Source organism: Gymnogyps californianus, chromosome 1 (genome assembly GCF_018139145.2).
Source record: "Gymnogyps californianus isolate 813 chromosome 1, ASM1813914v2, whole genome shotgun sequence".
Classification (NCBI taxonomy): Eukaryota; Metazoa; Chordata; class Aves; order Accipitriformes; family Cathartidae; genus Gymnogyps; species Gymnogyps californianus.
In genome coordinates, this window is record NC_059471.1 from 135,126,285 (window position 1) to 135,198,373 (window position 72,089).

General features: G+C 43.0%; 2 protein-coding genes across 2 annotated transcripts; one reads left to right on the forward strand and one right to left on the reverse strand.

Annotated features, from left to right (window-relative positions):
• The first annotated feature begins 1,159 nt into the window (after positions 1-1,159).
• SYCE3 (synaptonemal complex central element protein 3) lies at positions 1,160-2,700 on the forward strand. Its single transcript, XM_050915144.1, has 2 exons — positions 1,160-1,268; positions 2,369-2,700. The coding sequence occupies exons 1-2, from the start codon at positions 1,160-1,162 to the stop codon at positions 2,536-2,538; spliced, it is 279 nt and encodes a 92-aa protein (XP_050771101.1). The 3' UTR covers positions 2,539-2,700.
• An 8,515-nt stretch (positions 2,701-11,215) lies between these two features.
• On the reverse strand, positions 11,216-36,451 carry YBX3 (Y-box binding protein 3). Its single transcript, XM_050914926.1, has 9 exons — positions 36,165-36,451; positions 32,248-32,311; positions 30,494-30,527; positions 25,459-25,548; positions 24,652-24,774; positions 17,983-18,077; positions 12,930-13,101; positions 12,183-12,283; positions 11,216-11,732 (listed from the first exon to the last, which is right to left on the reverse strand). Exons 1-8 carry the CDS (start codon positions 36,430-36,432, stop codon positions 12,218-12,220), a joined length of 912 nt encoding a protein of 303 aa, XP_050770883.1. The 5' UTR covers positions 36,433-36,451; the 3' UTR covers positions 11,216-11,732; positions 12,183-12,217.
• Positions 36,452-72,089: the final 35,638 nt, after the last annotated feature.

A 72,089-nucleotide genomic window follows, 5' to 3' on the forward strand; every position in this document is an offset into this window, starting at 1 on the left:
GCGGGCGGCGGGGTGAGGGCTGGTTACAGGTGGGCAACGGTCACCCTCTGAGGGCGGCTCCTCAAACGGTCTTCGGGCTCGGTCCCTCCGTCCTCCAGTGCCGTGGGCGTAGTGCAGTCCTGGTGGGAAGTTAAAGCGTGCCCGTCACGTGGTACAACAAGGGGTCTGGGCTTTTTAAGGTCTTTGGGGCAAAGGGTTTGCCGGCACACAGTTACCTCAGGAAACTGCTTGTGTGAAGAGACCCGTGAACACCCAGCGTCTTGATAAGGCTTGGCATTGCTTTAAAACGCTGTAAAGCCGTTATAAACCATTGCATTCCTTCCACATTTATCGGGAATAAAAAACTGAAAATGGATACCCACTAACTGAGTTTAGAGAAATCATATATAAAAAAAGAAAGCTGACAAAAACTATGCCTGCTGCATGATGTGTATAGTCACTACAGTGAAGCTCTTCCGTCTCTTTCTTCATAGTTTCGTCACATCCATCAGTGATTTTCAGAAAAGGAAATTAAAGGCAAGGCTGTGTGTGTTACATTTTCGGTTAATATCAAGGTTCTTAAACTTTTAATTGCAGAAGTTGGGCTTCTAAATCTATACTTTTGCCCCAAGCATTTTTACTTCCTGAAATTTTACTACCTACATCTTAAGCAGAGGTTAGTAAATCATAAGCACTTAGCTGCTTATATGGTGACAGAACTTAGTGTATGTAGTTACCCGGCTGTAGCATGCAAGTGTGAAATACTGGATACAAGTGGGGATTTTGCAGCTAACTTTGAAAATTAGGAATTGCCCTACGTCAGAGTATTTGGGAGAGAAGCTTGAAGACAACTGTAAAAGGATAATAGGTAAAATCTTCTAATGAAGTGTTTGACACAGTGATCTTTGTTATTACTGATACCAAAATCTTTATTTGGCACAAACACAGCATATTTGAGTGTAATTCTTTCTACTTAAATTAATTTCAAAATGGATTGAAAATAGTATGCAGCATACAGGTGATGACCAGTAACTTTAAGGTCAGATTCTTAATGAATTCACATGTAAATTGAATATTTATATACAGGGGTTTTTTTAAATTTATTGCAATGTTACTTTCTACTGTGAAAATCAACTCACTTCAAAGTAAAATAAAGTAAGAATTCCTGATTTCCTTGTAGATGGCCGAATCAGAACCTCAGGAAGGAAACTACGATAACATGGTAAAGATGGTGGAGGACCTGAACAGGGACTTAGAAAAACTGCTGGAGGAAATGGAAAAACTAACAGGTGCAGGTCTTTATTAAGAATGATATGGATTTGTCTACTAGAGTGAAGACGTTGAAGATGTATTATTTATATGTATTGCTGTAAACTTCCATGTGACAGAAATGTAAGTGGAAACAATCACCATCAACTAATGCCCTAATGTTCTTAACTGGGAGAAACCATGCAAATAATCTATAAGTTTCAGATGGCTCAGAACTGAAAATTAATAGGTGATGGATGCTTGGTTCAGAGTGGTGGCTGAAAACAGAAATAATATTAAGGTATTTAATGTATGATTATTAAAACATAGTATGTAAAATGAGATTTAATTCTGAAAAATGGTGGGATACAAAGTACCTCTCAGATCAGTGCATGATGTGTTTAATTCCTCAGCTAGAATAGACTCCTCTGCAAATTTAATCTTAGTCCTGTATGTATGGAGAGGACTGCATATTCCTTTCCATGTTCTGCAACAATTCTATCAGAAACTGTATGCAACTAACAAGAATAGATGGAAACTGTTAATTAAACTATTTGTAATTAAGCACAATTTATGAGTGCCATTGAGAAAACTACAGTCAATTTACGGTAAAACAAAAGGGAAAACATGAAACAAATGCTGAAACTATTTGCTCTGCTTTATCAGATACTGGTTATTTCAAAATCAATTTCATTATTTAGGTTGTTCTTAAAACTTTTCATCTCTATGCTGCAGCCTCCTTGATCTTACTCCTCCTCACCTAACAGAAGCCTCCTGACTGTAACTGGTCTGGAGAGAGGATTCTTTGGTTCATTTATTTTAAAACAGTCTGTTGAACCTTTCTTTTTGATTACCTGTTTTGTTGCAATTTTTAGGTAAAGTGTCTATCTCCCTTTTGTAATTTACATCAGTATACTTCCATTCTGAAGTATTTTGAGACATTATAAAGAAGTAATACTGAACAGTCTTTTATTTAATCTTGACTATTACTGTGGGCAGCTTCCACTTTATTTTACAGCAAGCCTTCTCTGACATAAGATCTGAACTGATAATAATTCCTGTCCTTTATTCGTTTATTGAATCAGCCATTGCTTTTATTTAGCCAAAATTCCCGGCTTAGTAGTATCTGTTGTGTTTGTAGTGCAGGCAACCTGGATGGCATATGACATGGTAGTCATACGTACCAACCCAGACCTGGCCAACTCCATGAGACGTTTGGAAGATGCCTTCCTGAGTTGCAAAGAAGAGATGGAGAAGAAATGGCAAGAGGTGCTAAGTGAATCTAAAGGTGAAGAGCAAAAAAAGGAATAAATTTAATTCAGTCATGCTGGCAGAACTACATCCCTTGGAAAGTCATTCCAGTCATCTTGTTTTCCAGCCGCGGAGGTTTCACAGACACTGTGGAAAATGGATTGGCTTTCATCTTGCTAGGAACTACTTATATGTATGTATCTGTGGAAGTATTTTAATGAGGTTACACATATATATATATTTATATTGCTGAAGGTAAAAGGTAACAATGTGTCTATTTTTATTATGCTCATCAGTAATCCTTGTAGTGTGTGTGCACACACAACTTACATGCCTTCTGTGTCTTTCTTCCTGGAAGATCATACTCACTTCGTCGTCAATATATGTGGAATTCTTTGACACCTGAACAAACGGGGGGATGGAGAGCGGGGGGGTGGGGGTGGCGGGGGGGGTGGGGTGCTGTGGACCATTGCAGTGGTATTGCACCAGCACATGCCTTTCAAAGAAAACTGAAGAATTACTTTTTTTCCAAATGAAAACCAGGTTAAATTCTAGATTTGCAGATAGATTTAGTTTGATGTGGGATTGCCAACTAGGTGTTCAGTTACAGAACTTTATTATTCAGATAGTTCATCTGTAGTTGTTTTGTTTCCTTGGATTTTTAACCACTTCTTTGGACTGGTTTTCCCAGAAAGATTGTTCTTCTCAAACCCTCTGAAGGTAGCATGTCTCATTTAAGAAAAAATTGTTTACCATTATAGACTGCACTGTGTGTGCTGTAGTCTGTGGGATTGCTGCAGAAAGCAAATTAACCATGTTATAAAACATGCTTTTCTCCGTATATTCCTACTGTGCAATATTAAAAAAGGAAGAAAAGAAAAAAAAATTATTTTTCTTTTGTAGTCAAGATGTGGATTAAGAGCACCACCTTGTGGCTTGCGGTTAATGAGTATTTTATCTGAGATGGAAGTCAGTGCAAGTTTTGAGGAGAAGGTTCTTCCCTTTCATTAAAATCAGTCTCTTTTAACTAGGAAGTAAGCACCATGTAGCAAGTGATAGCATCTCCATCTCCTTTGAAGAGGCATTTAATGATTTAAATCACATCTAAATGATCTGTCAAAAGTTTACTAATTTTTAGACCATGTATTGTCTTGAGACTGGTTGATCTCAATTCATAGACAGAATGTTTATCCCACTGAAGTGAAAAATATATAAGTAATTTCACTTCCCCCCCTCCCCCCAATGCTACCAAGTGTTTCTAGAGGTACAAATGGTAAAGAACATTAACATTGAACTCTACTCTTGACTTTCCAGTGGGTAGGTCTTCATTCCAGCCAAGATAGGGCAAAATGCCAGAGCAGCATGAGGAAACTTACACTTTGATTAATCTCTGGAGGATTTTTAATGGCATGTTGTCACTTTGGTACCTTTGACTACATTGTCTTCACTCTTTAATTCTGCCTTAAAAACTACATTCTTTGAAGAGGCACTGTCTTTAACAGCTTGTGTAGGAATGTACTGAATTTTGTGATTTTGTGTGACCTTTTGGCCATAAAGTGTCATAAAGTATAGATTGACTGTAGATTTTCCAGAAAGCTCAGTTTTCATTTAGACATTTAAAGCAAGTGGCCAGTGTTAAAAATTTTTTTTTAATCCAGGAGTCCCATTGAGAATAGAGAATACTGCTCAAAAACCAACACTTCTAAAAAATATGTCCTTTAATTAATTAAATGTGACATTCAGTGAAGTGGTACCTTTTATGTAAAGTTGAATCTTGTTTCCTGTGATTGGAAGGCTACAGTAACTAAGTCTGTCAGAATACTATGTTTCTCCAGAGTGAAGGGCCATGACTGGTAACATTTTTTTCAGTCCTCAAGTCTCATCACTTTACAACTTTTCCTTTCTGAATTTTGGAAAATGGATTTTTTTTTTTTGCTGTATAACCGCTGAGGCAGAAGGCATTACAGCACCATCAACAGACGGCATTAAGAGCACCTTAATTTTCTCCTCACCAAAAAGCAGACCAATGACAGGCTATTAATGATCGAGCACCAATTTAGTCTCATGGACAGGTGCTTACACTGAGGTACCAGGTCACGCTGCTGTGAAGGAACAGAATGAGTTCGCAGGAGGGCTGTTGGGGATACCTGTGAATATTTGTCTTCTCTGCCACCCTTTATCTTGCTCTTGAAAATTCTCACACATGTGACCATGAACACCTAACGGTGATGAGCGGTAGGGACAGAAGATGGGAAGAGAGGATGGAAGGCTGCAGCTGGGAGCACAGCATGTACTCTGCCTGGGAAATCTGGCTGGCTGAGTAGGGTGGGTCTGCCTCTTTCTCCCCAAGATTTTCTTCTCAGCTGTGTGATGATAGCCGCAGGAGAGCTGGGGGTATGCACCAGTGTAGGAACAGTGCATATTCCTTCAAAAACTATACAGCAAGATGATTCTACTTTTCCATACTACTAAAATAATTTGTGTTTATTGGAGGTTGGTTTTCTTCTATTTTTTACACTGAGAATCTGCTTGTGGGGACTGTGAGTTTTGCTTCATACATCTCACCATCTACCACATTTCAGCCCAGCTAGATGCTTCAGGGTTGCAGCAGAAACCAGATAGCCCACATCGAAACACCTTGATTTCCTGTCACAGGAGTGTGTCATGTAAACGTTCAATAAAAGTATGTGGAGCAACAGCCCCATCTAGTGCTCACATAACTTAAAACGGTAACAGTAATCCGATTGCTGTGTTGACATCTCTTAATCGCCCATCACCAAAGATTTCTGTAATGAAAAGCGTCAGCAGCAGTTTCTCAGTGAACTCCGCTTTTGTGATCTGAGCCTGTACAGCAGTTACTCACAGCTGCTTCCTGTCCTGTATTTAAGGCAAAGCATGCTTCCGCAAAACAGCTACAGAAGAAGTAGCTGTAGAGAGAGAAGTTAGCTCTGGTGCACTGCCCATCTCTACACCCAAATACAGCACTTAGGAATTCTGTTTCGCGTCTATTAAATAACACTTAATAAGCATGTCACAAATCAGCTGAAATGTTCTTTTTTTTTCTTTCTTTCTTGTTATGCAGACACCTGGACAGGTACTGGAATCTGTGTTCACCCAGGTTCATTTTGCATGAACAGATAGGCCAAGCCTTATTTCCACAGTTGGATATCAGCTTTAATCATGAAGTGTGTGAAGCTTAGCAAAGAGGTTATGTACTCGACCCTTAAAAACCTATTAAGGGTAGTAGGTGCTCCAGTGTTTAACATTGCAATGCTTTTGCTGTCCTTGTCACAACAAAATTTACTAAGTTATGTACTTAACCTGTTGGCAAGGCGAGAGTTGGATGCCCAAGAGTGAACTATCCAAGAGCCATCAAACTGAGCTATACGTTGTCTGGTCCAAACAGCCTGCAATGGCATAGCTCAAAGCACATTCCTCTTCTGAATGCAAACAGCTATCTTGCCTATAAAACAGAGGTGCGCAAGGTGTCCTGCAGCCCCTTTTTGTCTAGCAGCTCAGGTGCTACTGCACTCATCAGAGCTGCCTGGATTCTCAACACTATTTAGAGTTTCCATTAGCAGTTTCCTGCCAGGAAACAGATGAGACTTCGCTAAAAGGCCAATATGCAGCTTCCCGGGAAATTCTGATGGTTGAAACTGTGCCCTTCTCTGCAGCGTAAAACAACTGAGAAGGGGCTGTGGACCTTTCACATGTCCACTTAGGCACCTCGATCCTTGTCAGAATGTGGCCTAGAGCTCTGCTTAGAATATTTATTTCATTCGGTACTAGTGCTTTCCAGTTCTTGATTATTATAGCCCCAATTCAGGTTATCTCAGAAAGGCCCAAGAAGAGAATCCGTACTAGCTGTTTCACTTGTTGGCATAAACTGTTTCAAAATTTCAGTCCAGATCCTTGCAGCAATTTTTCCTGAAATGTGTATGGGGAGATTATTGAATCTACAACAGCCCTATTTACACATACTAGTATTAAAATAATGTTCTTTTTGCTGGCATTCTTAGCAGAGAAGCAAAGAGCTTATTGAGAAGGAAGGGGGTGAACAACATTCCTTCCAAGTCAGTCATTTCCTCCAGGGCAAGGACTGTATCACCTAGGCACCATCAGCATGGAAGTGGCAGTACCTTTTCTGTGTACGTTCTATTAATACTGATTTCTTATTTACAGCGCTGCCTCCTCCCTGCTGCCGCACCACTGTAAAATGCATTTACATTTTTTCAACAAAAACATATCATGGTATTTTCTCATTTTTCTGTTTCTGATGAACTATTGTCTACTTGCCTGTTTTTCTGTAGGTGCTCTGGGTTTGGATCATTGGAATACACACATAGGCAGTAAGATTACAAGGTTTTGAGGTGACATGTAATTTTACACATGGATTGAGTTCACGGGTAACTCTGTGGCTCCTCAGAAAGTCAAAATAGTGAATAAAGAGGACACATGGCATCTTCCCATTTACAGAAAGCCAGACTAAATAAAGGCACGCGGAGATACTAGTCAGAGCAGGTTTAGTGACTGTTTAAGCTCTCGTGCCACATTTGGGATACCATCCTGATGTTGTGAAATTGCTGGGATTTTACATGCAGCTTGTTATATATATACCAGCACTACATTATGCAGAATATTTTAAAGGAAGAAGGGCAAGACTTAGAGGCCGTTAAAAACTGTTAACAGCACTCTCCCAGTCATGGACAAAAATGTGAGTATTGTGTAATGTAAGTGAAAATAATTGGCTACACCAACACACTGAGCAGTAACCACAGAACACAGACCTTCTAAGCCTCTGGAAACAAAACAAGATATTACAGGTACACTGCACAAAGCATATTCTGACTCTCACCACCTAACTGCTGTTACCTAATACGTTAAAACAGCAGAAGTTTGACTTTAACTTGAGGTGCAGCTAAAGTTGAGTTCTAGGCTGACACTAATAACAGCCGCTTATCTGAGCTAAGACTGCGTGGATCTTCACACATTTAACCCACACTCTGAATTTTTTGAGAGCAGATCTCTTCCTGTACTACAGACACGTCCTTTATGGCCAATCATCCCTAGAATTCCTGACTAATTCTAAGGACCTATGTGGTCCTACAAAAGTCACATTTACAAGTCAAAACTCCAGACTGATAGCCAAGCATTGAAGAATGATGCATTTTGACAATAGTCAGGAAATATGATGAAGCTCTGAACTCAGAGACAACTTTCTGTAGGTCTTTCCTATCACATTTTAAAACCTTAAGATATTAGAAGTAATTATTCATCTCATCAGCTGGTGGTATTAAATCATCAGGATCAATTTTCTGCTCAGTGCATCACTGTCTAGCTCTAAGACTCAAAACTGAATCACAGCTGCATTGCTCCACTATTGTCAACAGCACAAAATGAAGAGTTCAAGCTGCCACTTGTTTGACACACCCTCCAAAACTTTCTCATCTCCTTTATGCTTGAGCAAGGGTCCCACTGCCACTTGGCTCATGCAGCTGTTTTTCCCCCAAGTATGTCTGAACATCTCAGAGCATACACTTTCTTTCTACAGAATAATTGATGCTGAAGGCAGGCTGGTTCTCCGAAAAGCCAAACCAGCAGAAAGGCTAATAACGTCTAAGGCCATGGCTTTGAACTTGGGATCTACAAAGAGACTTTCTAAAAAGCCACAACAAATAACGGTCAGACTTGCATAGTTTTCCATCTTCATCAGAAATTTCCATGGAAGAGTTTGACAACAAACTGAAGAGTCTGAAAACCACTGTTCTAGAGCTATTAGAGTCATTACAACTCTCGCTATCCAGATCACATACAAATTCATTCTAGTATTCTGTGGGGGAGTCTGAAGCATTCATGCCCCCAGCATGAAATAAGTATGCACACAGCTTGCCATAAGGGCTGTGAAATCAAGTTCTACTTTATTTCCAAAGTTTTTCCAACTGCAAGCAGTTTCACTTCCAAGGTATTTGTTGCACCTGTGTACAGTCCTCCCATGGAAGTGGGTGGGAAGGGCTGCACATGGATATAATATTGTTTGATGCAGAAGTTTACAGGATACGTATTTCTCTGAATTGGTATCTTGTCATTGCAAGACTATTATGTTTAAATGAAACAGTGCACAGATGAAGGCCTGCAGAACTTTCTTCTTCCCTTCTTTATCCTCCCCAAAAGATCACAGGCCACAGTGAATATTTTTGCAGCTAAGTAACAGTAGACAGCAGCCTTCACAAGCAAAAAGCCTGGTTACAGTCAGGCAGGCAGAGTATTATGAAAACACTGTAAAATGATTACACTATAAAAGTGTAATCCACTCCAAGTGTAAGCCATTATAAGTGCCCATGAAAGGGAAGAATACTGGAATGAGAGAATGAACATAGCACAAAAACAATGGCTCCAAGTAGGTATAAAAACTACTCTGCAAATTCAAAATCCTTGTAGCTAAGTCTTTAAAAAATAACACAACACAAACTGAGCACTCATCTGAAGTTCTGCTTAAGGCAAATAACCCATAGCCTTATTTACAGGTACACAAGCACCACAGCTGCCAAGAGAACTGACCCTCATTATTGAGCACCAGTTTTTATTTCTTCAGCCAAAGTTCGGCTAACAAGAGAACAAGTGGCCTAGTAAGGGAACAATTTATGCCCAGCCTGAGTCATCTAAAATGTAATTTCAGTAAGTGCTTTAGACTTGCTAGAGTTGAGCCTCTATTTTTGTAACCAGGAATTAGGGGATGAAGGGGGTTACGTCAGTCACGAGCTTCTGTTTTATGCAAAGATTCTTCTTATCACAAAGGTAGGACTGAAATAACAGAAAGAGAGCTAGACGCTAGGATGATACTTGCATCTCTCCCTCAATTTCTCCTTTCATAAAATAAAAATGGCTAGTTAGGCACTTTTGTTAAACTGATTCAATCTGACCTATATTTTTGCAGAATTAGGAAAGTTCTCTTTGGCCTGTCAAATCTCACTTTAAGAAAAAACACTTTTGAACAACTGAAGGCAGTTCAAGTAGTTTTTATGACAAATTCTGCAGTATTGTTTCAGTATTTATGAATCTTACATCTGTTTATATTACAATGAAACTGCCAACCTCACCCAATCTGCCTGAAACAGATTTAGTTCTGAACAAAACTGAAGCCTACTAAGGATTATCCTGCCTGAGAATTTTTAAAAGATGCATTACTTATGTTTTCCTCACCTTATTAAGTTTTATTCTGTGACAAAACAGCCATATACCTCATCTTCCAAGGAAAGACATTAGAATACCACTGTGTCCATCTCAACACCTTTCCCAGTCTACAGCTTACCAGATTCAGTACAGAAGCTCAGTCTCACAGCAATCCTTGTATCAATGTACTTTCAGAACTGCTGGGTAAGCGATCCACTGCTGCAGTCGCAGCTTACACTACATGAGCTTGCACCAAACGGAGCAGTGTACGTACTCAAGGGAGTCAGAAGCATTCTCCTTACTGAACTGAGCCTGTAGCTTTCACTTCGTATCTCATTAAAAGTTCCTAATTCAGTGCAAAAGCAAGCAGGAAATCCCCAATGCAGTCAGCTGTGGGCAGTGCCATTCGTGCATCTCTAAACCTTTCCCTACCCCCCACAAGGCAAAGGCAACAGGGTGCAAGGGCTATTCATTCCTCACCTTCCCAGAAGCTGGAAGCAAAGTGCTGTAGAGCACAATTATCCCCTACGCTCCCCCTACTTCTCACTTCCTGAGGAGCAACATGAGAAAGCGTGTCTCCAGAGCACCTCGTGTTATTTTTTAATTATTAATAGTGTGCAAGAACAGGGAAACTACAGGAGACAAGGACCAAAAGTACCTGCCAAGAATCTCTCTACCCTCATTTAGTCCTACATGTGTACAGCTACAGTGTTGCTCCAGACCAAGGGGTTTTACATGAAGTGTTATTCAATAAAGGCTGGGTAAAGATTGCATAGCTAAGAACAGAAAGAGGTGTTTTAAGGAAACATATAAAACAAATACCTAAGGTTTGGATAACAGCAACTGCAAGACAGGAATGCGAGAATTGTTGGACTAGAGAATGAAGGACACAAGATAGCTGAAGAAACACACCCATATTCAGCAGCTGGAAGTAGACTGATAACACAAGACATCCAAGTTTTAGGGAGGAACATTAGAAAAACACACACATTAGTAAGACAGCTAAGTACTTTGCTCATTAGCACAAGATGGCACAGGTACAGAGATTTTACTGGTTCCAAATAAGGAAAAGTTGAGAGGCCAATAAAACATACTGCCATTATTTGGAACAGAAGCTTGAATGAAGTGGCAGTTACTAAGCCCACTTTGTCTTTTTGAGCAGAGGAGTCTCAAAGCTTGGATTCTACTGTTTACAGAACACAAAAGCCTAGCAAAACAAATGGGGGAAAATAATATCCCAATAACCCACTCCAAATCCCCCAAACTCCTGCCACAAGATGGTAACAGAAAAACCCAACCATTAACACCATGTGAGGCAGAAGAGCAGAGGACAGTGTAGGTTATAGCTCTGTTGTGCAATTTCTTGGCAGAAGTTGTTTTGAAGTAGATCCACCTAGCCTAGCCTTGTCCTTGCATGTGTATCATCCAGCATGGTTTTAGACAAGATACATCAACACATACTAAAGAGGCAGCTCTCATTTTCACCTATAAATGCTAAAGCAGCAAGATTAAAATCAGGAATTATTTTAAAAGTAAACATGAACAAACATACTAAACCAGATTTTTTTTGGTAGTTGAAATCACTTTTATTTGCGAGGAACGTCACCCATGCTGCACAGTTTCAAATAGATCTTACCAAGGAAAGCGGAAGTTTCTCCTCCCCGTGTCCTGCAGTGAACAGGACTGGCACAGAAAAAAAAACTCATCACACCTGGGAGGTTTAGCACCAGCATCCAATAAAAAAAGCATTTGATTTCAATTTCAGTTCTTTGGTTGGGTTTTTTCCCTTTTTAGTTTTATACCAAAAGAAAAATTGAAAAATTCAATACTAGCGAAACAGTGAAATTCTAAAAAAAAAAAAACCCCACAGTTGCTGTTGAAACTGGGGAGGTTGCTCTTTCTGAATCTCGCTCTCTTTTTCTCTCTTCATGCATCTATCTTGCAGGCGTTCCCTGGATCTCAGCTGCTGGTAATTTTTTTCTTTTAAGTTCCGATGTTTCAAATCTTTGCTTTTGTCATCACTGTTGACAATTTATTGCTTGTGTTTTTCTTTGGTGTTATTTTTGAGTTGTATTTTAGGACACCTGTTGAAGAGCCAAATTTAAAAAAAAGCAGTTTAAGTTTCATTTTCCTGTTGAATAGGTGAGATGTCAGGTGGAGAGGGAGTTATCGTAATAGACAGGATAAGCATGACTGGCTTATCCTGTCCACAAGCTGAGAGTACAGTATCTTCCTAAAGGAAAACATTACTAACTCATCAGCAGATGCTATTGCTATATAGACTGGATAGATCTTCCTGGAAAAAAAAAAAATCAGAATTATAAAGCAAGATTTACTTTGTGACAAATACAGACACAGAAGCAGAGGTAAGAAAGAAGAGAAAAGCAGCAGACTGTTCTTGGTTTGCCTATACAGCACTCAGAAGTTATCACAAATATCTAGCCATACATAAGGGGATGTGGCCAGAGTCCAAGTCCTAGAGGTATACACAATGCTGCTTCAGTTGGAGAACAGGAACTATCTGTATTCCTTACCTGAGGGATGGTAAAGGTGCCTGGGGAGCCGGACATTACTCAGCACCACTCTGCTTGGTCACTGGAGCAGGATTTTCAGCAGGTGTTTCAGTCACCTTTGTCTGAGACACAATAAACCTTTATTATAGGCAAAGACTGACCTCCAGACTCTTCACCTGTTCGGTGGCAGGGCCAGCATAACCCAGGTTTTAAAATAATCAAGGAAAACTAATCCTCAGAAAATATTAACTATAGGAATACACTAAAGTATTACACAGCAGATTCTGTCGGGGGACCACCTCAAGTAGATACAGAATGAGAAAGTCTTTCCCCATTAGGGTAAAATCTGTGTTTACAAACAGTTCCCCAAAATCATCTGGTTCAAGCAGTTCATGAAACGGATCTGGAGCTTTCAAATCCGTCTCTTATATTACATACGCACTGAAGATTTGAGGAAGCTGGAAAACACAACTGTTTCTCTCCACCTCAAAATATTTGTTACAGTCTGACCCCCATTAAGAACTATCCAGAAGCAATCCCTATTCCACTGCTGGTTCCATTTAAGAGAAGCTGCTCATTCTTAAAGAGGGTCACAAGGAACAGGCAACGAAACCAGCTACCTTCAACCATCAGCACTTTGGACTTGGCCATCAGACTGCTCCAGCACATCAACAATACACTTGTTAAGACTCCCACAGGACAGAAGGTCTTGAGCATTCACCCCCTCAAAACTTGGCCTCTGCCACGTTTTGCCAGGAGCGTGCTTACCTCTTTCCCATCCTGAGCTGGAGCATTGGGTGGACGAGGTCGACGCCGGTAGTTGTATGGGCGCCTATACCCACGGCGAAGTGGCTGCTGACTCATAGCATTGGCCTCATGGTGATTCTCTTTGTTTTCAGCCTCTCCAGCCACTGGGGCAGGGCGTGGACACGGGGGCCCTCTGAAGAGGGGGAAAAATAGGTGTTAAGTATGAGAGAAGGCCGAGAAGGTTAAACTACCTAATTTTAGCCCAGCAAAAAACCTCTCTAATCAAGTACCATCTTTAACAATTTTGAATCCATCCCTTTGGAGTTTGGCTTGCATATAGTTGGAAGGGAAAGACAAGCAAACTGGGTGTCTCTTCACTACTGAAGCTACATCAGCATATTCTACTGTCTATCCTACAATAAAGATGTAGTTAACCCATTTGAATTGCTGGCTAGAAGAAATAAGCCAGTAGTGGACACACAGGCTGATTCTGCTAAGTTAGCCTTGGCATAGCTAAACACCAGCCCAGTCCTATTCATAATTAATGGTGCAATCCCTGGGAATCTTAATTCCACTTGTAAACCATTCCTGCATCTTCACTCTTTGCTTTATGTTGCCCCTCTTGACCATATAATAAAGCGTAGCATGTATCTCAGTCAGGTGAGTCGGACCTCATTAACACTAAAGCTATCAAGTCCATGTTCCTGAAGTATGCAAGAGCATTTCGTCCCATTTCCAGTATAAACAAGGTATGTTTATAAACTGTCAAATGCAGCCAAAAGGAATGACAGTCACTGCCTACTATCTAGTTCCCATTAGCTAGCTTAGCTAATCCACAGCTATCTAGTCACAACAGCCAGTTTAGCTCTTCCAAAGGAATCTAACATAAAAGCACTAGTGTGATTGGATTTAGTGCATGTAAATGCAAGCAACACCTACCTGCTAGCTCAAACAAAAGCATTCCACACTCATATAGGATTATCATACCTCTTATAGAAAAAATACATCAGAAATGCACAAATCCCTGTTAGCCATGGGCAAATTATCCAGCTTGTGATTCACCCACGACATGCAAAAGCTCAGATGCCTTACTGTACTTGGTGTGGCGCTATTCTTGATTGCCCAATGCTAATGAAGACTTTCAGGAATAAAATTTATTCAGCTCAGATGCCTACAAGCAGCAGCATCAGTATTACCCCATTTCCCACAGTCCTAGATAAGAGAGCCAACTTTAACACAAACATTCACAGATAGAAAAGCTCAGAGTAGAGGTGGAAGGCTTGTGGTTCTAGACCCAGCATCCAGAAGGATGGATCCATTTTGCATGGAACAAGTAGCCATTACAATTAAGGACAATCCTGTTGTTCCTATGAAAGTCAGCTTCTTGTTGCTCTTGTACTGTTATTTACCTCTTGCTGTTTGTTTTTGAACAAACATGCATATGAAAAAATGGGGATTACATCCATTTCATAGTTCATCTCTCTAAATTCAATGTTGGAACTTGACCTCTTAAGCTAGTTGATAGAAAGACAAGGACAAGATGAAGAGGAGCAAGTGAGTGAATGGCAGACTAATACAAATCAGCTCCTTGAAAGCAGAATCATAGAATCACAGAATAGTTTGGGTTGGAAGGGACCTTTAAAGGTCATCTAATCCAGCCCCCCCTGCAATGAGCCGGGACATCTTCAACTAGATCAGGTTGCTCAGAGCCTCATCCAACCTCACCCTGAATGTTTTCAGGGATGGAGCATCTACCACCTCTCCTGGCAACCTGTTCCAGTGTTTCACCACCCTCATCATAAAGAATTTCTTCCTTATATCTAGTCTAGATCTACCCTCTTTTAGTTTAAAACCATTACCCTTTGTCCTATCGCAACAGGCCCTGCTAAAAAGTTTCTTATAACCATCTTTCCTATAAGCCCCCTTTAAGTACTGAAAGGCCACAATAAGATCTCCCCAGAGCCTTCTCTTCTCCAAGCTGAAGAACCCCAAACTCTCTCAGCCTTTCCTCATAGGAGAGGTGTTCCATCCCTCTGACCATTTTTGTGGCCCTCGTCTGGACCCGCTCCAACAGGTCCATGTCTTTCCTGTGCCGAGGGCTCCACAGCTGGACACAGTACTCCAGGTGGGGTCTCATCAGAGCCGAGTAGAAGAGCAGAATTACTTCCCTCAACCTGCTGGCCACACTTCTTTTGATGCAGCCCAGGATACGATTGGCTTTCTGGGCTGTGAGCACACATTGCTGCATCATGTCCAGCTTTTCATCCACCAGTACCCCCAAGTCCTCCTCTGCAGGGCTGCTCTCAATCCCTTCATCCCCCAGCCTGTATTGATACTGGGGGTTGCTCCAACCCAGATGTAGGACCTTGCACTTGGCCTTGTTGAACCTCATGAGGTTCACATGGGCCCACTTCTCAAGCTTGTCCAGGTCTCTCTGGATGGCATCCCATCCCTCAGGCGTGTCAACTGCACCACTCAGCTTGGTGTCATCTGCAAACCTGCTGAGGATGCACTTGATCCCACTATGTCATTGATGAAAATATTAACCAGTACTGGTCCCAATACAGACCCCTGAGGGACACCATTCATCACTCATCTCCATCTGGACATTGAGCCATTGACCATTACCCTCTGGATGCGACCATCCAACCAATTCCTCATCCACCAAACAGTCCACCCATCAAATCCGTATCTCTCCAATTTAGAGAGAAGGATGTTGTGGGGGACTGTGTCCCAATGCTTTATGAAGAGCACCAGTGAGAGTAATCCAGTGTTTTATTTAACTTGTCACTCATTCTCCAAGATAAAACAAGTCACAAGAAGCCAAGAATCTGAATGAGCTTTTCCACTTACAGGAATTCAATAAAAAGAGTGAGGCAACATCTCAAAGGTATGACAGTCAGAGGCTGACTATTTCACACTGATATTTTTAACTGCCCCGAATTCCTCAGCTATGGAATTGTTCCCTCAGTGTAGAGGCTGGAAGCTGGAGTGGTCATGTCAGAACTAAGGCTGGAAAAAGGAAGAAAACAACCCTACACTGGCCAGTGTAAGGTATGACTAACACAGATGACTCAGCAACTTACTCCGCATATCCCACTGGAAAGCATCAGTGTTTATGTGAACTCCAAGGGATCTTTACTAAGAACCTAAGAATGATCTGCTGGGTCTTCAAGTGTCCATTTATCCCAGTTCTATGGATCCCTATGGAAAAATAAGGACCAGGAAACCTACTTCCCAAATAGCCTCCCAGCCTCCAATTGGTTTCCACTCTGGGGATTTCCTGAGCCAGATAGAGTTTGCCTATTTAAGGATACAACAACAGTGCTCTTCTAGTTATTTGACCAGTGTCCCCCAAGCTCACGCAAGCTTTTAACATCGCCAACATCCCGTGTCAAAAAGCTCCAGCAACCTGCTGGATGCATAACAACCCGAGTCAGCAACCTCAACATGAATCAGCAGTGCACCACTGCAGCAAAGGCAAAATGGATCCTGGGCTACATCCATAGAGGCATTAGTAGCAGAGAGAGATGTGAACATCCCACTCTACTCAGCACTTATCAGGCCACACCTGGAATCCTGTGTCCAGTTCTGGTCCCCACAATTCAAAAAGGAGGCAGACAGACTGGATACAGTCCAAAGGATGGCCAAGATGATCAAAGGGCTGGAGAAACTGACCTATGAGGAAAGACGGAGGGAGTTGGGTCTTTTCTCCCTGGAGAAGAGAAGGCTTAGAGGGGAAACTCACAGTATTCCAGTACTTAAAGGGCAGCTACAAAGAGGACAGAGGCTTTCTCTTCACAAGGAGCCACACTGAGAAGAAAAGGGGCAACAGGTACAAGCTGCACCAAGAGAGGTTTCATCGTGATGTAAGAAAGATTTACAGTGAGAACAATCATTTACTGGAACAACCTCCCCCGGAATGTGGTAGAGTCCCCATCACTGAAGGTTTTCAAGATGTGATTGGACGGGGTGCTAGATAATCTCATCTAGGTTCCCTTTCCCATGAAAGGTTCAGCCAGATGACTTTTTGAGGTGCCTTCCAACCTGGGCTGCCCTATAGTTTATGAACCTCCCTTTCTTTTTCAGCATGTCTCCCGCTTCCTTCATGTGAAGGCTCCTCATAGCGTATTCTTTTATCAGAAAAAGCAGACAAAATTTCATCCATCCTTTCCATGCTATTCATTATTCTGAGGACCTCTATAATCTATCTTCATTTGTCTCTTCTCCCAGCCTCAGAGTCCTCAGTTACTTCCACTCTTCACACATTTTTTCCTCTTCAATCATTTTGAAGAGTTTTATTATTCTGGAAGCTCTCCAGTCTCTTTAGCACCCCCTTTCTCCCAAAGTTCTAGCAAGAGTAACTAACAATCCTATTTTGTTACCTTCTCCTGTAGGAGCCCTCAAGGAACCTAAAATTTAAATCTTGACTGACAGCAATACCCTCCACTAGCACAGGGTACTACAAGGTAACTATAATGCTACCATATAATCTAATGGCCTGTAAGAGATAGGACTCAACTTCAGTTTTAACTGAACAGTAGGCTTTCCTCTACCTATAAGTAGCACCAGTGCATAAAACCAAGCCTGCGTGACACGTAGGACTGAGCTGGATGTGCACAAGCTACTAGTCCAGTGCTGAACTGCAAACTACTGTCTGCAGTCCACAAGAAAAGTTATAAAGCACACCCTGCCCCTGCAGACAGTGAGCCTAGCTGTCCCAGATCAAGTGAGATTTGGATTCATTACTTGTCCAAGAAAGCATAAGAGTTCAGCTGGGAAGACATGGACCCTGCAATATGTTGCTCAATTGTGAGAAGTAATACAAAGAATTCTTCACCCTTGCTTGACCTATTCCTGGCTCTGAGCAATATATAAGCACATGAAACAAACTCTACAGTTGTTTCCTTACTCCTGTGGCTCACCCTTCTCCTAGTAATTAAAATGCCTCCCACTGTCCCTACCATTTGCATACACATTAATACCAGGGAATACATCTTCCTGCTTTTAATGAAGCCTGTATAGATCACAAAAGCATCCAAATTTAATGATGAGCAGAGGAAACAGTACAAACCTGCGATAGCGGGGACGATACGTAGGATTCCTATGGACTTGTTGATGAAGTTGTCCTCCTTCTGTGACCCCATCCTTGATTTCTCCCTCACCACCCTACAACCAAAAGAAAATGGAAGATAGAGTTAAAGATGAAGTGTTATCTTATTTCACAGGCAGTATATTAACTATAAAGCCCAGTGATCTGAACACAAGTTCAAAAACCAGTATATCAGTACAGAAACACCAGCATATCAGGTAAAAAGAAGCAGTAGATACTCCAAAGACTTTAATTTGGGCAAAGACAAGAGTAGGACAGAACAATAGTCAATAACGCTGCCCTTGTTCCTGATGGTAACAGACTAAGAAGCTAACTGATGATGCCTCCTCCCTGTCTGCCAAGAAAGGCAGAGAACCTGACAGTTCTCTCCGATGCATGTGAAAACACATTTCAAGACAACATTGCACTCGTAAGGGGTAAATGTGTTATGGAGAGGCAGCTATTGATCAAGACACTTCTGAATTTAGAAAGCTAACTGAAAGACATCACGCTGAAACTTGCCAGAGACCACTTCTGGCTTCATTCTACACAAAGCTCCATTCCACAGAGAACTCCCACAAAAACATCAAGAAATTTAAAGACAGAAAAACTGTACTACATCGCGTCCAATACTTTTACACACTCAACATTTTCAACCTTTCCGAGATGCAGTGGTTATCCTTCCCCTTTAGTTGTTAACTGATAAAGCTGTATTTGTTTGGGGGTTTTTCTCTAGTTTTTTGTTTGTTTTTTTTTTTTTTTTTTTAAATGCCAGCCATCAGTAATGTCTGTTTTATAAAAAAGTTACATTATTAACCATTCCCATTACACTATTCTTCCCTTTAAAAGAAAGGATTTAACAAGAGATGGACTTCTGTTTCCAGATCTTCTGGATTTGATCAGCAGGAAACAAAAGCTATTGCTTCCCGACAACCTTCAGTAGTCTACACTAAGTTTGACAGGTCTCCTTCCAATTCCACACAGCTATTTTAACCACCACCACCATCATATTTTGCTCTATTTTAACTAGCAATCTCAGGTAACTTCATGGGTCGTGAACTTTTCCTTAGCTAAGATAACATTATGATTAGCATTTAGAAAGGCTGGAGTGTTGTAGGTTGTAACAAAGAATCTTGGGGAATTAAATAAACCTCAGTGACCAACCTGGACAGTCTTCTCCTCTCACCACAGTAAAATACCCTTCAAATGCATTAACAAATTTCAAGTACTCTTTGTAGCTTTCCAAGTTTCCAAAAAGCACAGAGGCATGGCCTAAAGGCAACTGGAATGTTTCACACGCTGTACCTAGAAATAGCTATACCAGCTATTCTTAACAATATGACGGGTCAACTGCTGAGGTGAGTAGAGAGAAATCAGAATTCACTTTAAAAAGCCATAATCATAAATAACATTATCTGTTATGTTCTCTCATGTATAAAACTGATCAGAATAACTAAATATCAAAAGGAACTCCCACTGACCAAGTAGATAGTAATAATAGGTAGCATCTGATAGCAGTTGAGAAGTACCTGAGACTCAGAACCCAAAAGGAGAATTACACTTCTGAGTTTACAACAACATTATACTACTTATAACTACTTCGCAATACCAATCTGTCCTGTTTGTATCAAGATGCTTTGTACTACATAATTTTACAGTTTAATAGACCTGTGATGGGTGGTCAGAAGCATCTCAGACAGTAAGGCAAGAACTAGGATCGCCAGTATTGTGTGTGGCAATAGTGATTCAGAGGTCTTGGGATTTGCCTTTTGTGAAGCAAGGACCTAATGCTGCTCCTGCTCTCACTCTCTTCCTCACGTGAGGACTGGCAAAGCACAGAAACAGGAGAACAGAGCAGCAAGATGTGAAGGGAAGAGAGGACAAAACTATAACAATCCTAAACACGTTCCAGCATAATCACCATTTCTCTTCCCCAGGATTTCTGAGCAAGCACATGTGGAATCAGTGCTCGGTTCTAGCGCTGCAATGCCAGAAATATGGAACCACAAAGGCCTAGTAGGTCTTGTCTGAGGGACAATGTGCCAGAAGCTAACAAAGCATCAACCAACCTAATTCTAGGGAGGGCCACACAACAATATTTTTCCATCAGCCAAAGCTCTCTTATAGCACCGGACAATCAGCATCACATTCACAGCTCTTTAAAAGGCAGTAATGAATTTCTACAAGTTTTTAATGGCCCAGCCCAAGTCCACTCCAATGCAGCCCTCTGTAGAGAGGAATCTCAGATAAAAGACTCCATCTCCTATACTGATGGAAAGGAGGACTAAACCTGATGAAGCATTACTCGAAAACAATACAAACATTCTCCTGTTCATCTTGAACTGAATGCTGCTATGTCAGTATCTTAAATGGGTTTGGCTTAAACAGTTGAAAACAGAGTAGCAAAGCAACTGAATTGCTTAGCCCAGAAGTCCTGACAATTTCCTGCATCTTCTATAGTATCACACAAATTCAATTAGCACATTACATTAGTATCACTGTCAATTGACCTAGGTCTATTGGCCAGAAGTGAAGTAGGGCTTCAGTATAAAACAATTATGTTGTCAGAAGTCACTGAAACAGATGCAATTTGACCAGAAAACAGAACCTGAGCTTTGAGGTCTTGTTTTACTATACTAAGTATATTAAATTCATTTATTAGGAAAACTTCATTTGTACTTAAAAGCACCACACTATGTCTAGCACACACATGATCCTGTTCACTCAATCTCCTCCACAGGAACCTTCCAACTCCATGTAATACTTTCTAAAAAACATTATGTCATCCTAAAGGACAGATGAATGAAGCTGGCCTGCTGCACTCTACATTTTCCTCTGAAGACCAAAATAGGCAGGCAGGCTGTGATTCCCCATGAAGATCTTGCACAGATTTCTCCAACCCTAAAAAGGTACAAAATTTTATTGCTGTCCCCCCAAAGGAAAGTTTTGTGAATGTTAACTGTAACTGTAATGAGCTTTTTACCCATCTGCTTCCCCTAATTTCTTCATTTGTTCTTACATCTCTTCAGATCAGTCTCTAGCTTTTGTATAATACTATTCATCTTTTCAGGTCTCCTCTCTACAAGAAATAGCGTCAACCTATGAAACAGCTCTCAAACTATTTCACTTATTTTCTGACTCATTGGTATAGAGGTTTCTTCTATTAGTAATGCACACAATATGTAGATGAGGACATCATCGGTTCAAGCTTATTCCACAATTCATTGTCTGTTCTAACATTCTGACTACAACTCCACGCCATGTCTATGTTGTCACAGTTTAGTGAAGAGCACAGCCTCTTTTCTGTAGTAGATACAATTAAGAAATTTGATGTGAACAAGTACTTCTACTTTCCACAGAACTCTCCATGCAATCTAGATGCAGGTCCACTGGAGCTGGTTAAATACCTCAGATTCCTCAAGGTTCTCTTCACTCTTGAGAAATTCACACAATGTGTTCAAAAACAGACCCAGTAAGTTACACACAGAGTACAGGCATGTTTGAGCTAGCATGGCAAACAAAGGATAGCATCTTTATTTTGCCTAAAACCATGCCAGTAAGCAAGAACAAATCAACGCTTGCTGCACTGCAAGGTTGGACTGGAGTTGCTAACAGACATCAGTTAAAAGTTCTTGAAACCTAGAAGGCCACCATGTCAAGAGTCACTTCCACAAATTAAGCTTTTTTTTTTTTCCCCAGTAAATACAGGATTGACTATGTGGGCAGCTGAGCTCTGGGAGAACCTTTCACCTCTGCAGCCTAGTACAGGCCTGGGTACATTGAAACCTTTTCCTTCAGGTGTGCAACAACAGTTGCCTGCAGCCGAGTAAATATCCTCCAGCAAACACAGCCCAAGAGTGCCACACAACAGCAACTTAAACTTGTCTCAGAAATATCCTACAGGACAGTTAGCCAAAAACACTTCAAGTAGAGGCACAGCCTTTAATGCACCTGTTAATGGAACCATACAGAATAGTGTATAGCTATATTGCTACGGCTCACAGACATTGCTACCTTTCTTTCCCCTTCACACACATGGGAATGCAAGGGGAAAGACGAGGCCTTGTTAAAGGAAAAGGATATTAGAAAGAAGTGTCTTTCTAGATGCAGTTTCAATGTGAAGAAACATGCAGTTTCAATGTGAAGAAACATTGAATAGAAACATGCAGTTTCAATGTGAAGAAACATTGAATAGACACATGCAGTTTCAATGTGAAGAATGTGTTAATTGATGCAAGTGACAAGTCTCCAAAAGGAAATGATAGCTTCAGATGAGGATTCACTCTACTCTCAGTTGATCTATCAAAGCAAGCACACAGGGGATGACAAGAATACCTGGACAAGTTTGAGTGGTTTCACTGACCTACACTAGGACAGCTTCAGGGACAGTCCCTGCACTGCCCTTTGCAGTCCCTGCAAAGACTTCCTTAAAGTGGAGCTTTGACTTGTTCAGGCAACTAGTAAGTGAGTGGATACGAAGGCCCAGCAGAACTGGTTGCACTTCAGACTAGCTCAGAATACAAAAAGGGTCCACTGCAACATGCAGAAAGTTGAGCAGGCATAGCAGAACATCAGCTTTGGCTGCACAAGGAACTCCTGACTCAGCTCAAACATGAAAAGGAAGTATCAGTTAAACAAGTCTTACACATACAAGTCTATGAGACTACATAGGATACATTTAAGAGTGCTGAAGGAGCTGGCCAATGTCACTGCCTGGCCACTATCATCTTTGAAAGGTCACAGCAATCACGGAGTTTACCTTGTTACCTGTTACAGTGGCATGCTAAGGGAATGGTACTATAAGGTCATCTTCATCCTTGAATGAAACAGAATTTACTCTTAATTAATAGATGATACCAAATCCAGAGGAACAGTCAATGCATTGATGGGAAGGCCTGACATTCAGAGGATACTCAACAAGCTAAAGAGAAGGACCAACAAACCTCGTGAACAATGGGAAACAATGAACACCCAGGTTAATGTCCTTTTGTAAATTATCATTTCCAAGTTTTGAAGGCTGCAATTCTTCCAGAGTCAATGATCCCAGAGAAAGAGCAGTATGTTTTAGGTTATGAAATGAGAGGTGACTTCATAGGACATCAGGCACCAGTCACACAACAGCTAAGGTCTGGTACCCACACCACATCAGTCTGGGGACTCCGATATAAGCAAGCCAAAGGAAAACAGCATGGTATCACAATTTGTTCCCCCTGTGCACATCTTCAAGGAGACTGAATGTTCCCCATGTCCAAGTTGAGTCTCACATAATCACTCTTCAGGCAGAAGGAAACAGCTGCTTTCCATACTCAGCAATACACATGGTTGTCTAAGCCCTGATATGTCTGCTAATTTAAAATCTGAAGCAGCTCCAAGACAACACCAATATCACCAACTAAAGCATTCACTCCCAATAAAGACAGTTGAGGGATATTTTCATCTCAGGAGAGCAAAAGGAAACAGAATCAATACTGAATGTAGCTGGTTGATGAGCTAACAGATAAGACTAGAAACATCGAAAAGCTGAACAAAACCAAATATCCTAGTCCTTTGCCACTTGGTGTGAAAGCTGAAGCTGCAAACTGTATCGCCACAAAACCAATTACTCAGTAATAAGGCATCAGTTACCAGCACCAACTTCTAGCCGTCTCCAATGGACTCGGAAAGAACACCTTTCATGTATTTAAGGCTCAGTGGTGTCTAACAGGATTAAAGAAAAGACCTCGTGATAGCTAGTATAAACAGCTAGGCTTTAAGGAAGGACTTGACAACACTTGTTCAGTTTGCCCCTGTGCTGTCAACTCTGTAGAACAAGATGAGAAGAGAGTTATGTTGCTTGGGCAGGGACTTCCACCACAGCTCTCATATTGGATCATTCACACATTTCTGCAAGTGATGATCACAGACTCAACTATTAAAGAAAAGATAATTAAGCCTGGAGTATGTTCCAGTTTATTGGATAATTCCAGACACCAATTTAGCAGAAGCATGATGCAGATAGTGGTAACTGCTAGAACTACAGCCATATACCTCATACTTACTTCTCCCTCTGCAAAAACTTGCAGGGAAGCTGCTTAGGAAGGCTTGCAGATGTTATGAACAGTGGTGTGTAGCTAGTTTAATAAAAAAATGCATTATCTTTACACTGAACTGCTGTAGGCAGAGGCCTATGACGGCATGATACATGGAGGTTTCAACTAGTTGGTCAAACTACCACCATGCCATGCAAAACTGACGAACTTCTAAACAAATCCCGTTTTCCAAGTAACCCTTCCAAGTTATGGTTATACTACTTAGAGTAATATAAATACTTCCCCTTGCTTCAGGTAAAGGGCATGGTGAACCACTTAGATGTCTCACTCCTTTGTGTTCACTCTTCAAACAAACACATACCTTAACACCCAAAGAGATGCTTTTAACATATTCTAGAAAGACACGCCAAGGAAGGGCCTACAGAACACCCAATAATAGAAAATATCAGTATCAACATCAACGATTTGCTGAGGAACTCAGAATATTACCAAAGAATACTCACAACTTAGTTAAGCATTGACAGTTTACTATATGCCAGTGCTGAACCTGTAAGCTCCCTCTCATGAGAGGATTGGAAGACTGCTGAGGAGGTAGGACGACCACCAAAGAAATTAAACTTACACTTCGAGGTGGTCCACGGCGTCGGCCAAAATAGCCACGTCGATAGCGGCGCCGGTCTGCAGCATAACGGCTGCCTTCTACAGGGACTCCATCTGGACCAGTGACATTAGCTGCTTCTGCACCCTAAAAGGCCAAAAGAAAGTAAACCAGGGTGGTGCGAGAAAAAAAAACCAACCAGCTACAGGGAGAAGATTAAACAGGAAAGAGGCTTTTTTGCATCAGTTCCAAGCTACAGAGATTCCTTCCTCCCACGTAGTGCAAAAGCAGATTTGTTTTTCCTCAATCCCATAACCAAGAGTTATGATCATTAGTTAAGACCCTATCAGCCAGGCTGAGTTCAGAGGAAAGAGCAAGAAGTAACTGATTCAAGACCAAAAAAAACCAAAAACCAAAAACCAGAAAAGCTCAGAAAACTCAAAAAATGTTTGAGAAAGTACAAGCACAGAACTTGAAGGTTCTTACAGTTATTAAGCAACCAGACTCCAGGACAAATTAACTGAGGCATATATTGCCCTGAACTGATTACTGGGCAGGCTGCAAGCTTCAAATGCTCTATCAAGTAAAAACTACAGATTCTAGAAGCACTAGGATAAAGTAGAGTTTTGATACATATCTAGAAACACTTCTTAATGAAGCCTTTAAAAAAAAACCCAGATATTCCACAGAAAAGCTGTATGAATGCCACCCAAGCCAGGGATTAACACATTAGACAAAAACACTAGATACACAGCTAAGGTTCTGTGTTACTCCCCACTAGAGTGATGTTAACTCTGTTTGACCACACCCCTAGTTTCCATAATCTCTCACCTTCTCTCCCTCGACCACATCAAATTCTACAGTCTCTCCATCACCAACACTGCGCAGATACTTCCGTGGGTTGTTTTTCTTTATCGCCGTCTTTAAAGAAGATACAGAAAAATATGTTATTTTCTCTTATCTTACACATTCATAGCCCTGTAGATGAGGGAAGGACAGTATTCTTCTGCTACAATCCCAACTCTACACACCAGATCAGTCGCCACACCAAGATATTTCAAATACATAGATGTCTTATTCCACAGGCCCTCCAATACTCAGTCAAGGTTTACTCCTTTCTCAATACTTACGAGTTTATGAATCAGCTGTTGCCCCAGGATCCCCTCTGTCAAGCCTACTAAATATCCAGATGATTACATATTTCTATATGAACAGAGTTCACACTGAGTGTTTGATCTCCTGCAAGGTGCACTAAGGCAGCTCCAGCAGCAAGCGTGACCCACGCCTTCACAGTCATCAGGAGACCTACAGACCATCTACAGAGAACTTAAGACCAGGAGCATTTTTGTAGAAGATGGCATTAACTATAAGGTATCATGGCAACTCATAGTAACTAGAGAAGAATTACTGTAACTCTGGTGTAACAAATAAACATTTTACCTAAGCACTGTTTGGGAGTCTCCCAAAAATTAGGTGAGTCCCTAAAGAACACAGGAATAGTACCAGAACAGACAATCACAGTCTTAGTCGTCTCCTAGATGGAAATCTCAAAATACTATTAACAACATGGCTTTGGATCAAAACCAGTTGAAAGCCTCCTCAGGCTCACAGGAACACTCAAACCTCCTGGAGCAATTTTCAGCCTGTCAACTACAGATGCCTTTCACTCTGTACACTATACCTAGGACTCCACAAAAGGCAGTCAGCAAGACAAGCCTACTATATGTTCATTAGGTAAGGGTTCACAAACTGGAAGAGGCTGGAGGAGAAAAAACCACAATCAAAACCAAAACACACACACTATACAAGCCAATCTCGTAGCCAGCTTTTTACTGAAGTTCTCAGATTATTAAAGACCAATTCACTTTAAGTTTCCTGATATGGGCATCTTTTGTTAGCATGAAGGAGGCAGGTGCAGATCCAGTAGATAGAAGCACACATGGAAATACAGGCCACAAATCTGGCTTAAGAAATGGGATGCAGGGCAGAAACAGAAGAGGCAGTTGTCACATCTGTCTGCAGTTCAAGAAAAACAGGCAGAATGAAGATCAGTTCAGTTGTTGCCTGTGCATGGCAACTATATTCATTCAGTCAACAATAGCCCAAAAATACTTCCCACTGAAGGAAAACTTCTAATCAGTTTAAAGTTGAGCTTGACCAGTTTAGGAAAAGCATTCTCATTGTTGCTGAATACAGTCCCCTTTGTGTTTCAGGCAATAGGCCAGTGTGTCCTTTTAGCCCTACATCTAGCCACACCTTTCCCTGTACCCTGCAGCATCCCTGAACAGCTTAAGGAAGAATGCAAGAGTGTACATATTATTGCTACCAAAGCAAAAACAACCCAAGAGGGTTTTTTTGATACAGGAAGAGAATGAGCTGCTCAAGTGAATTCTTTTGGGAATTACTTTAGCAAGCAGAGACTCCCACCATCAGCTGAGACAGCTTTGTTCACTTGCTGCTGACCTATTAGTGTAACTGCCCCATTTCTAAAATCAGCTGGAAGTGCTAGCTTTTCCATAAATGCTACATACTAATACTAAAGTCATTCTCTTCACTGCACATTAAGGGTTTAATTCTTTCACTACCACTTGTACTGAGACAACTGACTCAAACTCATAAGACTTGTGCTCTGCATATGACAGAGATGTCAACAAGCTGTATTTCAAACTCCCTCCCCTTCCTTGTAAGTGCAGAGGAAGAAAGGACTACCAGATTTCTTTTCAGCAGAGGGTGTACTTAAGATTAATGAAGTTCCTCAAATACCCTCCAAGAAGGGTAATGGAAGATGAATTCAACAGGATTCCACATGTTCTGTTCCAGCTTTATGGACAGAAACTTCAAGAATTCAGATTTGCAATTGAATAACCTGCCAACAGGAGATAGAGGCTGCCACACAGTAGGCTGGGGTTTGTTTTATAAAGGCAATGAGGAACAATCTTGAGTAAGTCCTAGAATTCAGAGCAGAAACTATATGGCTTTACTACTTACTACTTCAGCTGCAGGTAAACATTGCTGAAATAAGCCTCTAACAAGCCTAATCTCTAAGCTTGATGAAAAGACTTTTACTCTGTATATCCAGAGGGGAGAGAGCACTATTCTCCCTGTTACTGTTCACCAGCATCCTGCAGGCTCCAGCTACTCTGAATCAAAAGACAGATGTTTTGTATAAACACAGACAGCACTCAACAATTAAGACAAAGCCTTTCCTTTCCCAAGGGGACACTGATGAACAGACAGCTATAAGAGTCTTCAGAGCTAGTTCAGTATTTTGTTTGGAAGAGTTCTTTCCATATCCTCACATCACATGCACATCCAGCATTGTCACAGCAATAGGCAAAATTTGTTACACCAGTTACCGGTGCACATACACCAGGCTGTGCACGACGAATACAATCCAGTGAAGGGAAGAAAGACCTGTGCAGCAGAAGAGATTAACTCCTCCTCACTGCGTGTTGATTCAAACTATGCCTAATTAAGTTGGACTTCTCCGGCTACTGACGCTTTTAATGGTGTTAAATTGCAAGACCATCCTACCCCCCAGACACACTCCACCCCACAAGGTGGATTGATCCTTATTGCTCGCACCACCTCTAACTGACACAGTGCCCTAGACAGCACCTTGCATGAACCAACCAGACAAGGATGCAAGCAAGACGAAGCAAGTGAAGAACTGCCCTTCCCCAAAACACTGCTTGGGTCCCCTGCAAAACAAAGGGTTAATTCAAAGCAAGCCATGCATGCCCTAAAGAGAAAAGCATTTTAATCTGTACTAGGTTTATAAATAGCATCCAATAGCTAGACACCAAGCATTAACCCCCATTCCAATCATGAGATCGGCCTGTTCCCTCCCTGCGGATGTGTGTGGGGGAGGCAGGGAGGAGGCTGTATCTATTCAACTAGGTCAGCCTTATTCTGAAGGGATTAGGCATGTAATCCAGCCCCTCCCGGGACGGATGCCGGGAGGAAGGGCACAACCAGCACTAACCGTGGAGAGGGAGCTTACAGCAGGATGTTTGCTTACGCCATGGATTTGCCTCCCTCGCAGGGCAGCCCCATCAGGAGCTCTGGCCAGAAAGCCCCAGGCTCTGGTAGTGAGCACATTCACGTACAGAAACAGCTCAAGATGGAAGAGCTGAGGAACATCCGATTGCAGCCAACCCAGGCCAGAGCTGGAAGCATCTACTCTGCCATGCACAATCCACCAAGAGGGTTAATCGGATGCAGGCTTGCATGCGATGTGGTATTTCTGAAACACCAAGCCAGTTTTGCTCAGTGCTCACTCCAAGAATATTTCAGCCACAGGAGATGGGAAATAAGTTCCCATGCACACACACACCAGTTTACATTTAGGTGAATAATCTTCTCCACAGGTGAAGGAGACAAAACAGCACAGATAATACTAGCTTGTTGCTGGCCTTCACTGTTTGGGTCTCTGCAGACAGCCTTCCCAAGCAGAATAACACTGATCCACATTATCTCTGTCATCAGCATGAAACCATTTTCCAGGATATCTTCTCACAGGTCTCGAGGAGACCTTGTCTTCAAGGTAGTTTTACAGTGCTGCCTATCCATAACATGTTTCTGTTACTAGAACTCTTCCCACCCTCCTCTGGACACACTCCCATCAGGCCGCAGATGCAGCACCTGTACCAGCATGCACACAGTCATTAAGGAAGGAGAGTGACCGTTAGAAATCAGTACATGCATTAAGAGCTCTTGCTCCCAAGTCCACCAACTGAACCAGGAACATGTACTGCATACACTTACCAACACCATCTTCACTCATAACAGATACTAGACTTATTCCCTCCTAGCTTCATCCATTTTTGGATAGTCGGTCTACACCCCTTGACCCAGAGAAACAGTTATCACAGGCTATTTGGTCATGAAGCCACACGAACTAAACTAACTCTTAACGTTGACCAGCATGTTTAACACAACTACATATGCACATACCCTTGTCCTCTGTGACGAACTCTGAGTGCAAGTTTCCTGGTTACATTTGGTGGAAATACTGCCACTTACGCCACAGAGAGCTCATACTTTTAAGGATCACATGGGCCTGCCAACATTTCATCTGGGACAAGCTCCAGGGGCAGTAGTTCATTTTCTGGTGAAGTAAAAGTCTCGGATGATGCAAAACCAGATCTAAGCCAACTAATCAGTTTACATCAGCATGGAGACAGCATCCTCTGTCTTCCCAGTAGTTGCCTGTGACCTGAGAGTTGCAGTATAAACTTAGAACAGCCTACTGACAGTTCAAGGAACATTAACCAATGACAAGCTGCTGGGCAACCTCTCTCTGCTTGGGCACACTTGGCACAGAGCCTTCCTCCTCTTCTTCCTAAGAGCAGCTGCCTCATGCAGCAACAGCTGATAGCAACCCAGCCTGGTCAAGAGCCAGACTAGATCACTTTCCAATACCAGGGAGGGCAGACAGAACAGACCTGCAAACGAAGAGGGTAGGAAGAAACAGAAGACACAAGGAGCATGAGGAAATAGGGAAGAAAGGACAGACAATAAGTAGCAAGGTATTTACAAAACAGAGGAGTCATCTCCCCAGGGGAGTGACAACCAAACAAAACAAAACCACACAAAAAAACCCCAAAAAACCTTTAGTGTTCAAATCAGAGCAGACAAAAGAAAGTACGAAGGGTTATAATACCTACTCCTTCAGTTATAACTCCAGAGAGAAGGAAGACACACCCTTACAGTCCTCCCTGAAAATTTCAACATACATGGCCATTCAAGGTATTTGCAGTAAATATTCTAAGGAGAAGCCAGGACAAGGTTGGGTGGCTGTTTCAGGAAGTTATATTACACACCTATCGTAGTGCACATCTAAGTACAATTACTGCTGTCTTACCTGATGAACAAACACATCTTCTTTGGTATCATTTCTGCGAAAAGAAAGTGAGAAGTCATAAGAGTTTAGTCTAAGAGACTTAAATAGAAATCCCTGACTTCACAAGTGAAACTCTCCTTCCCCCAGCCTGTAGTACATCCCCCGGATTCCATACATTCTGTGTAAGCCTATGCTACCAAGACCCTGCTCTGAATTTCCAGGGTTATATGCTTGACAGCAGAAAGGACTCCCCACCCTTCAGAAGGGTGAGGGGCCGGGGGGAGGTTCTCTAATCTTCTGGCAAACGTTCAATATTTTGTTTTGACACAGGGCAGAGTTAGTGACTGGACTGCTTGCCTTTCAGTATTCTATCCCCTAAAAAACATCCACAGGGGCTGCAACTTGAGCTGTTATCCCAGAGGTCAAGCAAGACTATCAACAGGACTGGCCACAGCTGTTAACAGAGCTCTCCTTTCAGTGAAACTCAAAGCAACCATGCACAAGAGCTGTTAGGAGAGTCCAATGGAGGGGGACCCAGACACAAACATGAGGTTGTCTGGATTAGGCCAGCCAGTTCAGGCTTCCGCAAGCAAAACAAAGACAGGTCTGAGACCTTGATTCTCCCATACAACAGAAAGAGCCTAGACTCTGCCATCTGTTCACTCAATTCCTTCTCTGCAGAGGGAACAGGTGGGTCAAAGAGTTTGTGGAGATAATGCATAATCCAAAACTTGTTGTGCTGGACTGAAGTAATAGCTTTCATCCTAAACTGAAGTATACTAACGAGTTATTACACCATATCCAGCTGAAGGCTCTCACATCAACTGCTATGAAATACTTTAACAGTACTTCCTAATTCAAGCTTTTCTTCTAAGCTTACATAACACTGGATAGTAGTCTCCAGAGACCAGGATTAATACCGTACCAGAACTGGCTTCATATCCATGAAACAGGGGCTCTTCTGCCCCTTTCTACACTGTCCAACTTACCCAAATCTACCTGCTGTGTAACAGTTCAAGGACTTGCAGAACAAAATAACTTCCCAGGTATGTCTTTTGCAAGACAAGCATTCACCATGTAGGAGCTTTGTTTTTCATAAAGCACGCAAGACATTTAAGCCCCTCAACCACACAGATATTCCAGCCTTAAAAGCCAGAGTTTCCTCCAAGTTGGAAGTGCGGGTCTTGTGCACCTAAGGTTGGAGTGTGATCAATATCACTTACAGCTATTTGGATTATTGATGCCATTCAGAGGTTTGTGTTCAGAGGAGAAAAAAGATACACAGAGAGAATTTCTGTGAACCCAGGCCTGGAATATCTTCAGTTAGATGATATCAGAGAATCTCAAAGTGTATTTAAGAGTAGGTATTTTGACCAACCAGTTAATACTTGAACTTTTATCCAAAAGCATTTCCCCTCATACTCCAACCTTACTCGCACCTTTAAAAAAAGCCAGGCAGTCATGAAAGAACGTACAGCTCATTACAGGCGTAGTATGAGTAAACATAAGAAACAAATAACAGACCAAATTTGTAATGAGTTTGACCCTTTCTGTTTTCTCCCCATACACACAACCTTCGGGGGGGCGTGCGGCACAGGGAAGAGTCCCCTGAGATGATACCAGAGTTTGTTGAATGCCTGGCCAAATCTGGCTATCAACTGCATGAACTTGTAGTCAGGTCCTTGGGTCTCTGCTGCAATTACTAATGCATGGCATGTTATCTGTACCATGAGTCTCAGTACAGTATAAACATGACTATCATCATTTAAACATACCTGTTGATAAAGCCATATCCATTTCTGACATTGAACCACTTGACTGTGCCAAGAACTTTGGTGGCTGGAAAGAAAAAGTTAAAGAAGTTACTCTAAAACATAAGGAAGTACAAGAATGTTACAAAAATACTTTTATACCTGCACATGAAGTCACAACCAGACCTATTCTGTTCCCTTAACACTCAAAGTATACCTTCATCTCCCACTTCAGTTTATACTAACACAGTAGCAGGAAGCTGTGCTTTAACATGCTGTTCTTCAGCCAAGAGTTTACCACACAGCATCTAGAATGAAGTCCAGCTCTACTTTCAGAGCTGGCCATGCATCCCTTCTCTTTATTTCTTATCCCAGAAATGGGCAGTGAAGCTGAAAATCCCACTGCCATTCATCAGTTCTCTTTAGCTTAGTAGCTAGACATGAAACATAGCTGAAGAAAGCTATTTAAAAGTCGTCTCTTTCACTCAGTTACCCTTTCTTTCTTCCTTAGAAACCAGAACTGGCCAAAGAAGCAGTATCAAGCACCATCTAACTCAACTGGAGAGGCAGCACATCATTATTTTGGACAAGCTCTTTCTTGCATTGTCAACATCACTCACCAAATGAGACCCCACAAGATGGGTTGTTTTTTTTAATATTCCTACTTCTAGAGATCTTCTGTGATTTACCAGTTACAAACTGACCAACTTTATGTTCCAAGACTTCTAGGATCAAGACAAACTCCTGTCTCAACACCAAAACAGCATCTTACTTAGAAGCCATACTGCAGTGTCTTATAGGATCTGGCAAAACCTGTTCCTCCAACGTATAGGAACGTGTGGGAGGAACTCAACAGCAATGGAGGTAGTTCAACCTCTCCTTCCCTCTCAGCAACTGGGTGGAGACCACAAACTTGTACTTTTCAAACCTGTAGGAAAGGGAGAATTTTGGGCTCTAGACTTTAATAGATGTTACTTATTACATAGCATGACCACAACTATCTAAGCAATCTAGATAGCACTCATCTGAAAAGAGCCTAGGCCCCCCCAGATGACTGCTTCTTAAAAGCCTTAGATATGTTTGGGGGGTGGGAGGAACCCAAGAGGCAAGTAAAAGGAAAATAGTCTAGAGAAAATCTCCAGATCAGAAGTCCAAGCCAGCCTGCTAGAGTCAAGAAAAAACACCCTGCAAATCGTTACCTTCATCTGCTCTGCACCTGCATTCTTCCCTACACATCCACTAGGAGATGACAGAGCTAGACAGACCTTTTGTGTCATGCAGTCTTGCCATTCTTATATATCCCTCTGACCGACAAAAAGAGCAACCTCTTCCTCCTCCCCTGAATACAGAGCTAAAGTAGGAATGTTTGCTGATAGCAGTCCATTGCAGTACTGTTGCTGTTATTGAAAGTAACAACAGGCCATTTCTCATTGCACTTTTAGAAGTGAAGGTTTTAGTCTTCTTTAATACACTTTTTTAGCAGAAAACATTCATATCAGAAGCAGCAAAACCATGTTAAGACCGAAACAGTTACTAGAGAAAAGGACTCTACCTAGTCAGCATCCATTCCCAAGACTTCTTGTTTACAGAGATAAACCCCCTAAGTTTCACTGCCTAGCACTGTTTCAGTAACACGAACAGTCTTCAGCATCAACATTTATAGTTGTGCTTTTAAGCTTAATTTCATGGGAACATCACTAGGTACACACTTACTGCTACCACAAAGGCACCAGCTACATGCAAGAGCTCACTGCACTAAGACAAGTCAACAGGGGAATAAGGGGGGGGGGGGCACAGAAACAGGTGCCAATGGCACATGCAGGTTTTAGCCTGCTTAAGAAACAAGGTTAATACCTTTGATTCCCCCACCATCATCCCTTCCCTCCCCCACAAAACAGCTATTGAATCTGTTGGCCTATTTCAATCAGATTAGTAGGAGGGTGAGAAGCCTAGGAAGCCTGACAAAAAACTCTCAGAGGAGTCAGAAAGCTGGTGGAAGGAGAGGTAGTCAAAACTCACGCTTAGCCAGCTGGCTACTGCTAAGTGGACATCCACACACACAGCTTCAGAGCAACATTGCTCCTTTTGCACAAGCTGCCAGAGACCAGGGGTGAGTCTCCAATATATTCCCTAAGACAAGACAGTGTACTGGGGAAATACCGTTCCCTGCCCACACTAGTCTTACAGTCTCCCCTAAGCATTACCATGGGGAGAACCTCAGACACTGAACATCCACGTGGCTATGGTGCAGCCATTGTTAAGACTGAGCTGTCATAGCGGGGAGATCAGGCAAGAAGGAGGACAAGCCCAGAGAAAACAATAACCAGTTTTACTGACGAGTCAGAAAAGACAGTTGATATGATGACACCTATCCCACCAGCAAGCAAAAGCCCATGTTTCTATAAGATGCTGTACTTTGATGCCATCAGAGGAAAAAAAATCATCAGCCACTCCTACCCATGACAAAATAGCCTTTTCATTAGTTTTAACAAGGAAAACCAAAGCTTCCTGTGACCAAGAGAGAAGAGAAAGTTGACTAACCTTTATCCTTATTCCTAGAAGTCAGACATTTGGATGCCCTGGGCAAGCATCAGACCTTGCTTCTAATGGGATCTTTGTAAGAAGAGACTTAAGCGAGCATAATTACAAGACCATTAACAGGGACATTTGAGGTCGACTTGAACATAAGTGCATTTTCAATTATTATTAGTAATGATCATTTTCCTTACAACTCCTGCTAAAAAGCTTGCCTAGCAATAAGGCCAGTGTGCAAAACCATCACCATGGTGGTTCTTTTTCCTGCTAGACCAGGAAAGGCACTTGTGCCTTCACTTTTTTTTCCTCCCCTCTCCAAGCAATAGCAATAGGTGAACAAGGTAAAAACATTACCAAGAACAAAAGAAGCCATGTTAAGGCAAGAAGCAGCCAGACATACCAACAGATAAGGATGTGCCTTGACTGATTACTGACAAATAGGATAACAGAACAGGGGAAAATCACGCAAACCATACCTCCAATTTCTGTTTTGCTAGAATCCTTCCTACCTCAAGCTCCAGAGAAACCCTTTACCTGGCTCCTCTTAAGACCTCAGCCCTTCCTTTCAGAAGAGGAGATGCTGTCTTTCCTTAGTGAAGTTCAGGACTCTGCACTAGCAGTCAGCCTCAACTTTGCCTTTACTAACCTCTTAAAGTTACACAGTTATAAACAGTAGATCCCTATTTCCACTGCAGATTGAAGTCTTGCCCTTTTCAACAGGTTGATCCTGTTTAATCACAATGAAAAAAAACACACTAGCTATGCACTGGGCTTGAGCACAGAGATGGCAATTTGGCATTTTGCTTGCCTCTTTATCGATAAAGTAGAAACTAAAAAAAAAAAAAAAAATAAAAAACCACTAAACCTAGAGGCATTAGTAAAGCAGCATTCTTTATAGATAGAAAAGTTGTGCAGAGACCTTAAAATTAAAGAGGGGCATACAGGGTTCACCAACAACCCCTTCCAAGGGGAGATGCCCGTGAAGGGCACGGGGCCGGCGGCAGGTGCCGGGGAAGCCCGTCAACATGGCTGCACTTCACTCACTATCCCCGCCCGACCCCGGAGAAGCGCCCGGGGCCGCGGACCGCGGCCCCGGGCGCTTCTCTGGGATCGGGCGGGGTAAGGGAACGCCGCCGCCGCCGCTGCACACAGGTGCTCCCCGCCCAACTCCGAGTTGGCGTCCCGGCCAGGCGCCGCTCGGCTCCCCCCCGACCGGGGGAGGAGAAGAAGGAGGCACGGCCGCCTCCCCCGAGCGCAGCCTGACTCACAGCCGCGGAGGCGGGGAGGGGCGGGGGGGGGAGAGCCGGGCTGGGCCCCGGGTGGCGGCCATGTGCTGCCCCCCCCTCCCCGCCCCGCTCCCGCCGCAGGTGCCCCGGGAAGTTGGGAGCGGAGGGCCCGGTACTCACCCAGCACTTTCTTCTCCGTCTCGGCCACGGCGGTTGTGGTGGTGGTGGCGGCGGCAGCAGCGGCGGCAGCGCCGGGGGCCGCCTCACCAACAGCTGCGCTCGGCGCGGCGGCGCTGACGGGGCTCTTGGGCTTGGCGTCCGGGGCGGAGGGCGACGGCGGCGCGGGGGCTCCGGCCGGGGCGGGGGCGGTGGTGGTCGCGGTGGTGGTCGTGGCGGTGGCCGTGGCGGGCGCCGGGCTGGCGGTGCTGGTCTCCGCCGCCTCGCTCATGGTGCCTGGCGGGAGGGCGGTGGGTGGCGGGCGGGTGCGCGGCGCTCGGCGGCGGATGTCCCTCGGGCCCGCGCTGGGTCTTACTGCCCCCAAAATGGCCCCGCCGAAGTTTTAACACAGTCAGCGGGGGCCGGCGCCGGCACTCGCGCCGCCTCATTAGCATTTAAAGGGGCCGCGCCGACATTGAGCGGGCGGAGCGGAGCGGGGAGCGGTTCTCCCGTGTCGGGGCGCGTGGGGCGGCACGGCGTGGGGCGGCACGGCACGACATGACATGACATGCGTGTGGGTGGGTAGGAGGATGCGCTCCGGCCGTTTGTGCGTGCGCGTCTGTGTGGATATATACGTGGTCGCGTGTGTATACAGGAGTGTGTGTACGTGCGTGGGGCGTGCGCGTGTCCGCGGGGGCGACGTGGAGCTGAGCGCCGCGTGCGCACGCACATCCGTGTCTGTGGGTACACACAGGCGTACCCCTACGCACGGGCGCGTAGCTGCGGCTACGTACAGATACATACGTACGCACAGATGCAGCGGCGCGTGGGAGCGCGGGGAGGCCGAGCTGTTCGTCGGTGCCCGCGTGTGTGAGCGTGGCTGCGCCCTGCACACGCAGCGCTTTGTACGCCCACACCTGCGCGGGTGGCTGCGCGGCTGGGCCGGTGCAGGTTCGTGCGCGGGGGCGTGCAGACGGGTGGGTGTATGAGCGCGTGTTGGGGGCGTTGGGTGCATGTGCGTTTTGTGGGAGACATAAGCATGTTGGTGAGCGGGTGGGTGTGTGCATTGGCGTTGTCGCTCCTATTTCTTTCCTTGTCACCTTTTCCACGTCGGCACTTTTTCTCCCGTGGTGTCCTCCAGTTGGCACCCACCCCGTGACATCTAGTTTTCACCCCTGCTGTCCCATTGCTGCCTCGTTTCCTGGCACCGCACTTACATCTCCCTCGCCTGCCTTCCTACCTCTTCTTCTTTTTCACTGTCCTTCCCGCAGTTTTTGTACAGCCTCCCTGAGTGTCCTTTCGGTGATGTTTCTACTCTCTCTTGCAGTTTGCACACTAGCACCCCGTCCGTCCTTATTCCACACTCCCAGCACATCACTTTTCTTAATTGCCTCTGCCTTGTGTCCGTCCTTCCCTACGAGATGGATGCCTGAACTGAAGCTTCATGCACCTGGCTTTCTCTCTCTTAAAGCTTTGCTCTGCTTCTCTGTATACCTGAACAGTCAAAGAGCGTCAGATCCTGATGCTTTTTCGCTTTGTATCGCCTGATCTCCACTTCTCGACAATTCCTTGGTAGTTCTCACAACAAAAATGCAGGTCTTCGGGGGGCATTCCTTGCTGAACATCCCTCAGGTAGCAATGCCAACATCAGCTCCAAAGCAGCCTTAGATGAAGTGTTCACTGGGAAGGCACGCCTTAGGGTATGGTTTGAACTGCACCAGGTCTCACCGACTGAAGTTCCGCAGGAACCTCGAACCTGGCTTTGACAGATGTCAGAGCCAAAACAAAAACACTGTGACGCGGACCCTCCCACAGCTGCAAAGCGGCTAAGACTTAGCTACTCTAGAGACTGATAATGAACTGGTGACCTATTTTGAAATTCAAAATGCTTTCGGAGCATTCAGAGGTATTTCCACCCACACCAGCGTCACTGCTCCCAATTCAATTACTTACACCATTTTCTAAATCCTGGATGGAAATTATTATTACAGTTCTCCTCATTGCATCCAACTGAATACACATAACAAACAAACAAAAAAATTTTGTCCCCCAGTTTTTAATCCTCCAGTCTATGTTAATTTCATTATTTTAAGATTATGTCACTTTGTGTCCCTTTACATTTTCAGGGTACGTGAAAATTTCTAAGAGGATGCTCATTTGAATGAATTTTGAGAGGAAGGCTTATTATGCTAAGTCAAATGCATTATCAAAATTCAGACACTGACATGCACTTGAGACATCAAATTTATTTTCAATGAAGTTGTTAATTAATTTTTCTTCCTCGAGTTAATTTTAGAGTTTTATTGAAAAGCCCATTCAACAAAAAACTACAGTATACAAGCTGTGGAAATGTACTGGGCTTTATTCCATTCCTTTGTAGAAAATTGGTAATGTTTTGTTCTATTTTTTTCAATTATTTTAATAATGAGAAAATGTAAGAATTATAGAGTAGTCTCATTTTTCCTTTCCTTGCTGACAATTGGTAATACATTTCCTTTGCTTCAGTATTCAATCTCTTTTCAAAAATTGTGTTGGAAGAAATTAATCCCCCAACTTGAGTAATAAAAAATTGTAACTGTTGCATGTGGAGACTAATTTCTGCATCTCTACATTTTCTGAATACTTCCTATCAACTAGTTGTAAATAACTTTTCTATAAAATTTAGAACAGTACAGAATCACAGATTGGTTGAGATTGGCAGGAACCTCTGGAGGTCATCTGGTCCAACCCCCCTGCTCAAGCAGGGCCACCTAGAGGCGGTTGCCCAGGCGGCTTTTGAATATCTCCAAGGATGGAGACTCCACAACCTCTCTCTCTTTACTGTGAGGCAGCCTCACCATAAAAAAGTGTTTCCTGATGTTCAGATGGAACCTCCCGTGTTTCAGTATGTGCCCACTGCCCCTGGTCGTGTCACTGGGCACCACTGAAAAGAGCCTGGCTCCGTCCTCTTTGCACCCTCCCTTCAGGTATTTATACACATGTGTAAGATCCCCCTGAGCCTTCTCTTCTCAACAGTCCCAGCTGTCTCAGCCTTTCCTCCTAGGAGAGGTGCTCCAGTCCCTTAATCATCTTCGTGACTGTTCGTGCACGATCTCCAGTACGTCCATGTCTCTCTTGTACTGGGGAGCCTAGCACTGGACACAGTACTCCAGGTATGGCCTCACCAGTGTGGAGGAGTTTCTTGCTGGCAATGCTCCTCCTAATGCAGCCCAAGATACCATTAGTCTTCTTTGCAGCAAGGGCACACTGTTAGCTCATGTTCAACTTGGTGTCCGCCAGGACCCTCAGGTCCTTTTTTCCAAAGCTGCTTGCCAAATGTGTGGCCCCCAGCATGTACTAGTCTCTGAGGCTGTTCCTCCCCTGGTGCAGGACTTTGCACTTCTTCTTATTGAACTTCATGAGGCTCCAGTCATCCCATTTCTCCAGCCTGTTGAGGTCCCTCTGGATGGCAGCACAACCCTCTGGCGTATCAGCCACTCCTCCCAGTTTTGTGTCACCAGCAAACTTGCTGAAGGTACACTCTACCCTATCAGCCAGATCATTAATGAAGATGTTGGACAGGATTGGACCCAGTATTGACCTCTGAGGTAGAGCACTAGTTACTGTCCTCCAACTAGACTTTGTGCCACTGATCACCACCGTCTGGGTCCATCTCTTTAGCCAGTTTTCAATCCACCTCACTGTCTGCTCACCCAGGCCACACTTCAACAGCTTCTCTGTGAGAATCTTATGGGAGACAGTGTTGAAAGCCTTACTGAAGGCTACGTATACAATATCCACCATTTTGGCCTTGTCTACCAAGCTAGTCATTTCATCATAGAAGGTTATCAGGTTGGTCAAGTACGACTTCCCCTTGGTGAATCCATGCTGGCTACTCCCAATCATCTTCTTGTCCTTCATGTGTCTGGAAGTGGTTTCCAGGATTAGTTGCTCCATCACTTTCCCACAGATCAAGGTGAGGCTGACCGGCCTGTAATTCCCTGGGTCCTCCTTCCTGCCCTTAATGAAGATAGGAGTGACATTTGCTTTCCTCCAAGTCCTCAGGCACTTCTCCCAGTCGCCATGATCAATCAAAGAGTATTGAGAGTTGCCTTGCAATGACATCTGCCAGCTCCCTCAGCACTCGTGGGTGCATCCCATCAGGGCCCATGAACTTATGCATGTCCAGTTTGCCCAAGTATTCCCTGACCTGATCCTTTTCCACCAAGGGTACACCTTCCTTGCTCCAGCCTTTCCTTCTGGTCTCTGGGACCTGGGATTCCTGAAGGCTGGTCTTACTAGTAAAGACCGAGGCCAAGGTGGATTCAGTACCTCAGCCTTTTCCATGTCCCATGTCACCTATGTCCCAGGTCCCCTATCTCATTCAGCAGTGGGCCCACATTTTCCCTACTCTTCCTTTCGTCACCCATGTACTTGTAGAAGCCCTCCTTGTTGCCTTTGACACTCCTCAGCAGATTCAATTCCAGTTGGGCTTTGGCTTTCCTAACCTCATCCCTGCATGCTTGGACAGTGTCTTTGTATTCCTCCCAAGTTACGCATCCTTGCTTCCACCCTCTGTGTGTTTCCTTTTTAAGTTTGAGTGGGCTTTCCTTTTTGTGGGCCAGGAGCCCCTAGTTCATCCACGCATTTTTGCCTGACTTTCTGCTCGTCAGGATGGACAACTCTTGAGCTTGGAGGAGGTGATTGCTGATTATCAACCAGCTTTTTTGGGCCCATCTTTCCTCCAGAGCCTTATCCCATGATATTCTTCTGAGCAAATCTTTGAAGAGGCCAAAGTCTGGTCTCTCTCCAGGGTTGTGAGCTTGCATTTTGCCCTGCTCCTTCCTCTCAGGATCTCCACCGTCTCGTGGTCACTGCAGCAAAGGCTGCCTTCAGTCTTCACATCCTCAGTGAGCCCTTCCTTGTCTGTGAGTATGCAGTCCAGCAGAGCGTCTGTCCTCATTGGCTCCTCTATCACTTGGGTGAAGAAGTTGTCATCGGTGCTCTCCAGCACTAAAGTCTTCCATGAGGACAGGGCCTGGGAATGTGAGGCTGCTCCTATCTGTCTGTACAGGGCCTCATCTGCTTGTTCTTCCCGGTCAGGTAGCCTATAGCAGACACCCATTACAATGTTGCCCATACTGGTCTGCTCTTTAATCCTTGTGTTGCTGGCATCCTTGTGTTGGCTCATCATCCATCCCCAGGCGGAGCTCCAGGCACTCCAGCTGCTCTCTCACATAGTGGGCAACTCCAGGTCTTCTCGGCCTGTCCTTCCTAAAGAGCCTGTATCCCTCCATTGCAACTCTCCAGTCATGGGAGCCATCCCAACACACCTCCGTGATCCCTGTGAGGCTGTAACCCTGCAACTGCACACACATCTCTAACTCATCATGTTTATTCCCCATGCTGCGTGCGTTGGTGCACAGGCACTTCAGAGAGGCAACCCGGCATGCTCATTTCTCCAAAAAGGGTCTGGGTTTTTATTCCATAATGTTGCCTTGTCAGCACTTCCTTGCTTACCTGCAAATGCTTGAGTTTGGCTTAAGCCCTGATTTGTTGATTTTGTGTTCCCTTTTGTTCACCTCTCCCCAGCCCCTTTGCTTGTCAGCCCTGTGTGTCACTCCTTCACAGGGCTGCTGGTGACTCTCCCTCCCCCATCATTCCTAGTTTAAAGCCTTTCTTGCCCAGTCAGCCATCCTGCTGGGAAGGATGCCTTTGTCCTGCTTAGTGAGGTGGATCCCATCTCTCCCAAGCAGATGTTGATCCTCAAACAAGGTCCCATGTTCATAGAAACCAAAACCCTGTTGCTGACACCAGCTTCTCAACCAGTTGACACACAGTTGTCTCCTCTTCCTCCTCGCATCCTTTCCCCTCACCATCAGGGCTGAGGAGAACACCAGCTGGACCCCCATGCCCTGACTATCACCCCCAGAAGGAACACTGTTTGCAGAAGATGCATTTTTTTTGAAGTGTCTAAAAATTTCTAGAAATTATTTTCATGCCTCTGTTTCCTAATTAATAGATCCATAGCACATCAACAACATCTTTCTGACACTGCAGGTAGTGGAAATATCAATCTAACACACTGTTTAAGTTGCTCATAACTTGGCCAAACTGTGATAGCTTGGACTGAAATTTGTACTTCTCGTTCAAAAAGTTCAGCAAAAGATACTCAGTCCTGACAATTAGATGAGGGAAAAATACTTTGTTTTCCCTCATTTGAATTTGTTTTAGGACTTGGCCTTATAAGTTACAGTGACTCCGTGCTTTTGAACGGAAAGTTGAAATTTAGCTGTGATAGAGGTACATGTTTTACAGTTCCTATTTGGGGGGAGAACTAAAAGCACCCCTCAAAACTACTAGCAATCAAATTTCACCAAGTAATGAACTTCTGAAAAAATATCTTTAGCACATGGTCAGTGGAGAAATGATCTGAAGGTGCTGTCTGGAGGTGCGCCGAGCATGCTCCAGCTCTTGCCTGCTGCTTGAATCCCGTGCCTGTCACTCCTGCACGAGCACCACGGGACACTCCAGCCGAGCAGGTCACCCTTGCAATCGCAATTCCTCTGGGTCACTGCGGCACCAGTTACCGGTGTTTGGAGAGAGAAGACTATCCCGTCGGTGCTCTTCTGTGTGCCTCCTGCTGCCCAAGTTGTAACAAAGGCAGGAAGCAGAGGACGGCTGGGGAGCATGGACTCCGCTGAATGAAAGACCAGGGACTGAAACATCCAGGGTGGAGACGCTTGTCAGAAGGCGATGAAATACTGGGAGCAAAAGCCAAGAGAAAACAGTGGCTGAGAGAGAGCAGAAAGGCCTGGCAATGGGTGTTTCATAGCCCTCTGATTCATACTCCATGTGCTTTGCCTGCTACTGCTCCAGCTCCCCAAGTGGAAGGCATCCGAGCTGAAGCCCTGGAGAGCCAGACCTGCTTCTCACTCGGGTTAGTCAGAGTGGCTCTGTGGGACAGAAGCACTATTCCCTAGCCTGGGGTTTATTGCTGGTTTACTTTTGGAAGGGAACTGAAACCCATTCAACAGAAGTCAGTAAAGCTGCAAAGTTAAGCAAGGAAAAGTTAAGAAATACTAGGAATGAGGTTACTTGTAATCTTGAAGTTCAGCCCCCTTAAATGTAGGGATAATTATACATTTCTTAATTAGATGATCACATATTCCTCCTCCCACAGGATCCTGCCTTTTTTCAGCAAATGAGCTGTTTTTCAATAGTCCCTTTCATCCTCCTCACTCGATGTGCAGCTCAAGCTGTTATTTGATGTGTATTATATAACCCTCAGACTAGATGCAGAATTATTCATTCCCTTCTTTCTTTGGGATCCTGTGGGGCTTTTACCGTTATGTATCCATGGATCACAAGCATTAATGAATGTATTTTATCCAGCATCATGTGCAAACAGCTGGGATTATCATCTCCATGCTGGGGATGGGGAACAGAGGCAAAAAGAGATTAATGCTATTGTTTTCAAGTATCTGCTGATTCTGGGTAGCTGCCTTGAACATATATGCGTTTCTTTTCCAGGGAACTTGCTGTTTTTACAAGTTGGGTGGGACATGAGACGCCTGTGTGAGGCTGGGACATGTGGCATAGGAGCATGGGAGCTATTTTATGGGGCTATTTTATGCCCCTGGCTTCAGGGGAGGTTGCTCCTGCAGATCCCGAGTGAGAGGAGATGTCTCGCTGCGACGCCGGGTTGGCAGCCTGGCCTCCTTGGAGGGATGGGGTTTGATCCCCACCTCTTATCTCCTCTTATCTTGCCATTTCCCACTGGTGAGCGTGGGTCGTCGTTCATCGTGTCCTGTGAATTTCTCTTCTTCGGTGACTAATCCCTCCCATGCTCTGTGTGGGCATCCCAGGCACCCAGCTCCGTCTTCTGAATCCGCCAGGTACCTGCATGAGGTTGTGCAGCTCCTAAAAATGAAATATTTTGTGACTTTTATAACAAATATCACATTTATTCATGGCTCCCTTTTACAATCTTAGCCTCTGGAGTTCTGTGATGCTAACCTGAAAATCTGTGCTTTCGTTTCTTTGTGCAGAACCTGCTTACTCCATGCTGGCTGTGGAAAAAATCTTGAAACATACTGTTTAAGGCTTAGATACAGAAAGACAGATCAGAAGAGCTAAAATTCATCATTGTTCTAAAAATTTCATGATTTTAAATCAACCCCAGTGAATTTTGAGTGCTGGGAATTGGCAAGAGTATGCCATAAGAATTCTAGATTAGGTAGGTAGAGTGTATTTGATGATTTATGGATATGAATAACATCTTCTGCTTATAAAGCAGCTCTTCAGGGGCCTCAGGCTCTACTGAGAAATCTGAGGGGAAAACAGGATTTCTGAAGATTTTACACGGTGGACGATGTGCAAGGTGGCTGCATTCACCTGTCTATAACAGGGCACACTGATCCAATAGGCTAGTTCAAAGAGCAGACTGAGCTAACAGGTTTTGTAATTACAAAATGTGGTGTTCACCGAAGCGGAAACATTTTGCAGATACAAATCAATTTCTGTAATTCTGGTATTTCTTGGAAAAAAATGAGATAACACCTTTCAATAAAGTAGAAAGATTCTGTTTCAACAATTGCAGAAACTAATGTTTCAATATAGCATTTCCAAATGATTTTGTGTACTGAAATTATTTTATGTAATACAAAAATAATGTTGAAATGTTTTTTTTTTACAGAAACAGTATATTTCTGGGGATATAGTTTATAAAATACAGATTTTATATAAATACTCCTTTTTCTTCCAATTTTGGGAAGAAGAGACATTTAAAGCTGCAGAATTTAATTTAAAATGGAAAACCCTGGTCTTCCCAGGTCTAGCTCGACAAGTAAGAGACTTATTGGGCCTTAACCCTCAATTTAAACCATAAATGCTTCAAATTATAAATGGTCCTTTTGTGTGCTCTTACACACACCCTGGCGTAATTAGGACCTCATCTTCACTGCAGCCTGTGCCTGTGTTGACATTGTCATAAAATTGATAATACAGTAACCTACCTACCACAGGCAGGTCATTTAAACTCTCTACTTACCTTTCTTATTGAAAAATTAAAGTTATAACATTTATTTACAAAGCAAGTTTAAAAAGTCAGAAAAAATAAACTAAAAAATGTAGCACTTGGTCCACCGAGTCAGTGGAAAAATGGGCTTGGGATTAAGCCCTAAGCGTATGGTTGGACCTAAAATGTAGAGAATTGATTGATCTTAATTACTTTTACATTACATTTTATATCGTCAACAGCTACTTCTCAAGTAACATCTTTAATATTGGATTGAAGGCAGTTTTACAAAATCCAGCAAGTTGTTTGGGGGGTTTTTTTTGAAAGCTTTTTTAAGAAAAAACAACTTACACTGACTTTAATGGAAAGTATTGATAGTCTTGTGAATCCTTTAATCTAGAAAGAATCAAAACTGTTTATAGATTAAATATCTGCAGGGTACAGCAGTCAAATGCAAAATGCTGCTCCACCAACCTGTGTCCAGAATATTTCAGAGTAATGACATAAGAGGGAAGTAAAGATTATCTTTCCCATTAAAGCTGTGGAAGGTTATCTTAGAAAATACAACAAAGTTACTGTGGTAGGAAAGTAACAAAGGCTCCAGAAGTCATTGTTCCTTGATCTTCATGTTATCCTGCAAGCATGTCGCAGCCCACTCTGAGAAACATGATGTTGAACCTGGGAAAAAAATTTTCCAGTGGACAGTTTATGAGAGAATGCTGTGAATTGAGATCACATTCATTAATAATTTTAGGGAAAACAAAATTAACAAAATACTTCAAAATTGTCAAAGAATCCACTTGAATATGTTAAATGCATATGTAGGTAGTCTACATACAGTACACGTGCTTCAGCATGGCAAATGAAGAACAATCCATCCCAAAATAACCCGTAGCTTGGCACTATCCTGGGAAGTGTTGGATCGAATTCACTCCTAGGGCTGCTGTGTTCTACCACACAGAGGATGTGTTTCAAATTTTGTTGAAGTATCTGAGAATTATTGTTTATAAGCAATTTTGGATCCTTCCAGATGGGAGGATGTAAAAGGACTGTCAATGATTTCCATCAGGATTTGTGTGTTGTAAAATACTGAAAAGCTTATGAGCAAAATAATTGTTATCATCTGGATATCTGTGAGATATGAAGAATCTGATTCCAGGCCAGAGTTGAAAGACCTGAACGTGAGAAAAAGCTGCTGCTGCCGAAGAACGAGAATTTCTTTGCTAAGAGGTGAAGGACCTGACCAGCGGTCAGTGAAGGAAAAATTTCTGTTGATGGATTGACATCTACGAAGTTTTGATCAGATCCCAAGTGTGTCAAAAACTGGGTAGCTGACGAGGCTTAAATAGATTACGGTACTACCATGCAAATACGACTTTTAATGAAGAAACTGAGGAAGGAGTTTCGCATGTGCTTGCTAGAGCCGTTCTCGGGCTCGCTCGGTGGCTGGGGAGCCCCCGCCGACTCACTGCCCTGGCTCAGCGTCCTGCTGCATGTTCTGCTGCAGAAGTGGGGTCAGCCCTCTCCATTCCTGTTCACTGGATGCTCCTTTGTATCGTTGCTCCTGCCAAGGCTTCTTGCGGTGTCTTAGGGGTTAAGGTGACACAAGACAAATGCACAATAGGCGGTGTTATTCTAACGAAGTATAAAGTATAGCTGGAAGGACCTTATCAAGATAAGGAATTAGCTCATTAGAGCACTGAATTGTGTAGTGACAGTCACATCGGCTTGCTTCCGGATCTTTGTTTATTTACCATTTTAAAAAGACTGGATGACAGCCAGCTGTTGGCTCTGTGAGAAGGAAAAGGAACAAGATGTCTACATTTGCAAAGGACTTCGCAAGTTGTAATTTGTGTTACAGTCACAAACAAGTATAGAACACGGTACCTAAATTTCAACTCAGAAAACCATTCCTCAGCCACATACACACACCACAAACCACACGTTCACAAATTTGACTGCATATATAACACAGAGACCACACACAGAGAGAACTATACCCAGCACATCCTTTCTTAGGTCACAGGCGTACGTCCATTTGCCTGCACTACAAAACAAAAACTCAGATTGGCAGAACCCCTCATCACTCCCCCTGCTTGGTCAAGGCAGACAAGGGTGAACTGAGAGTAGCTACCAGAGATCTATGGGGAGCCTTGATCGTACTAAGGTGGGGAGCTGCAGATCAAACCCCAGGCAGAGGCTTGGCGTAAGCAGCTCAGCTCAGTACAGCAGTGAGAAGGGTTGAGGTGAGAAAGTGATGGAGAGGTGCAGGACACGTTGCACTCCCTAGGGAACACGAGAACAATCTTGTTGTGTCCTCCAGCATCTCTCTTGGAAATGGTCTTTCCCTTGCATTTCATGGTTATTTGACTGCCTTTGTAATCTTTTCTAAAGTGATGGTCTTCATATCACTATGGAAAGTACAATGGCAGTAAGGATCAGGGGAGTATGAGCGGAGAAGTGTGAAAGGAATGTAAACTAGCCTCTGACACAGAGTAAATAACACACTCAGAGGAGTGTGTTGCCAAGGAGTATCCTCTACCCATGCACTTTGTAGAAAATGAATTATATGTAAGTCCTATAGCAAGATGAGGAATACTGTGACATCCACCTACAGCACTGGATTGTCCTTTTGTCTCTTGTGGCGAATGAAGACCGCAGAGTTAATAAATTCCTTCTCCGCTCCTGAGTATGCCATCAGCTTTTTTTCTTTCTTGTCGTTGAGGAGTTTCGTGGAGGAAGTATGTGTCAAAGCAGCCTTGGACAGTGTGATTCAATTCTTAAGAAGTCTGGGGCCTGCTCTTCTGAAACAAACTTTCTCCTTTTTCTCTGAGCCTGCTCCCACTAGCTGTAATGTAGCATATGACTGCACATGCCTGCAGGGAAAATAGGATTGGAGATACATTGAACATAGTCAATTCAAGGTTTTACGGCAAGTCATTAAAGATTTTTTAAAAGTTAAAAGTGGCAAGTGAAGAGGGGAATTGTCTGAGGCAGTGCAAAATGTTTATAATTAGGAAAGAAAGCACTGGAATAAAGAAAAATTATCCTGGCCCACGGGGCGGGTATCTGCAGGCAGGTGGCAACTCTGTGCCTGGCAGAAGGAGGCATGCTGATAGCTAAGTGGTTCAATATTTGTTCATAAAAGCAAGTGTCACACTCCATGGGGGTGGCAAAAATCCCATTTAATTTAAAGCTAAGTTGCATTAATGCAAACCAGAGCTCCAAAGAATAGATTGTAGAGAGGAATTCTGCTCTGCCAAGTAAGAAGAGAGGTGTCTAAGGTGTGATCTAATACAATGCCTTTTCACTAGGCATTTATAGGACCCTGTGAAATGCATATGCTCCAGGAATGCCTCCTGTCTATGTTGCAACATGAGCTAAATGATGTTGGACTCACAACAGCTCCCAGCGGACTGACAGCCCAAGATAGCAAGGCTGCTTTTCTGGGAGGTTGTGTTGCACCAACATGGAAGAGGCTGGATTTGGAGCCTGCTCTCCTGTTCTGTTTTGACACCAGGAGCGCTGGTGCATTCAGGTGGACTTACCTAATGGTTGCATGTAAGAGAGGAGAAGAAGAAATCCATAATAAAAATAGATCCAATCTTGCCTCCCTTTATCAACAGCAAAAATCAAAGCATTGACCTTTTCTGAATGATTTCTGCCTGACTTAATGCCTATCTGATCATTTACAACATGCTAATTAAACAGTTAAAACATTACCTGCAGCCAGTTTCCTGAGGCGATGAAACCAGCCAATACCCCAATGATGTTATTGCCTGACAGCACATATAAAGAGAGGCACACCGCAGGATGCTGTTGTCCAAGGAGACAGTTGCTTTCCTTCACCTGAGAGAGCTTCGAGGTGCTTCTTGGAGCCGTTTTGTTAGTCCTGGCCGCAGGTCAGGCCACAAAACTGTAATGCTCTGAGATTGACTCTCAAGATGCATTTTGGCCCCTTTTATAAAGCCCTGTTTTAAACTTTGGGGGGCTTATGGGGTTGCTTCAAAGCCTTGCTTCAAAATAAAAAATTCAAAATTCTTTGTTTTCAAAATGCTGAAATGCAATACTTGGCTACACCAAGTATGCATACACCATATGAAGTGCTATGTGTCTCATGAGGGACCCTGCTGACAGAAGCAGCTCAGATCTCCTGCCCTAACCTCTGATGGTTTGTCATTACATTTTGGGGGGTGAATGCCAGCCATCCTATGAACATGAGGGACATTCTCCTTCACTCTACCCCACCAGTGCAAGATGTGAGGCGGTGATGGAATTTACCTTCCTCTGAAAACATGACGTATTCAGTGTTGTATGAGGTAATAAAAAGTGAGCCAGTCCCTATTAAAGCAAATCCCATTCCCCTGCTCTACACAGCTAGCCCTTTTCCTTACTTCTTCCCAGGAATTTCCGAATTCATGCAGGAATCCTGTGAGGAGCGTCGTCACATGCAGAAGGGCTGCTGCACTGCCTGCACCTCCTCTTCCCTTTTGAGCCAAAAAGCCATTTTTTTTGCCACCAGTAGCTCAATATGATATATCTGTGCTGAAAAGCTAACGGAATCAGAGAGATTTAAAATGGAAAGGAAGACAAACCTTCCAAGGCGAGCAGAAATAATGGTTTTATCAAAACTTGTAGCTCTTAAATAAATAGAGTAAAACAGATATTTATTCAAGGTCCAACGATGGGTCCATTCAGTCAGAGCCAGTAGATGGCAGTAAAAGATGGTGAATAACGAAGATTAAACCTGTAATTGGGAAACAGCAGGCGGGTTCTCATTTCAATGCAGAGACTTCACTAACGTGGTGCCATACTCTGTTTGCAGGTAGAAAGGCATGGTTTCTTGGAGAGCCGTTTTTTTCTTATGCCTCACGCCTTTCTCCTTAGGTTCTTTGGACACACAGGGAACACCACTGTATCTGTACAGTAAATTTATGTTTTCACGATTTAACTCTACAAATAAGATTCCCTAAAGAAGAGTTGCAAGCACAATGCCTGATTCATAGCTAGGATCACACACAAGCAGCTGAAAGTCAGCTCCCCCTCACCGAAGGCACAGTAACGGGTGGGCATGATCCAGCAGCTGCACAACAGCTCATGGAGAAAGGGAAGGCTACAGCCAGCTGACATGCAGATAGCCCGCTGAAGTAACCGAGAGCCCATTTGTCCACAGTAATGTCTGGTCAGCATTTGCATTAACAAATTGAATATGGCACAGAAAAAACATCCCAGGACCTTGAGCGAGTGTAGTGGTCAAAGCCCAGACTGTGCACTTTAATACAAAGCAAAACCTTGTACAGCAGAATACTGTGTAGTCCTGCATTGTGTGAGCTGAATGAAATGCTCGGCATTGTGGTCTGCGTTAGTTGTGATGCCACCCTGCAACAACTGAGCGCTTCCCACCTGGGCATTAAGGGACATGACTCTCATCTGTCACACTGAGAGGGATGAAACATGGGAGCACAAGTCTGCAGAGAGTCTGGAGACCCTGGCTTTGCATGCATCATCATCACATTGTATCTTTAGGAAATGTATTAAGCTCCATTCCAAAACTAGTTTGTCCTCTTCCCCCCCATAAATGCCCTCTGATTATCACCTGTAGTATCCTATAGGCTGCACTCTGCTCCAGCTATGACATATACCATAATTCTATAAACTGCAATGTACATAAACACTATTATTATTATATAATATATAAAATATAGAGTTGATGTAATTGATGCAATTAAAATACATAAAAAAGTCTAGATATAAATAATAAAATGTCCAGTTCGCATTGGAAGCAGGTTGACATTTTTCACAGAAAATGACTTCTGACAAGTGAAAAATTAATTCAAAGTTCTTCAAAATCTAGAACTTTTTCAGCAGGTAAAACTTTTCAAAGAAACTTTTTCAATGAAAATAGAAGCATTAATTCCACTGAAAAGTTTTCTCAGGGGAAAGCCGCTTAATCACGAGCTATATGTAACATCTAGAGGAAATAGCATCCTTAGCTGAGTCACCAGCAACCACAAAGACTCCTGGATTTTATATTCTGGGCCTGTCCCTGCTGAGAGTGAGAGATCCCTCATGTCATAGCCCTAGGAGGGTTTAAATTAAACCAACCTTACACACATTGTGCGAGGCTGAATTTAATTTAATGGCGTCTGCCTGATACCCTAGAGGGATACGTGTTCTCTGAAGACACTTCAACAAGACCCTTTGGTAAGTCCCAGTTTGTTTGAATTTATCCTTGAAATGTACTATTGTTCCTTTTCCTCTCCTTTTCACAACCGTCACCATTTTAGAATCACAGAAAAATTTATGTGGGAAGAAGGTCATCTAGTCCCGCTCCCTGCTTAGAGCAGGGCTAACTTCAAAGTTTGATAAAGTCGCTCAGATTTTCTTGTAGAGCTGAGAAACCTAATAAAATCCTGTAACTAGGACAACTGAAAAGCTCATTGAATGGCAAGGAAACTCTTTGTCATGGCACCTCTTTAAGCCAGAGCTGAAGGCAGTCACTGACACACCGTTATTAACACAGAGTGACGTGGCCCCTGTTACAGACTCTGTAAAGAACTAGTATCAACTGCACATGTGATATGTATAAAGTATGACTATCACTTTGCTTCGTGCTTATATAAAACATAAGTTGCAGTGTATAAAGCAGTAATGCACTGAGATACCCAGACAGGTATCTAATGCCAGTAGTGACTTGTCTAATGTTTAATGCCATGATGGCTGTTACCAGGTTCTGTTCGCTGCCTGGTGGGGAGGTGGCTTTACCTTGCCAGGTGCTTTCTGAAGTTAACTTTGGGGATCAGCAGTCCTCTGGAGGAGTGTTAAAAGTGAATACCAGATTAAGGTATGAGTCATGGGAAATCCTTCTGGGGTTGGCCTGCAAGGTTTGCATTTGAATTGGATCTGCCTGGGGATAACTTGACAGTGCTGGGACAAGGATTTTGATTGAATGGTAAATCCTAGCCTTAAGGTTGTATAAGTGGCTGGACAGCTGCATGAAACGGATATCGAAACCTTCTGGTTTCGATCTACATTTGTATGTAAGCTGAGTAAACATACTTCTTCAATTTCTGTACATACAGAGCCATTCAAATCTTCTGAGCTCTGCAGGCAAAGTTGGTTTTGTGGTCCCAAAATAAGGTGCAAGAGCCAGACTGTTCCTGACTTCAGAAGTGGAATGTGGAGGGCAAGGAGCAGAGCTGGAATGGACAGGTGGGGGAGGGAGCCCGGCAGGGCTCTACTTCCTCATCCTGCTGTTCCCTGAGGAGGATGGCATCTGCTTCCCACTGGCACAATCCTCTGGGAGTAGCCCTCCCTCAAGTACAGCAGCAGCAAGCCTGGTCTTCCCATACTGCAGCAGGGGCAAGGACCTTGGCTATTGCTGGTCCTGTGCACACAGTAAATGTGTTGTTAGCATCTGAATATAGTAAATGATTCATTTCCTTATTTTTTCTTTACTGCTTGTCTGCTGTAAAGGATGATTTCAGAGTGGCTGGTGAGCTGCAAGGCATTGCATTCCTATGGGTGAGGGAAAGCTCTACACAGGGGTACAGGACCATCTCCCCAGCATCCAGCCTTTCCAGTACAAGATTCATGGGTAGCAAGGCTGTTCCTCCAGTGAGCTCCAGCAGGCAGGGTGAGAGCTGATGAAATAGGATGTTGGGAGCCTTTGATGACCAGCTTTAGCCAGATGCTCTTTGGCTCTCCTTCAGAGAGCACAAATCCCAAGGACCTCTGGGAAGGTTGTTACTCCCCTGAGGGTGCACTCTCCATATAAATTTATTACATCACGATATTTTCATCAAAATTTAGGCTTTCACTTAGAAAAAGTGTTATCTAGAAAAAGTGGTTTCTAAATGTTCTCTTTGAAAAGAAGACACAGGGATCCCATGAAAAACTGTATTGTTGATCTCTGAAAAAAGCAGTGTGGATAGGCTCAGTTGCTTGAACAGAGGCATGTGCTTTCATCTGGGATGACCTACTATTTCTGACACAACTCCAAGTGACATTACACAGGATCTACAGGAGACCATCTCCCTTCTGGGGGGGCACCTGGAGGCTAGAAGGAAGACCTAGGTGATATAAGATGGCTCTAGATGTTCATGTTTAGGCATCCCACCGAACCCTCTGTACCGAATGGCTTTTCCATTCTGTCAGGAGAAGGTCTTCAGGAATCAGTTAGCTTATTTCAGAAATGAACAATTTGGCAGTAACTCAGTCCCCAGAAGGCTTTGTGCCAGGCTTTATTGCTGCTTCTAGCCTCTGTCTTCAACCAGGCAGTACATTGCAGCCAGCCACCTGACCATTGCACTGTCTCTCTGGCCACCACGGGGCAGTCAAGTTCAGATGGCCACCTAGAAGGCTGAGAGCTGGGCTGTGAGCCTGAGTGTTTATTGCTCCACACTTGAGCTATCTGTAGGAACCCCACTAGCTGCTCTGGGCTGTCTGACTCTTTGCTGCAGCCAAGACCCAGACCCTTGTACCTGAGTTGAAGCAGGTAAGCTCTCAGCGACCCACGCAGGCAGGAGCTAGAGGGAAAATGAAATGGCTGGAAACAGGGGAGGGGAAGGGGAGAGCAGGAATGGCAGAAGAACTTTCCTCCATGTGAGTGCCACTCAATGTTCTGTTTGGTAACTACCACACCCTGCTATGTCCTACAGCTATTTTTATCTGATGACACTTCTGTGCTGACTCATCCCAGTACTCAGCTTCTGACACACGCCTATGAACCACCAGGCGAAATATCCACCTATACTAATGCTTTATCTCCAAACCCACTGTTCTCCTGCCTATAATGCAACAGTGCTTTAAAGCATGAAAGGAGCATAACAAGCTTTCTTTTTAACAAGACACAATGATATGCATGTACCCTGTCATCACAGCACAGTGGTATTATTCGCCAGCTCCTTAGATAATTAGGACATACTCAAATGTTCTTAAAATTACAGTCAATGTGAATAATACTGTTATTATCTGAAAGAGGTGGACTTCTGTAGCACAACCAATATGGCCTTAGACCAGAGCTCTGCAACAACAGGTCACAGGAATAAATTCAGGTTTGGCTACTGAAAGTCTGCCCTGGCTGCACCTTAGTGTTAGGAACAGCAACTGGGCTGAGAAGACATAGAAAATACCTCACAAAGCCTTAAAGTGATTTGGCAAAATTATCTCACATTCAGTAAAATCATACTCGGACTGTCTTCCCTCTACCAGATCTGTCAGTGCAGAGTTGCTCCCTCCTGGGCCTGATTCACTCACATTTAAAAAGGCCACCAACAGCGGTGGGCTTCCTACCACAGTTTATACACTGTAAATTGCCCAGTCTGATGTTCGTGAGTGTCAGAACTGATTGGAGTTGGTTGTCGTGGTTTAAGCCCTGTCAGCAACTAAGCACCACGCAGCTGCTTCCCCTTCCCCCTCCCAGTGGGGTGAGGAGGAGGAAAGAGGGAAAAAAAAAAGTAAAACTCGTGGGTTGAGATAAGAACAGTTTAATAACTAAAGTAAAATATAATACTAACAATAGTAATAATGAAATACAATAATAATAATAGTAATGAAAAGGAATATAACAAAAAAGGAGGGGGAGGAAGGGAAAAAAACAAACAACAACAAAAAAACCCCACCAGTGATGCACAATGCACAATGCAATTGCTCACCACCCGCTGACCGATGCCCAGTTAGTTCCCGAGCCACGATCCGCCCTCCCAGTTAACTCTCCCCAGTTTATACACTGGGCATGATGTCATATGGTATGGAATAGCTCTTTGGCCAGTTTGGGTCAGCTGTCTTGATGGTGTCCCCTCCCAGCTTCTTGTGCCCCTCCAGCCTTCTTGCTGGCTGGGCACGAGAAGCTGAGAAATCCTTGACTTAGTATAAACACTACTTAGCAACAACTGAAAACATCAGTGTGTTATCAACATTCTTTTCCTACTAAATCCAAAACACAGCACTATACCAGCTACTAGGAAGAAAATTAACTCTGTCCTAGCCGAAACCAGGACATTGGTTCAGTGGAATCATATTCCCTGAGATATCATTTTGCTTGTTAGTTATGTTTGGTTTCTTTGGATGACGGCATCCTTTCTATCACCAAAGAAACTGCTACAGAATTGCTTTCACTGATAAATCCTTTTGACTCTGATTTCCTTCTATCACTGTTACCTGCTAGTACCTGCTATCACTGTTAGATAGCGTGTTCTATGTGCTCGCCAGAAATATTATCTTCCTGTAACTACAGCCTCCAGGTATAGACAGGAAATAATTGACTAGTTTGCTCCCTGGTCATCTTCTGTGTGATAGACGATCTTCTTCAGTGGTCCCTGAACACCCCAGCCAAGAGGGATCCTCTATGCCCCCAACATGCTATCTTTGCCTTTCACTAAATCCCATTTCATACGCTCTCTAACAGCTACAATCTCTCTGTGCTGAGCCATACTTCTGCTAACTTTCTGGTTTTGTGGCACTTACGTGGTAGGATTTTGGATGAAGCAAGTTTTTTTCCTCTCAGGTAAAGGAAGAAACAAGTAAAAGCAGTTAGACCCTTCTGCAACAGGCAGGTGACAGTAAGAGGTGAAATGAAGAAGTTGGGAGTCTGGGATGTGTTAAGTGATGCACCCAGAAGAAAAGGAATGACTTCTATCACTTGTCATCCTGCTGATCCACTTTCCTAACTACCAAACCTTCCGCATCCTAGATTAAACCTTCTCAACTGCTCAAACCCTACAATCTAGTCCATCCAAGCCTCTGGACTTGGATGAGTCCTGTGAGTCTCAGGAAAATTTTCTCTTACATATATCCTTCAGCCTCAGTTCGTAAATTCTTTGCCTGGGAATACTTCAGAGACAATCCAATGAGATTAGTACTTGATTCCTGTAGGGCTTGAGAGCAACCTAATAGATTTAATTATGGGCTCAGTAAAACCCTACTCCCAGGTGTATCATCAGTTTTTCTCATGACTCATATTTGTTGTGTTTAGAGGTCATTGCTGACTACACCACTGTGCCAGCTGAAGAATCAAATGTAATTGGTATTTTTCACTTGATTTTTTTTCCCCAATCTATTATTCCTCAGCTTCTTTCTTTTGTCTTCACTGACTCCCGCTTCTTAGAACCCATGAGAAACGTAGAAACTAGAGCCAGGTCGGTCAAACATACTGCTTACCATCCTTTTCACTTCACATGCTGCAGTCCTGACATATACAAAAGTGCCACTGGCTTAAGCAGGATCAGACCTGCCTTGTAAAATGGTGCTTCTCAGACAGAAGACTGCCAAGTATCAATTCCACCTGGTGGTCCAAATTAGAGTCCTGAATTGAAATGAGAAGGGTTGATCTTATGAGAAGGTCACATTAGAAATCACCTCCTTGGAAATGATTCCCCATATTATTTTCAGTTTTAACATTTTTTTCCCTGGAAATGAAGAGACTCAGTGGATGCAGCCATACCTCTTATCACTGAGAAGCCATCCAGACATTTTCCTGTTGAGGCCAGCTAGAAATAGTCTACTTAAAACTCCAGATAATCAGATGTTTTCTGCATCACATGTGCTTTCTTTCCTGAGATAACAGCAGCATAAAAGAATGGATGCAAAACCAACCAGCAAGCATCTGTGTCCCTTTGGTCACCCTTATTCTGAAAGCTCTGAAATGATCATCTTTTGGGAAGCAGAAACATGAATTACTGGTTCAAGATGTTCAGTCCAGGTCACCAGCATTTCATGATGTTCTTCACCTTGTGATCACTTTAACAACTGGTCTCCTGGCTGCAACAGCAAAGCCTGTTTTGCCTTTCTTTATGGCCCCACAAAGGACACTCATGTGGCCTTCCTCACAGGTCTCCCAAATGAATCCCTCCAGGCGACAAAACCACACATGGCATCAGAAGGGCTTCTCACCTCAGGAGCCTGTCTTCAACACTGGGGAGGTCCAGCACCCACCTTTCCATCCCTGCTTCTTCCACAGCCCTCCTCCTTCCTCTCTTATATGTTCAACCATGTCCCGTGGAGATGATGGAGACTGAGGAGACCACAAGTGCTGTGCAAATGCCCGCTACGCAGTGTGTGAAACCTTACTTTCAATGCATAGTTGCACAGTCCAGAAGGAGCTATTTGAGAATGCTCTGGAGATCAGTTTGTCCTCTTGAGCTTCACGGGGGATTAATAAGATGCTCATTTAAAATAAAGCTGTAGATAGAAAAAAACCCCAAACTATTTGTCATGGTTTAACCCCAGCCGGCAACTAAGCCCCACACAGCCGCTCGCTCACTCCCCCCACCCAGTGGGATGGGAGAGAGAATCGGAAGAGTAAAAGTGAGACAACTCATGGGTTGAGATAAAGACAGTTTAATAGATAAAGCAAAAGCCGTGCATGCAAGCAAAGCAAAACAAGGAATTCATTCACTACTTCCCATCGGCAGGTAGGTGTTCAGCCATCCCTAGGAAAGTAGGGCTCCATCACGTGTAACGGTTACTTGGGAAGACAAACGCCATCACTCCGAACGTCCTCCCCTTCCTTCTTCTTCCCCCAGCTTTATACGCTGAGCATGATGTCATATGGTATGGAATATCCCTTTGGTCAGTTGGGGTCAGCTGTCCCAGCTGTGTCCCCTCCCAGCTTCTTGTGCACCCCCAGCCTCCTCGCTGGTGGGGTGGTGTGAGAGGAAGAAAAGGCCTTGACTGTGTGTAAGCACTGCTCAGCAATAACTAAAACGTCCCTGTGTTATCAACCCTGTTTTCAGCACAAATCCAAAACATAGCCCCATACTAGCTACTTTGAAGAAAATTAACTCTCTCCCAACCAAAACCAGCACACTATTAAAAAGCTCTGAATTTAAAGAACATTTTCCAAGTTGTGTGTTTACATGATGTTGTGAATGAACTCACACAATGTTGGCAACAATGTGCCAGATTTATAGTCCCTAGAAACTCTCTTTTGCCCCAAATGATTATAGAACCATTTGCTACTCAGCCACTTTCCCCAGGGGCTGAGGGGAATTTGACCTATTTTTGCATTGTTTTGGTTTTTTTTGACAGGCAAATATACAGCATATAGTGTTTTTTTTCTGTAATTTAGATAGCTATTTAATCATGACTAAAATGAGGCTTACTGCTTCACAGCCAAAGGAACGCTAGACAGGAATTGAAAACCAAGAGCTGAAAACTTTCTAAATTTCTTTAAAAAAAAAATCATTACTGCCCTGTACTAACAAGCCTTTAGTGGTCTTACAGCTCTAATGCATCTTTATTTACATTAACTATACTTCTCAGCTCACATTAGCAATGAGGAAAAGGGTTTGCTGTACCTAAAAGCACTCGTTTTCAGGATATGGTTTCAAACATTCAGCTGGACAAGAGACAAGGAGAATAGCTAAGGGTGGTCTCTGAAAAACACCTTCACTTTTGTTCTTGCACTGAAACTGGTGCCTTCAGTTTCTTTGCAACTACAATAAGGAGCCCAAGTGTACAAAGGTTTCAGCCAGTGGAGGGCAGCAGCAGCTGTGCCTTAACACAGCAATAGTTATTTGAAAATTGGCTGAAAAATCTTCAGAATTTGCAGTTCAGCATAAGGACACTGAGAAATAGATTAGTACAGTGAATGATTATTTTAAAATCTGTTTATGTTTCTAATATATTAACAAAGATGATAGTAACAGATTTCAAGTAAAGCGAGAGATCAACCTAGCAAAAATACTAATAAAGACAGGAACCTGAGTTCCAAATAATTTTTGGCACCCGAAAGTGAGATTTGCAATTGCAATAACAAAAGTCAATAATGCCATCAGCCTTGGGAGAACAGATCCAAGGTTACATCAGCAAAAAAACCATACACATTCTGAGCAGTCTTTGACATAGCTGCAGTAAAATGCGATTCTTCAAGTACTCCCATGTCAAGTGGGTAAAACTCCCATGTCAGGTGTGGAACACAAAGCTGAGACTGACATTTCAGACACCCTAATGGCTGCTTCTTGCAATGCATCATGGAAACCACAAGATGGAAAAAACTTGTGCAATTTTGAGAAATGCTCAGGACATGGTTCAAACAAACTATCACCACTGAAGAGCTGCTCTGGAATAATGACCGTAGTGTGCTCAAATTCAGCATCCCTCCAAAATCCACTACATTGGTGTTAACTTTTGGGAAGGACTGCATAGAGGAGGTACAATGAAACTAATACCGTCAACTACAGTGATTAAATACTTCAAAAGCAGCATGGACATTGTTAAAAAGCAATCACGGCAAGGCTTAAGGAAAATATTTCAAAAAGACTCTCTCCTAATTTTTTCCTTCCTAAAGCATGGAAGGCCAAGCACCCCAGTAAAGTAGAAATAAGCAATAAGCAATAATAATAATTATAGTAATAAGCAATCCTGCAAAAAGTTTAAAACCTGTCCAAGCAAACAAAGTAAAAAAGAACGTATACGTTGGCAAACAGGTTACAAAAACACAATTAAAATCTGGAGGGAGAAAAATTCAGGAAAACCTTCCCCATGGCATAGAAATTACCTGATTTGTTTTTCAAGCTTAAGAGTCAGGAATCCTACCTGAGGGTCTGTAGGGCCAATTGATTATGCTTTTTTAAAGAAAACATTCAAAAAAAGACAAAAGTGTGGCAAAAAAAGCGCAAAGAAACTCTTGGCCTGTATTGTGGAGAAGGTTAAGGAGGTTCCTACATCAGAACTTTTCTTAATGAGGGACGCAACAGAAGACCTGTCTCAAACTGAAATATTACTTGAGATTTTAATATGATGTAAGGAGAAGAGCAAACATGAATTTTACCAAGGGCAATCATGGCTGATCAATGTGCTGGAACTCTGTATATAGGCAAGGGTGATCTGATTTACATAATATTTTTGGATTTTTTAAATGTTTGCAAGGAAATCCCTTGGAGTGTCCCAAAGAAAAAAAAATGAAATAAAAAAGGTCATTTTCTGTATTATTGTCTAGTTAAGAATAAGAAATAAAGAGGAGAAATAAATTGTTCACTTTCACAAAGGATGAAGGTGACTATGTCCTAAAAGGAACTTTGCTATAGCCTGTGGTGTTTTACGTACTTGTGAATGATCTTGAAAAATGGGTACAGGGGAGGGTGCAAAATCTACTGATACTGAATTGCTTAGGACCATAAAAACAAAAGCAGACTGTGAAGAGTTGAGAAATACTAAGTAACTAGACAATAACAAGCAGATATTCCTTCATTCTTTATTGAAAAATGCAGAGATGCACATCAAGAAAAACAATCATATACATACAGATTGATCAGCTCTGAGCTAGCAGTGGCCAGCTGGAAAAAAAAGATACTGGTCTTATCCAGTATCCAAGATACTGGACAAGATACACTTGTCTTATAGGGACAATATAGGACATTTCTGGTTAACAATTCTAGCATATATGAATTCATCAGGTGGCAGGGCCAAAATAAACCAAGAGCAGGAATTTTTTCAGTGTTGTTAAATTAAATTGTCAAACGTGGTTACAGGACGTTGTACAACCCCAAAACTTACATTTACACAAGAGAATTAGATAAATTCCTGAAATTCCTTGGAGGATTAGTAGACACTAATATGCAAATCTTGATATGGAAAGTCACTAATTAATATATTGCTGAGAGCTGGGAGGTAGGACCAGAGGTAGTATCACTGCATAATTGCCCTGTCCTTATTTTCTTCCCTCCGTATCTGCTTTTGGCCACTGAGAGAGCATACCAACAGGGTAGGCAGATGTACTGTCTGCCTTTGTACACAGCCTGCTGTATAGCAGAAGTACATTACCACTGATAGATATGGACCAGTTGAGTGACAATGCAGCCCTAAGTGAGGAGTGTCATCACCAGCTCAGACCAGAAAAGAGCCCCGTGCAAAAGAGACTTTTTCTAACATTAATTAAAGCCTACCTAAGTTGATGACAGTGAATTTGTGAAGTAGTTTGCCACTCATTTTACAGAGGGACAGTGAGACTCGGAGCATCTGAAAGCCTGAGTTTTAGAAATGCTTACATCACAGATTCAGGGTGCATTTTTGGTGATTTGCACATTTGAAAACAGAGCCAACAGATCTGTCACAGGACTTGTGACAGCCTTTACTCACAGCCACCAGACCACCGCGCAGTGTAGCAGCATCTTGGCACCTTAAAAGATTTTACTACCTTCTGCCATACTCTATCTGCCTACCCATTCCTCTTCTGTTGCTATTCCTGAAGAGGTTGAGATGCTCTTATGGCTCGAAACACCTACTTTTGCAGCCCACAGCCCTAAAGGCTTTCTCTTGTGCGTAATCTCTTTGGTCCTTTTTGCTATCTAGAACCACAATTCTGTTCCTCCTCACATAGCTTTCAGCCTGGGACAGGAGTTTGCAGTTGGTAGCAAAGAAAAGTAAGCCATACTAGAAAACCAAGTCAGATGGGGCACTGAAGAAGACAGGTCAGGCAATGCTCTTCAGGGTCCCAACACATTTAATCTGTGTCTCGGGAGGTGAAGTGATCATGGTTCTGGTGGTATACAAGAAACCAATTGTGCTGCATCAACCAGAGCTGTAGCTTTCCATCCGCATTCATCTTTGACTTGCCAAGCCGGCCAAGAAAAGAATGATGAGATAGACTAAAAAATGAAGCGACTTTCTGAAGGCTTTCCACAGAGCTTTCAAAAGTGATTTTTGTTTTGTTTTTGCTAGTTCATTTTATTTCAAATTTGGGGTTTTGTATGGTCCATTTTGTTGCTCTTCAAGAATCAGCAGAAATATTTCCAGCCCACAACACATTGTTATCACATCTAGCAAGGATGTGGACAGAGCATCTTTTCCTGGTTGCAGAGAACTTGACCTCTAAGCCCAGCCGAGCAGCCAGGGTTCTCTCTCTCTTGGTCCTCTTACTAAAGAATAAAATTAAGGCACAACAGCAGGGCAGGGAAAACATTGATGCTGATGTATTGCAATCCAGATTCTAACAATATTAAAACACAAAGAGGATTCAAAGCAAATTTGACAAAAGGATTCTTACCCTACAAAACAAATTTAGTAACTTTAGGAATCAAATGTTCCTGTGATGGAGCTGAAATCACCAGCTGATGACCAGTTTTCTTCACTCTGCACGTGCCTTTCTATATGGGAAGAGAAGAAAAGAGTTAGGTATGAAATCATGAGGTCCTGAGGTAGCTCTCAACTGTCCCAGCATGATGTAACACTAAGGGACTGATCCATCTGCTGGGAGACACTATGGATAACTGCTAATCCCCTTTGCCTTACTATCTCATAACAAAGGTTCTTTAAAAAAATGTGCAGATCAAATGCATAGTTATCTGAGTCTGGATGGCTACAAAAAATGTTCACTTACAAAGCTGATCTTTTCCTCCGGCATTTTCCTCGCCGTAGATGGATCCCTCTGTAACACAACATCAGAAGGGTCACACTGCTGGACATTACCCCCGTACACACACCCAGTGAAGATAATAATACAGCCGCATGCCTTGATCTGCCAAGCAGGACACAGTGATGCCGGAGCGGGTTGGTACAGATCAGGGTAGTCATGAGAGAACACCAAAGGGGAAGCATAAAAACTGGATGCTCTGGAAGAGCCCAGGCTGCCTTTTCAACTAAAAAGGTTTATTACCTAAAAAAGCTGCCATGCAACAAGCAATCCTAGGTACTTTTAATCTCCCCAAAGACACCTTATGCTTTTCTTTCCATCAAAACAAATCACCTTCAGAAGCAGACATAACCCTACATTTTAAAATGAAGATTCAGATCCAGTTCCAGATCTAGACATGTCCGATTGGATGTGACAGACTGAGCTGAGCCACTAGTGAGCCAGGACCCAGATATGAACTTGAGGTAACAACTTCTGCCCTTCCTCATGCACACACAACTTCATAAACTTCTAGTGGTGGGAGAAAGTTGCTTTTTTTTTTTTTTAATTAGGCAACAGAGCACTGTGTCTAGATGATGAAGATCTGGGATCTCCAAATTGATTGAGATCCTGAAGAACACAGATAAGGTAACATCTGTATAAAAAGAAGAGCAGGATTTTCACTGTAGAGGAGCAGAAAAGAAAAAAAAAAGAAGAACAGAAATGAAAACTCACGTGGATCCCCAACCACAGATCCTTCATTCAAACTGATGCTGTGCTCAACTGCTGGCATAAGGAAAAGATGTTAAAAAACAAAAGACAAGCAAAAAACTGAAACCAGTAAAGCCAGTTCTTTATAACAAATCACTCTACAATTCAGTTGGTCTTTCTGGTTCCAAACTGGATATGAGGTACCCAAAAGAAAGTGATCCAGAAGCCAGGCAGCACTGGTAACTGGCACACTGCATGAACCACCTGGCACTGGCATACAGGACCTGATGCCCCTCCAACTACGCTGTGTTTGCAGGGAAGAAGGAAGATGCAGCTATGATGTTCTATAATGCTAAAATGAGGAATGCTGGGATTGCCGTGCATTGGCCGCATCCCTTGCAATGTACATTTCTTCTCTGGAGATAACCCACATCTTAATTGTTGATGCTTTATGGATGGTTTCCCTTGTCCTGAATTTAGATCAGAATCCTAGCGCAGCCAGGAGGCCTCCATATGTGATATTTATACAACTGCTTGTTATTTATATTACCAGAATATCTGGGTATACTCATTATGAACCATGGGACTATTTTATTAGGCACTATTGTTTAATATCACAGCAAAAATACCTATCCTTGCCACGTTCTCCTCAGACAAGAGTTAAAGGCCTCATGCATAAATTTATCAAGTTATTGAGGCAAACCTACTGCTTGATGCTCCCTCACTGTAAAGAAATTTCTGTGGATTTAAAAAAGTCCCCACAATCACAAGCCCCCTCTCCAGCATTTTCATGCTTACAGTTCTTTAGAATGCGCCTGAAAAAACAAATTTTTCACACAGTGTAATAAAGACAGAAATGTCACCATTTATAAGCTAAATAAAAATAAAGAGGAACTTTCTTACATGTTCTTTTCTGCACATACTGCTCAGTGGAGATGATGCTGGGCTCACCTACAGAAAAAGAAAAATCTGTACGCTACAGAAATGTACGTTTTGCATCCTTTTCAGCAAAATTCTTCGTAAATTGCCACTGCGGGGTAGCGTAGGGCTGGCTGTGCTAAGCAGAGGAAGCAGAAGTGGCAAGCTAGCTGGACTTCCTGCACCCTCTCCCAGCACTATCAGTAACTGTTAACAGTTTTTCATGCAAAGCTGGCTGTTTATCACATACGTAAAATGGACTGTGTTATTTTTGCCTTTTTAAAATAAGTGCCCACAGATACTTTTTCCCTTTGTTTATGTTTTATATACATAATTTGTATCTGCTGCAGGCTTGAAGAATTTATGACAAGAATAAAAATTAGTAAAATACTGGCAATACAACAGCCAAAAATGAAAAATGTGCCAAGTAAGAAGGATATTTGGATACCGTTAGACAGGGGTTTGGGGTTCTGCTTACATTTATTTCATTTCCATAGTATACTTACAGCTGGAGAAAGGAAATGGATAAAAATGTAGCTATTTCTCCTATTTCCAGCATAATATAGCATACTAAAAATAACTACCTCATCTCTGAGACCTCCAAGAAATTTTCTGACTAAACTAGGAGACCAGACATGAAATTTTTAATATTTTTAGCATGATGGAAAAGGCCAGAAACAATAAAAACCCTCAGTTCTTCTGCCTCTCATTATACTTCACAAAGGAAAAGGCTAAGAAGCCAATATCCAGGCAATGACTATAAAATTTTCCTTCTTCTCTCTACAGGCCATCACACACTGTAGGAATCCGAGGTGTGTGTAAGAGAGGGTGAGGGTGTTGACTGAAGACATTTGCAGGCAGAAGGGTAAAGAAACGGAGCTCCCTGGACATACCAGTCATGTAGTCTTCCTCTGTGATAAAGTCGTATTCAACTATTTAAAAAAAATATATATATATATATAATTATTAAAAATTATTGGCATATTTTAAAAGGCAAAGTTTTCTAAAGGCTTTACAAGAAACCTCAGCCCATGAGAAATGCACTGAGGTTCAAGTTTCATTATGTGGAAGAAGCACTCAAGCCAGATGTAGAAGAGAAAGAGGAAGACAACAGGATCCTGATCCACCTGCCTCTTCTCCCCATCACACCAAGCCCTCCTGAAATCCATACTACCAAGGAAAGAGTATTAAATATTTTACTTGCTACCGAGCAGATTGAAAAGTAATACTCCTGGCGGGAGCTAAAACCCTCAGATTTCTCAACACGTTTGGCCCAGTGCACAAGTGTTGCATGACAAGATAGGGAAGCTGTGCTCTAGCTGGTCTCCTCCAGGCACACATCCCACCAGATGGCACTCACCAGACGGCACTCGCTTCCCACAGCATGCAAAAGAAGCTGTGAACACACTGACCAACTGTGAATGTTTTGGATTTCCCCTGGATTTGGGGATCCAGGACATGAAAAAAGTTTTGGGTTTGTGCTACCCAAGGATAAATGCAAGAGCAAGGGCAGGAGAGCCATAGTCAAGGGCCAGATGAGCAAGATTTGTGCAGGCTGCGTGAAAACACAGATAAACATGACTTCTACGAAGCAGAAGAGCAACTACTGAAGCATCAAGGCCATGGAAAAGCTGAATTCAGAGCTATTTTTGTTGGCATGGCAATTTGCCAAGTTTAATAATATGTCTGACCTATTTCATGTGGAATATTGTGTCTTTTTGGGTGCTTTTTTAATCAGATATTGAAAAGAAAGAAGATAACCAGTGGCCGAGGACACTGCAGTAAGGGCACTGCAGGCACTGAGGGAGGTGTGGAGGGAGGACGCAGCTGGCACGGCAGAGGCAGTGTAGGTCAAGACTGGAGGGATACTGGCAGTATTATTAAAGGAAGAAGATTTAATAGGAATAAGGCCTTCAAAATTAAGCTCTGAAGAGCATTAATCAGTGACTTGGGTTGAAGTTGTCTTTCCCACAGTTTTCTGGTATGAAAACATGGCTTGGGGTCCCAAAGCAAAATCTACACACATTTAACAGTCTGGGTCTTTGTCTGTGGCCCCTGCAACCTCCCATACAATGGGAGCTACAGCCTTTCATGCAGGAATCACAAGGATATGTATCACAGTAACAAGAGTTAGGTACTTTAAAAGTAGCAAGACTAACTTACTGTATTCACTCCTCCTGCCTCTGCTTCCACTGGTGGTCACTTCATCTGCAGCAATGAATACACGAGAGTATACTTAGGCCAGCCATGCTGTACTGGATGCTCTCCAACACCTGCAAACCCTTAGGTACATGTAGCCAGCTGCTGTGGCTATGTGCCAAAGGAACAAAGTCAAAACATCTGGGCTATTGGGAAAATATGACATCTAAGAGAAGCTCTGCTGCATCACTGGTATTGCAGCAGCAATGCCAGTTTGTGCAAGCTGTTACCTCTGCAATAAACTTTGGCTCCTTCTTGTTCTGTACCAGAAAATACCCAGCTTTCAGTTGTGATGACTGAATTATCTGAGACACTATGCTGTGAGCCCAGGCCAGAGAACTGATCCAAATGGGGGAAAAATGCAAAAAGGAAATCTGGGGTTGCAGCTGATGCTCCAATAATGAATCAAGAGCTTATCAGTCACAGACCGTGGCTAACAGGTAGCCCCTTTCTGAAAACAGAAGGGTCTTGTGCAGCACAGCAAAAGACAAAATATAACACCAAAGAAATATTTAAGTTGCAGGATGTTCACTGAGGTTATCTCCATTTGGGTCAAATGTGAGTTCAACTAGACAAAAAGAAAACATTACAAATACATATTGCCAGGAATAACTCTTGATTACTGCTATTCTTTTATGTAGGATACTTTTTTCTGAAAAATGCTTTAAAACCATCTGCTAAGGAGACATTTCAGTGTAACACACCTTCTCAGACTAACCTGCAATCACACCAAAAGCCAGAAGGAAACAACTGCTGCTGGGTGGAACTAAAGTGTGTCAGCAGAGCAACACCAAGTATTCAAAAAAAACCCTAAAACTGACCTGGGACATACTGAAATGTATAAATAAAGCTGTGGGGGGAGCCCTGGTCTGGGCTAGCAGGGGGGCTTCAGGGTGGGAATGCAAAGCCCTGGCAGAGCTATGCAGAAACAAAATTAAAACAGAAATTATGTCTTATTTTAGGATCACTGGACTCGATGCATATATTCTTCACTCTTGAACACCACACTTTAAAACTGAACTAATACACTTTGAAGTAATTTTAATTTACTCCTTAGACCACTGGCAAACAGAAGAATAGGCTTACACTTTTTGGAAAATATTCAGTTTGTTTGACTTCTAGCGATTGATCAGGTAGAGATAACAGATATCAAGGTTAAGAAAGGTTTTGAAGAAAAGAAGGATGATGCTAATTCACCTATTGCCTGTCCAGCCAAGTCTTTGTTGTAAGAAGCGGTATTTAGGAAAGCTAATTAAAGCAGACAAATTAGTTACATTCTTTCTAGTCTTGTGCACTTGCCAGTGTTAGTTGAAGAGCAAAGTATGAAAGAAAAAGACCCATACTTCACAAAAAGACTTCTCCCTATTGTAGATTTAGAGAAAGTCTTTGATAAAAATTGCTCATTTCCAAAAAAATGAGCAATGTCCAGGTGGACAGCTGAACTGTAACAGTGTCATCTCTGAAAGAACAATATGGAAGATGCAGAGTACAGTTAGATTAAACCAAAGGAACAAGTAATATAATTACCTATAGCAAACCACCAGAGGGTAATGGAAAATCATCTTATAAAAAAAGAAGTAGAAGCAGCATTACCAGAGAAATGCATATTGCTATTAATGAATATGTTACAGGTTAGGAATTGAACTACTGCATTTTTTAGAGAAGAATTAGGACAGCTCAGATATGGACTCACTCCTTTTTTTCTGTACTTCTTTCTTCCACAGAAGAGCTGAAATGCGGGTGTCGTGGTTTAACCCCAGTCAGCAGCCAAGCACCACACAGCCGCTCCCTCACTCTCTGCCCCCCCCCCCCCCCGCCCCTGCTCCTGGTGGGATGGGGAGGAGAATCGGGAAAGAAGGTAGAACTCGTGGGTTGAGATAAGAACAGATTAATAACTAAAGTAAAATACAATATTAATGATAATAATAATGAAATATAATAATAATAATAATAATAATAATAGTAATGAAAAGGAATATAACAAAAAAATGGGGGGGGAGGAAAAACCCCAGTGATGCACAATGCAATTGCTTACCACCCACTGACTGATGCCCAAGCAGCGATCTGCCCCTCCTGGCCAACTCCCCCGTTTATATACTGGGCATGACCTTCTATGGTATGGAATATCCCTTTGGCTAGTTCGGGTCAGCTGCCCCGGCTCTGCTCCCTCCCAGCTTCTTGCACACCTGCTTGCTGGCAGAGCATGGGAAACTGAAGAGTCCTTGGCTTAAGATAAGCGCTATTTAGCAACAACTAAAACATCAGTGTGTTATCAACATCATTCTCACACTAAATCCAAAACACAGCACTGTACTGGCTACTAAGAAGAGAGTTAACTCTGTCCCAGCCGAAACCAGGACAGTGGGATAAATAAAACTAGCTTTCATTAAAAACCTATAATACATGTTGGAAAACTGGAAAAAAATCTTTTATTCAAAAACTCACTTTTTTGATAGTGGAAATTCATTATTCCTATGTGCAAGATTTTAATGTCCTTTTTCCAAAGAGGGAAAGGAGAGGATCCATCATTTCATAGCTGTGCTTTTCGTTTAATATCACTAACACTGGGATATTTTAGAGGCATTAGCACACTTCCGTGGGATCCCATGTTTCTAGGAAATTAATTAATGTTGTAATTTAGGTGGAAACTCACCAAATATCTTTGTTATTCCTTCCTCAGTAAAAGATTGGCTGAAACCTGTTGAAACAAAGAAAAAGACTCGAAACCAGTTGGAAACATTTTAGAAAAAAAATTACTGAATTTATCTTAATTACATCTATCAGACGTTTCACACTCTCGTGATGTGTGGCGAATACTAAATGAGATGAAATGAACAAAGGGAAATTTTTCCTATGAACACTTTTCTAAAGTTTCTAGTGACAGCATTCCTCTGGGAAGTGGTATGATTTACATTACTTGAGTCTCTTGATCTAGACTAAGTGACAGTATACATTGCATGAATCAATCCTGCAAAGACCACAGCAGGATCAAACCACATGTAATCAAATCTCTTACATACCCAATTTCTAGAATATTGTGCTGCTTCTCTTGGGCATTTTTAAAGACTTTTAACTACACTGGATACTAATCTGACCTAATTTGAAACCTAAAACAAAGTAAAACAAGACTCAGCACATGTTTAGGATGTTACTTCCACTACGTAAGAAGAAATCCAGACAGCTGCCTACAACACTCTTGAGATGCAGTTGAGACCTGGAGCCAAATTCAATGTCAAACAAAAGTTAGTGAAGCCCAAGCAAGATCTAGAAAGGAAAAGAAATCAAGAAACTCCTTGGACGGGTCTAGACAAAAGAACAGGGGTTGCTGCAGAACTGAGATTTCTGTGCACGAGTGCCCATCCTGCCCAGCTGTTCACGAATGCTTGTGTAGTACTTAAAGCCAACATTTAAAAGAAAAATGGTTGTTGGCTTCAGGTACTCTTTTTGGGGCTCAGACTGAGATAATTAAAACAGGAGACCACTTTTCACTTGCCACAATTACGTACAGACTGTAATGTACTTGGAATATTTCTACAGGAAAAATTCTGTACATTAAAAAAGTACAACTATATTTTATGATTTTATGTGTGACTACATACCATTATTTTTGTTATCCTCAGCAAGCCGGTTCCCTTTCTGCAGTCAGAGTTTTATCTGCTGACTTCAGTAATTAATATTTATCTGTTTCAACTCCTATGGGCTTTACAGAGCAAATGGCCATTCGTTAGAGCCCTGATGTAGAATTTGGGAGAACTAAGTTCTAGTGCCCGTTTTGTTACTGAATTCCTGTCTGATTTTTGGCAGGATATACAGCCTTTGTGAGTGTCAGTACCCATCTGCAAAATGAGTGTTGATAAATATATTAAAAATTGTATGACAGTGATGGAGAGCATGTGAGTAGCCTGAATTAAAAGCGAGGAGGGCTCAGAGAGGGAGCTGCATCCTATTGTTTGAAGAACATTTTTCTTCTGTTAAGAATCAGTTCTGAATTTTCTGTCAATAATATCCATTCAAACTCATTGAAATATATGCCGTAGGGGCTGACATATTCTAGAAAGCATTCTAGTTATCAGTTTTCCCCATTTTTAGGGTTCATTTTCATAGTAGGACATTTACACTGCTTAAAATGTCATGTGAGCCAGCATGCAAAGCTGTACATAAGCCACCCCTCTGCATAGCTCCCTAGGTTGCTCCTGGTCTGGGTGTCCATCCCTTCTGTAGTTGGTTAAGGGGAAAAGAAACTCACCAGTAGCTTCTGTGGTTGTGTCCTCCAGGTAAGAAGCTGTGACATCTGAGGACAACAATTATGAGAAATAATTAAATATCTCCTGTATACTCAGAGGACATGAAATACTTTCTGGAAATTTTAATCTCCACAGCACATAGCATGTATCTGAGTAACCCAGCACTCTCCACTGTCTTGAAAGACCTTCAACTGTGGGTCCCTAAGAGCTGTTTTGCTCTCTAGAGGTTGCAGGCACACACAGTAGTAAGACCAGCTGAATTTTCCATCATTGCTTCCCAACAGCATCTTACGTCTCTGCACTGCACTTGTCTTATCATAGAATCGTAGAATGGTTTGGGTTGGAAGCAGCCTTTAAAGGTCATCTAGTCCAAGCCCCCTGCGATGAGCAGGGACATCTTCAACTAGATCAGGTTGCTCAGAGCCCCATCCAACCTAATGTTGCTCAGAGTTGCTTTCAGCACCTGGTACATGCACTAGAAAAAGCTCCTGTGCAGATTTCATCTTTGAAGGAAAACAGGATTGAGCTATTGCAACATTTATCTCAGCTGAGGGGGAGATGGAGCACAGCAGGCAACAACCTGCAAGCAAACCTGGGAAGATGGGGATGCCAGGGAAGAGCCCCTAGCACAAACATGGTCTAAGGCTGTGAGACCCCTCCAAACACGGTTGTCTGGAGAAAGCTGCTCTACCCAGACAAAACCCATCATGCTGGATGCACTTGCTCGGCCCTTGCCTCGCTGCCTGCACACAGACTGGCGAGGCTGCTGGGCACAGGCCAGCCTGCGTCTGCCCAAATGACGGGCTGCCCCTGAGGCATGCCGACCGAGGTCCCACAGAGCAGCCGTGCCACCTCAGCCCACCCCGCAGGGACGGTCCCCGGTTACCTGGTGCCGCGGTGGGGAAGGCCAGCAGCGGGGCCAGCCAGGCCAGGAGGAGCAGGGCTTCCCTCGTCATGGTCCGCGGCCTGCCCGCTGCGGGAGCCCGGCGGGGAAGCGCGGCCCCGCCGCTACTTGAGGAGCAGCCGGGGGGGCGGCGGGGGCGGCGGGCACAGGCTGAGCACGCCGGGGCCACCCAGAAACGCATTCCCGCATTTTACGGGCAGTGAAAATTCCCCTCTTTCGCCGTTCACCGGCTTGCAAAAGCGTAGCCCGGGGGCAGCGCTCCGCTCCCGCCTGCCTCATCCGTCCTCTCCCCCCCGGGGTGGGCGGCGGGGTCCTTCTGAAATGGGGGAAGGCGCCCACCCGGCTGATGCGGTTCAAGGGAGCCGCTCTCAACTTAGTCTCGGCTTTGGTATTTCCAGCTTCTGCGCCAGGCCCGAAGAAGGGCCGGCATTCCTGAAAGCATGGATAGGGGTTTTTTTTCATGCTGTAAGCTCATCTAACAGAATTTAATACGTTGCCTTATAAGCCTAGCTTGGGAGGACATGTGAAGTTTTCTGGATGGTTCTTTATTTTTAGTAATTCTTTTGGACATTATTACATTGGCCTGAAATAAAACTAGTTTATTTATTATTTTCTAAAGAAAAAGAAAGAAGTCGACCTTCAT

Bases quoted from the DNA above. Each gene is read 5' to 3' on its own strand.
- SYCE3 (XM_050915144.1), top strand. From the start codon at position 1,160: ATGGCCGAATCAGAACCTCAGGAAGGAAACTACGATAACATGGTAAAG. The intron at 1,269-2,368 runs GTGCAGGTCTTT...TTGTGTTTGTAG, and splicing joins GGAAATGGAAAAACTAACAG to TGCAGGCAACCTGGATGGCA.
- YBX3 (XM_050914926.1), bottom strand. From the start codon at position 36,432: ATGAGCGAGGCGGCGGAGACCAGCACCGCCAGCCCGGCGCCCGCCACG. The intron at 25,549-30,493 runs GTAAGACAGCAG...TCTTCTTTAAAG, and splicing joins AAGATGTGTTTGTTCATCAG to ACGGCGATAAAGAAAAACAA. The intron at 13,102-17,982 runs GTTTGTACTGTT...CCCCCTCTTCAG, and splicing joins TATCGTCCCCGCTATCGCAG to AGGGCCCCCGTGTCCACGCC.